Below are 72089 nucleotides of genomic sequence, written 5' to 3' on the forward strand. Positions count from 1 at the left end.
CAGACATCCTATGTAAAAGCTCTCCTTTCTCTTGAAAGGATAAAGGAAAGCTTGTGACAGTGTGAGCTCCATAAATGTCTCTGGAAGACTGGGCAGTTCTTGACTGAAAACAGCATTACGTTTACACTGCTTATCTGCTCTACAAAAAGATTCAAGGATTGCAAGTGCTGGTCAGGTTGTTACATTTTTATATCATATTTAGAAGTTCTAATTTACAAAATGAAGATATTAAAATCTGCATTGTATTTGTAATGACAAGTAAATGACAAATCAAGGTTATCCAGAACATTGCAGGCAATAGAGGACAGGGGAATTCTCTGCCTTTCATTTTTCATCCAACCTCAAAAAGAACTGAAATCTAATTTCAGGCAATCTAGCCATGAGACTAAAGGCTTCACAGTGTTAACAGTACACTGGATGAGCCAATCAACCAGTAAAGACTGGTTATTGCCTTGCCCAGGAAAGACTTCTATTCATGTGATTGTAATTCACTGCTAAAAGAAGAGTTCAATGGCTCAAGAGTTTTTACATATAGTTTTCAGTCTTAAGATGAAGGAAAGCGACTGCTGAACTTAGGAACAGGCCTAAGAACACTGAAAAGAGGTGGGAAAGTTATTTGAATAGAGACAATTTAATCCCTTGGATTCTTTGTATTCCATCCACTACTACAGTGCTGCAAACTTCTGTTGCAAGAAAAGTGTTTTTGAAGATGTTTATAAAGTGCTGAGAACAATAGAAGCCATGTTGCCTTATAAGTATGCACTCACTAACAGATAATTATTCTTTAAGACTCTAAATTAAAAAAACACATTACCCTGAAATACATTTCTCCTGCCTTATAACTTATGAATTTGATTCTCCAGTACTTGCTCAGATAAATCTATTGAAATCTCTTCTGGGAGGACTATGGTCCTTTGTATCATCCTGAAATATTGTTTCAAGATTGAGTTCCTTTATCGAGTGGCCAGATTTAATTCCACTAAATTCGTGAAATGCTCCCTAGAGCATTACATCTCTTCATGAGTAAACTTGAAAATAAATACCTTCAAAAGAATAGCTGGAAAAGGTGTTAAAAAATTGGAAACATAACACTGCTAAAGGGTTATTCTGACATCTATTTTTTAATTCTTTCTTAATTTTCAGATGCTTTTGATGCAAAGTATGACGCTTTTCAGCTTTCCACCCTCTTTAAGTAACATCATTAAATACATAAAGGTAGCTTTAAGTACGTTGTGATATATATACTGTTCTAAGTAAAACTAATATATAAGCATTAACAGCTTAAAAGCATTCTTCCCTTTCCAGGATATTTCAAGAAATATTGTGTGACTGTTCTAGACTGTTAGCTAATGGGAGCCTATGCTATTTCAGGATGAGATTCAACAATTCTGGAGACATGCACTGACTAACACCAAGCAAACTCGAGTAAACTATAAATTGCCTAAGGAAAAGTGCAGTTTTCACTATCTTCTTCAGATCACATACTTCTTTTAAAAATAAAGTGAAAACACAAATTTCAGAAAGAAAAATAGTATTTGCATCACCAATAAGTCCAATAATTCAATAATTAAGAAATTCATACAAAAGAAGAAATGACTGCATTCATTACTCTGAAGTGGGAGGAAAATTATAGGCCATTACATACTCCAAGAGACATCAATTCTTATGTTTAAAATGCACTTCAGTGAAGAGCTAATGTTTTTTGAATAAAAATGGAACTCAGTGAACGAATGCAAATAACCTATTAGCCTCTAAGTTAAAAAAGCATTTCCTTTTACTTTTAAATAAATTGATACTCATTACATTTAAAAGTTAGTTTAAAAGTTGTTTTTTCCTTCACAATGGAATTCATGCTATTTGGAGCACACTTCTTGTTGTGTTATGTCATCCATTCACTTAATCTGGATTAAGAGAGGTGAGGAGGGAGATGTTCAGAAGGATCCACTCCTGCCACGCTGTGGTGTTACCAGCACTGACAGAAAATGAAGTTTTCAAAGAGTGATAAGGAGCTGGAATTTCTATACACAAAATTAAACTTCTGGAATATCTTAACTAGCCAAAAAAATCCATCTTAACTGAAAAAGTCCATATAAAAGACTTTGGTTTAGGTACAGCTCACAATGACAGGGATGGTGTGAGTTTGGATGGTTTTTCATTTATTTTCCATGTTCTGTGTTCATTTATTTTGATTATCTCTTCAAGAAAATGCTTATTTCTACTTTGAAGTAGAGAAAATGAAGAAGGAGGTTGGATACAGCAGATGTTACAGTCTTCATTTTTGCCACCAAAGGATATTTCTTCTGCAAATGCACCAAACCCTGCAGCTTTACTTTTTGATGATAAAAGTGAGAGAAGTTCCAGAAAGATCACATTATTTGCTAAGACAGTGGTGAGGTGCTGGAACAGGCTGCTCAGAGAAGTTGTAGATGCCCTGTCCTTGAAGGCATTCAAGGCCAGGATGGAGCCCTAGGCAGCCTGGTCTAGTATTAAATGGGGAGGTTGGCAGCCCTGCCTGTGGTGGGGGGGGGGGTGGGGGGGGGCATTCTATGATTTTATGATATATCTGTTAATCCATCAGAGTATAAGCAAAGCCCATGAAACAGCTCATGGCAATCTCAAATACAGGTATATTTAATTATGACTGACAAAAGGAATATGAATCAAAAATAAATACAATCAATTGCTTATTAGATTGACTTTATTGGAACATTTATTTAGAATCTCTTCATTTTGCTAGTTCCTGCAATATCATAATTTTTCTTCAAGTTTCTAGCTGATTTATGCTGCTCAGCAGCTATTACAAGTCAAAACCTAACACCTATTTTCAACTTGTATATGGCAGTGATATTTATAGTTCCACCCAGTTTTCCTTCCTGCCTATTTAAATTCACATAATTAATAAAAATAAAAGTTTATGTCCATTCTATCAACTGAACTTAAGTGGTCTGTATTACAGCATGACCTGGAAAATGGCCAATCTTCTTTCATTTTTTAAAGTACTCATCCTTATTTCAAGCGATCACTTCATTTTCCTTTGTTGGTAGCATGCAGAAACAAAAGACTGAAACAACTACAATTTTGCAGTGTATACACTGTAATAATCAGAGCAAGTCAGCCTAAGGAGGCCTAGCCCCTTAACAAAAATCAACCACGCAGCTTCAGAAAATATCTTCCTTTTTTATTATCCTAAACCTGTACCTGTAATAAAAATCTTTGATGTGGCTTCCTAGTTTGAGACTCTGTCCTAAAGTCCTGTTTCTTTATATTATAATCATGGAAAGAAAACTGGCATATAAAAAAGAAAATCTGGAAAAGTGAATTAATCATTGTATAAGCAGAAATGATCAATCATACATTTTACTACAAAAGTTTAGTGAATATCTCATAGGGAGTAAAGCTTTGTAGGTTTAAAAGAGTACTCTAGCCTCCTGGGACACTGTCTTTTTCTCAACTACTGAAATATCAAAGGACTTGAAAACCAGGCTCTGGAACTGGATAAGAGACGATCTCCCTTTGGGCTCACGACAAAGAGCAGATGCGTGGGGATTTTCAGAAGACAGTTTGAAGGGGAAGACTATTCCCCTCCCACTCTCCACTGCCACAACTGGACAAGAACTGGGCAATCTGGTTAGAGAAGCAAAAAAAGTGGGAATTAATGATGTTGAGGCAGAGGTCCATCTGAGATGCTTCATCAAGGCTATAGCAGCTAGTGACTATTTCATTACCCAGACAAACATACTGCTTGATATTAAGTGCAATTTGTTCAATACTGAATAACGTGCACACATCTCTAAAAGACTGGAAACCTTACCTTTTTTAAGGAATATAAGGATCTTTTGACAGATACAATTATAATCATCATTGGAAAAAGTTATCCTAAAAATACATCTCCAGAATTGCTCTGGCCTGCCTACAAAAGCTGTAGCTGGGATAGCACAGTACATTCAGCCAGTTAGCAAATAAAGATTTTATTTTTTACATTTACTGCATGCTAAATGCTATCTGTTATAAACTATAGCATCTTGAGACTGACAGATAATACTTACTAATTATAAATAAATACATTAATTATAGAGATTGGCATGGGAATAATAATTTAAGGTAGAGTCATGCATTATTCATTTTTATTTTGTTAAATTACATCCTCCCATGGATCATGACAGTCTTGGTAAAACGTTACTTGGTTATGCATTACATAAGAGACATACCTTCAGGAGAGTACATTTAGATATTTCAGTAATATCTCATATCTCATACAGACTGAGTGGTATGTATGGCTATAGTTTTTGCTAAAATTATGCAGCAGTTTCTCTACTGCTCACAAGGATTGTGTGTAGTAGAACCACACATGGGCAATGTAAATCCTGCAAATAATTCTAGCATCTAGGAACAAAGCTGTTGATTTTGTGTTTTGTTGCTTATTGCAAATAAACGTGAAAACGCAGAAGCCCACATAGTGGATGCTGCAAAAGCAACAAAGTATACCATCATATCATTTGGAGTTATTCACATGAATCATCTGATTCCAGCAAGGCTTTCTAAGAGCAGTGATGTCTAAAATACTACCCCTCAGAAAAAAAGAGCTTTGTTTATTGTTTTCTCCTTACTAAATAAACAATTAAAAACAGATAGAAAAAAATAAAAACACATTTTCCTCTATGGCTATTGGTACTTCAAAGAATAAGTACTACAAAAATAATTTCTGATTGTTCTACTTTGGTCATGCTTAGAGAAAAAGAAAACCAACAAATCCACGATCAGATGGATTACTTTCCAAAATAAGCAATGAATCTCTAGCCAAAATTCTGAAATAATAAAAAGTTTACTACATTCAAACGGTCTGAACTTTGACACAGAATTATCATCTCTGGCTTACAGTGAACTTAATGTGAACTTTTCAGGATATCCCTCTGTTTGTAAGTTAACAGAAACTAAAAATGAATATTCACTTCCAACTATTATTAGTTCAATTGGAAGGGGCCTACAAGATCATCCAGTTCCACTGCCAAATCTCTTCAGAGCTACCCAAAAGTTAAATCATGTTAATGAGGGCATTATCTAAATGCCTTCCGAACACTGACAGCCATGGGGCATTGGTCACCTCAATAGAAAGGCTGTTCCAGTGTTTGACTACCCTCACAGTAAAGAAATTTTTCCTCATGCTCAGTCTGAACCTCCCCTGGTGCAGCTTTGTGCCACTCCTCTATCCTGCCACTGGTGACCAGGAGCAGGGAACAGCATGTCCCTAAATTTACACTACCAAAGATGTAAAAATACTTCTCAAATACCTTTTTTTCCTCTTTCTGAATTTCAAGATAATGGAAGCTATGTCAGTTTGTTGCTCTTGGATACCTCAAAATGTTGCATGTGTATCTTCATGTCTACTGCTGAAAAAAAAAATGTCTTGATTTTATTTGAGTATTGAAACTCACTAATGCTGGGAACAATTTTAAATAGCGATGTGATGCATGTTGACTTGTACATATTGAAGTAAGAAGAAATAGATTTTTTCCCCCCATAATGAACTTTTAAATAAAATACATTCTTCACTTTTCCTTGTAGCTCTTTGCTTTATATCCACCTCCCTGGAGTCTCTGAAACCTCCGCAAGATCTTTGCGGCTCTGACAGCAATTTCTAGCCATGCAGAAATTGATTTTTAGTGTTTTGTGAATTAAGTAAGTCAATGCCTCTTTGCTCCTGCTGCCCTGTAACTCTGCAAAGTTACAGATCAGGAATCTGACTTTAAAATCTTTTTTTCCTCTTTAATAGTAATGTCCACTGTATCACTAGATTAAAAGTAATAGGGATGAGGAAAAAAAAAAAAAAACTCAACCACAAAAGACAAGTACATTGCTGCTTTCAGTCAATATGAACCAACCAGAATGATTCCAATCTTTCCCTAGGTACCATCAGGATCACGTTCCAACTTTGCCACAGTTTTTGGCAACTGCATCAGCTCTTAACAACTGCTTTGGTACTGCTTTTAATGTGACATCAGTACAAAAAGACTATGCATGTTGTACTTTCCTATCTTCAAGAAAATTATACAGATATAATTCCATATGCTTCCATATGCCTGGTAGGGATCTCCAGGCTTTCACTTTTCAACAAAGTTGCCAATTATATAGAGAACTTCAAATGTCACTATGGGTTCAGGATCATGTTGAGCATTTATGGATTTGTAAGTTTCATTTTGTTGCTGACATCATCTAGTGAGCATAATAATTTTTTCCAGATTTTTATTTTTTATTTGAATACCAAAGGAGGCAGAGAATTATATCTAGCCATTAGATTTTGAATGATAAAGAGGGAAACCTTCCTAAAAGTATAAGTTAAGGAATGGGTGGATTCTATCAGCTATAGTCTATACAAAAAGCATTTTCACAAGATGTCAACAACACTGTTCCTTGTGCAAAAATTATAATCAAATAGTAACTATTTGTTTTGAGATTCTAGCTAAAGGTTTATTACTTCCTGTTACAGACATACGAATATATGGACTATGAACTGGGGGTTGGGCTCGATCTCTAGAGGTCCCTTCCAATCCTGGCAATTCTGTGACTGTGTGAACATATTAGTGAAGTTAGTGAATTTTTTTTTTTTTTTTTTTTTTTTTTTTTGTTAATGAATAAAAACAATTAGTAACAGGTACATTAATGTTTAACACATTTATAGACTAACCAACAAGAATATTTTGGCATCAGTCCATATTAGTGAATTTTGGCTTTACTGTCTAAGACTTCTACAACATTTATATTTGAAAATATCACACAAATATTGACAGTGAAGTGATAAAGTATATAAACAGCTCAAGGATTAATGGTGCAAGGCATGTAAACCAGTGCATTATATGTTAAACTAGTTACTAACTAGTTTACAAATGGATTGATGAATCCCATCAGAATATCAATATTTTAAGAGCTTAGTCAAAGAAAGTGATTATAAAAAGGCATATCAAAGTATGCCTAACACATCATAAAGACATTTTGTGATAGAACTGCTAAAATTTCACTTTCTTAGAAAGCTTCATTTAGTACAAAAATAAAGTATCTTGTACTTCACATATTTTTGCTTTACTGTGCTAGCAAATACTACTTCCTACAATAACTCAGTAAATTTTCAAAAGGGGCAACAGTTATTAAGCAGCAGGTAGCCTATCTCTATGCTGTATTTATTTAACCTACTTAGGAGTGTGTCCTGTTAATTAGACCTAAAAGAAGTAGACATATTTTGGAACTTTCTCCCTCTTCAGAGCTCCTTCATCACTATTTCTCCCAACGCTTTGGATATTATAATAAATCTATATATTTCATTTATAACCTACATTATTTCTTTCTGAGGCAAATGAGCTTTCTAAGTAACATGGACACATTAATCAAATATTACTTATTTTTAAGCCAGTTTTCCAATTATTTTTTGCTGCTTTGGTCCAATTCCTCACAAAATATCTTCTGAGCTGTAAGATTCTCTTTTGTCTATGGTATATAACTTATGCCAACTCTTACATTTGATGCAGTTCTTTTTATTTATGCTATCAATTTACAGACATCATTATTGCTGATATTATTTGATGTGATTTGTGCAACAAGACTTTCATGGACTCCAAATCTGAGCTTTGCTTCTTCTTTTTGCTTTGGATTCTCTTCTGTATTTTTTTATTTTTTTTTATGCAGAAAAGTATTCATGCTAGCCAAGAGTGTAACTTTCTTCAGTAAGTTTTCATGTGGGCTGACAAACTTCCTTTGCTTGGCAAATTTTAATTACTTCAACAAAAGTTAGTTCTGTGTATTTGGAATCTGGGACAAGTCACAACCTGATCTTTTATAAATCCCCCAGCATTTTTGCATCATTAGGTCAGTCTGACCCTATTTTTTTCTATCTAGCTTTTTTACATACTTCAGAAGACTTCAGCTTTATGCTTATTGTTTCAGTTTTTCAACTTACTTTCAAAAAGCTCATATAAACTTTTTTGCCATATTCGTATATGACATTTCTACAGGAATCAACAACTCAGAGTATATTCAAGGTGTAGAAATGTTCCAGATATCACTGTCATACCTCCAAAGTTTTCTCTACTGTTGGCTGCTTATTGTACTCTCTCTTACACTGTCAGTTAGATATATTACCAGTCCAAACTTCAATTCTTCTTACTGTACAAATTCTGTGGACAAAATACAGATAGATAGACAGTGCATGTTGCTACTAGAAAGCAGGGTCTGTCCTTCCTGATTATTTTGATCCTTTTCACTCAGCTTATACACAAAATCAAGCAATGCAACACAGATACTGATGCAAGTGAAACCTTCAGAATGGTAAGACACTGGACCTACAGCATTCAAGGCAGAGACAATGCCTACACTGTAAAAAATATTCATGCAAAGTGTTCAGACAACATGTATATTGTAAATCAAACAAGGGAGGAAAAAAACAGAGCTGCCCAGTCCATTTTAAGAGAAAAAAACATGCCATTGTTTTTCCACGGCATTGTTACAGATAAAGAATGCTGAATAAGTGATAAACTTAGCTTCTGCATGATTAAGCGCACAGCTGTATTTTCAAATTTTTACAGTTAACTAGCTGATTTTCAGTAGCCTTTCTAACTAAACACTTGCCTTATTTTTTCCATGATGCTCTTTCACATGATGTAGATTTGAACAGACACATACAGCAGCTACCTTGCCTAGAACAAAAGGTTTTCAACTTCCAAGAGTAAGGTCTTGCACCTGAGTTGTGGCAACCCACACAGTAAATACAAGCTGGAGAACGTACGGATAGAGCAGAGCCCTGCCAAAAGGACTTGGGGTAATAGTGATTGGCAAGCAGAACATGAACCAGCAGCACGCCCTTGCAGCCCAGAAAGCCAGCCATATCCCTGACTGCCTCAAAAGAAGCATGGTCAGCAGGGCAAAGGAAGTGATCTTGCCCCTATACCACCTAAGCGTGGTGAGGTTCCATCTGGAATGGAGTCCTCAGTACAGGACAGACATGGACCTATTGGGGCATGTCCAGAGGAAGGCCACAAAAGTAGTCCAATGTCCTCTGCTACAAGGACAGGCTGAGAGAGCTGCAGCTGTTCAACCTGGAGAAGAGAAGGCTCCAAGGAGACCTGAGAGCAGACTTTCAGTATCTACAGGGGGCCTGTAAGAAAAAAAGGGAATAGGGCAAGGGGAAATGGTTTCAAACTGAATGAGGAGAGATTTAGATTGCATATAACAAAGAAGTTTTTCTACAGAAAGGGTAGAGAGGCACTAGAACAGATTGCCCAGAGAGCTGGTGGATGACCAATCCCTGTAGACATTCACGGTTAGGCTGGACCAGGCTCCAAGCAACCTCACCCAACTGCAAATGTCCCTGTTCATTGCAGGGGAGTTGACTAGTTGACTAGTTGACCTTTAAAGGTATTTTAGAAAACTCAAATGATTCTATGATTCTAATCTTATTACTTCAAATCATCATTTAAAATTACAGTTTAAATTACATTTAAAATTACACTGAAAGTACGCTTACATGATATGACACAATGCAAAACAGCTTTAAAATACCAGTGTTTGAATCCCCTTATTGTTTGCCATTGGTATCATCAAACGGGGTAATGGGGTCAGGACTAAAGCCAAGTAAAAACACTCTTCCCAAAACGTTATTTCTCTGAACGGTAAATAAAGAGAAAAATGGAAACAAACAAACCTGGCTACATGGCATTAATAATATGGTCAGGAAGTTATCCCTACACAGAGGTTCCAATTTATTCACAGATACATGCACAAATGCACAAATATTGCATAACATGAATTCTATCAGGCCTTTTTTTAAGAAAAAAAAACTTGCTGTATTGTCTGTCACAGAAAAGAGAGAATACTGTAAAGACCTTTGGTAACTTGCAGGTTTGATTTTGGATAAACATCTCTTCTTCAAGGGGAAGAATTGTCACATTTAATTAGTTAAAAGCATTCTAGTTCCAAGGCCCTCTTTTGCATGCAGGATCAATAGAAAAATCCTTCCACCGTAACCCTCTTATATAAATGTTTCCTTCCCTGAGGCTGCGTTCAATTTAGAACTGGAATAGTGAAGAGTCAATAAAAACTTGACAGGGACAGGCAGACATGAATAATCTTTCAGCCTGTTATTATCTTACTTTTGTGGGTCTTCAAGAAAACCTCAGAAAAATCTTGAAATCAAACTCAATCTTTATATCTACCTAGCATTGGAAAGTTGAAGCACATTTCCAGCAGATTTCAAACTTTTATTGGCTGAGCCCCTTTAAAACAAACAAACAAACAAACAAACAAAACCAACAACACAGAAACAATGTGAATACAGTTACCTTTAAAAAAAACAAAGATTGATGGGGACTTGTCTCCACTGCCTTTGACAGCTATATGGGAACTGCTGAATCACAACCTGAATCTCTGATGGACCATCTGAGGCAAGCAATGAGTCAGCCACAGGAGCACAGATGAAAGCAATTCACCTGTGCAACCAGAAGGGGTGGAGCATGGCTCCACCTCTCCTAGATGCCATTTAAGTGCTGACTGCCACTGAGAAAAGGTCTCTTCCTGAAGATCACTCCTTTTGGAGAACATTGCATGCCTACAACATTGGTAAGACTTTTCCATTTATTATCTCCCACCTGCAATGATCTTACTTAGCCTAACTTTCCTGTGTATTTCTTAATTATAACATCTGCATATTCATTGATTATATAACAGCCTAAATACCTAAGTTAATGTTGAAGTGATGCATTTGTTCAAAAAGATCTTCAACTTGCAAAAGAAACTTCAATAGAAAGGACAACCGCTTGGAAGAGTAAAAACATAAAGAGAGGAGTTTTATTCTGATTTGCTGTTCTAGTACAGGTTCATTATATGGCACAAAACAATCCTCAAACAAATAATCCTTAATATATACTGACTAAAATTAAAGCATTATGTATTTAATGAATAATAAAGTGAATAAAATAAAACAGTGTGCCACATACTCAGGTTTGGCTCCATTCACCTTCAAGTTGACGTAAATCTCTTCTGCTATTTTATCATATACTAAAGAAAGTGATCACAGGAAACAATAAAATTGCTTTTCAGAAGAAGAAACAGTTTATAATTCTGCTCTCCTGTAGAGAATTCTACAGAAATTTTGAGACACATGGTCCAATATATTACAAGCTTATTCTGTAAAATCCACCTCCCAAAGCTATGATCTCTCTCTCAGAATGCTCTTTGAACACCTTTACGTGTCATAAGGAAAAATATATATACAGTAATTCTTTTTGATAACTGCTTTCCATCTGGAAATTAAAATCTGCTCCACAATATTGTCTTTCATCGCTGCAAAAAACAGTAGCTGTTGAAAAGCTCAAATTTAAACTGTAACACAAATAGAATTTAGGCTAAAGAACAAAAGTCATCTTCTGATAAGCACTGGAGTGGAGGGGAAAAAAAAAAAAAACACCATACACTTAATGGAAAATAGAGTGCTCAAGGCACTCAAAATTGTCAGTACAATTTCCAGCTTTGTCACAGACTTCTCATTTGATATTACTTATTTGCCTTCAATGCACTCCTAGTCTCCATTTGGAAAGCAGAAATTCAAGATTTCCTTTTTTTCTTTCTTTTTTCTCCCGTGCACTGATAATTCAGACTGAGATATGAGATAAGTTTATAGGTACACCACCAATATACCCAATATATATACACTTACCACATTGTACAGCTGCACAACAGGACTGTTAGGATGTGCTTTTTTTTGATGCCAGAGCCATAAGCATCAGTTAGCTGTTGTCTAGCCTACAGGACAGTTATTATAAGACTTCAGCAAACAAACACAAATTCTAAAATGAACAGGGCTTCAGCAAAGGCTAAGCCTCTCTATTCTCAGTGAGGGTTGTTCCTCACTTTTCCAGAGCCTAACTTTAAGTATACAAGAAATTCTAAGGATAGTCAAAGAGAAGTTGGTTCCAGAGAGCTATTCCATGCTCGGCTTAAGCAAAATTTAGAGACTGAGATTTATAGTAAGGCAAAACTGAGGTGACTCAAATCTGAGTTTTATTGCCATGTATATGTACATTGAGGACACTATAGGGTCCACTCCTCTTCAGAGAGCAGCAATAAATAAAAAAATCTCACTACCAAAGATTAGCAGGTTAACTTTATTTTCTCATCATGAATATGTGTATTTTTTATTGTATACTATTGTATGAAATACAGAGATTTGGTTCCACAGATTTATTAAACACATTGCCTATTCCAAGTTTTTATATAGTATATCAAGGTCTGCCCAACAGAGTTTTCAGTGAATATTGCAATAATCATCACAACTCTCTTGGTATAACAGATTGTCTCTCTTTTAGAATTAAAAGCACAATCAACTAACTACCCTAATGGAGATTGCTATAGCTGTGAAATCAATGTGTGTTTAAAAAATAAATTAAAAAAAAAAAAAAAATAGTTACAGGTAACTTTCATTAAATGCTTACAACATGCAGGAATGTTGCTGTTTGTGAAATGATTGTCTTCAATTTCACATTTTTGATAAATTTGACATTACAGAACGAAATATCATAAAAAGCCCATGCCACAAAGATACGTCCATCTTTGGGCACACTTTTCAATTTAGAATGTTTTATAAATAATTAAATGGAAAACTGTAACCCGAAGTGTCTTGGGGATATTCAAAATAACCTAAGCATAAAAGTTGAAAGTTTAATCCCGACCTAATGACAACTTTCAGCTGAAAAGCCATGCTATACATTGGCTGTATATCTGCCAAATCCCCCAAAACTCAAAAATACAGAGCAAGGTTAAAAAAAAAAAAAAAAAAAAAAAAAAAAAAAATTGCTGTAAGTTTTAATAAACCACAGAATTTTTACAAAAAAAAAAAAAGTCTATGCTTCTGCTCTGTCCTCTCACCACTCTACCGGAATCCCAGAACCAGTACTTCCTACTCCTTATTCCTTTCTGACTTTTAACCTACTAACACTGCAATCTCATACTATCTTCTTTTTGTGAAGAAGTGCTCATGGTCTCATTCAATTGCCTTTATGATGATCTTTAAAGTATCTTTCCTAACTTCTGTCTTCAGATTCTAGAATCTGGTCCTTACTCTGTGGTTGGTCTTCTAAGTATTATTATAAATATGTCTCTATATTCTCTCTTCGCAACACATATAAAATATGTTTTTGTTCTCCTATTTACCCATGAAATCTCATTCTTATGAACTATCACAATGTCCTTTTTAGCTTTGGCAAATGCCTTGCTTGTACAGAGTGCTGTTACAATTAACTTTTTAATCTCATCGGCACCAATTGTAGAATTAATTTCTGTGCACTCATATAACACCTTATTTGCATCCAAATCTTCATACAATTTTGGAATGATCTTTATCAAAAACTGTATATCAGTTGTCATTATGAGGTCTGCTCTCACTCCTGCTATTGCAGTTTTTGGTTTTTTTTGTTGTTTTTTTTGTTTGTTTGTTTGTTTGTTTGTTTTCACAATTTCAGTACAGGCAGATCTAAGTTTTCACCTGCACAGCTTTTAGGCCAGAAAGAAAACACATTGCATCCCATGCTGACATCTCATTGCTAGTTAATATTCCCTTCCTTTTTATGATGCTTTTAAAAAATGAGTACTAAAGCTGCTCCTGTTTTGTGATTCTTGCCTGCTAAAGACCAGGACTGCTTTATCCAATTGTGTTATACTATCCAGCATCTTAATCCTTTGACCACAAGTTACACAAGGAAAGCCTTGTTCTGTGTCCAATTTAGTATTTTTTGTGCCTAGCTTGGAAATGGGCCTATCCTAATTACACTGTGGACTAGGATCAAAGCTTTTTTCATGCTATGGTAATTCAAATCCCATATTTTCTTGATATTTCTAATAAAATTCCAGTCTCAAAAGGGAAGTAGTCTGGATTATGCGTACTGTTTATATTCTATTCAAAGACTGGTGAAAAAATTCCTTATGAAGCTGAAGTGAAAGAAACCAAGCTGTTTACTTTTTGTAAAACTCTTTAGGAGGAATAGATGTGTTAAATAGGTTGTTCAGATCACAAACAGTTGTAAAGGAAGGAAGGTGAGAAAAAAGTAAGGATTAAGTGGAAAAGTAAGGATATAATTTTAAATTTGTAGCAGGGTAGTGAAAGAAATAAAGGCTATACATGGCGTCCAAAAAATCCCTGCAGGCTGAACTGCTGGGAGGATCAGTGTGTAGGACAGAAAGGAATCAAACTGGAAATGAAGTTGTGGCCACTGCACACATATTTACAGAGAAGAGCCTATCTGGTATAAGTTGCTAACTACTTTGGATTAGATTCTCTTCACTACAATTTCACTTATTTTAATCATTTGACATACAAATTTCAGCATTGTACCAGCTTCAAAGTGTAATGTCATGTCAGTAAGAAAAGGCTTTTTTTTTTTTTTTTCCCAAAAATTGTCATGGTAGATTCTACCAGAATAAAAAGAAATCCAATGACCGTTCATTAGTCCACATACTTTGGATGAGGAACTCAGCACATCTGATTTGATTCAAACCTATTCAAATCCTTTACAGAATGAAAACTACATGTGCTCTAGGACAAGCAGAGAGTTTTTACAGAAAACACTCCTGAGGTGCCACTCGTACAAAGCACGCACCAAAATAAAGTCAGTAGAACTTCCCATTAGGTACCCACCCAGGCAACAGTTCTGGAAACCTGAAAATTTCACCAATTTTGTTCTCTGACTGTTAAATTTATCTAGATCCAGACTGTATGGAAAAGGAAGATGCAGAGGAGACATGAGCTATAAAAAGCTTCTCTTAAAAAGAGGACTACACTGGCTCAAGCTTTTCAGAAAGGGATGAAGAGGTATGGTGATGAGCCAAAGTGATACTTGGTAGTTGGGAAGACATGAAGAAGCAGCAAAACTTAACTACAGAGCCTCTAATATCTTTGCTCAGCCATAAATTATTTGCAAGTTGAAAATTCCATGATCTGCAGAGGGGCTATTTTGAACTAAGAACAAGTTACATTATGAAAGAGACGAAGGGGAAGGAAGGCAAAATGGAATTCAAGAGGAAAAAAAAAACGAGTAGTGAGATGAAAAGAAAGAATAATCTGAACAAAGAGTAAAATGGAATATAACTTACCAGAGGATCTGGCAATGGGTGGGAGAATCTGAAAAATGACACTGCAAAAAGAAAGCAATGATTACTAGGCTACAAGTTTGAGATGAAGATTGCTGGTGACTAACATCTGTGGGGACTGGAATGAGAAACCTGAAGGCAGCACTTTTTGGTTGGAAGGTTGAGGAGGATGAAAAGCTTGAATTAGAAGAAGGCATGAAAAATGTACGTTGAGATCTACAATTTTTGCTCTTCCTCTGTTGACAAACAGTTGTGGAATAACCACTACATCTCACATACCCATTCACATAAACAAGTGTGCTGAAAACCTGTGCTGGTATCCAAATTGTCACGACAGTCTATTTTTCTTCTCTAAGAAGAACGGATTCCACACACTACATCTAAATATGTGGAAAAAAGTTAAGCTTAATCAGACAAGCACTGGGAAAACACAACAGTAAATCCAGAATTGAGAAAGTCAGTACTTTAATTTCTCCTCGTATAGCATGTACATTATAACAGCATTATATCATTACAAGCAGTTTTTTCCATTTGGAAATTTTTCCCACTTTAATGTTATAGTGTTAGTAATGTATGTTTAAGCACAGGAAATGCTACTACAAGACTATTTTTCCTATGAAGTTTAGAAAATGTATAATCAAACAATGAAATTGATGGTGGAAAATGAGAAAAATCAAAGCTGCATTGCTGTCAAAGTGTTAAAAAAAATCAGACTCCTTTGTACCCAGAAAAAGCTTGAAGCCCTAAGAGAAGAAAATAGGAGAACACTTCTGTTCCTACTGACCTCAAGAGATTAAGGACCAGGCTGTACCCCTGTGCAGGCACAACTTCCATTACTTTCAGCTGAAACAACATGAAACTTAAGGAAGAACTGCATCTTGTGCATAGGCAAGCCATTGCATTAGAAGCACATGCAGTATATAGAATCATCAGTGCATTTTGCAAGTACCTAACAATGTTGTACAAACTGAAACACCTATGGTCTCTGCCTTGAAAACCTGCCTATCCTGAATACTGAGAAACAGTGATGGAGGCAGTCTGCAATCAAAGTTTGGCTATTCTGTTTAGAGCCAGACTGTTTTACTTTAAATTGCCTTTTGCTGAAGGTTAGAAATTAATCTCTGCTGCAGCATGACTTGTTTTCTTTTTAATTTGTAAGATTGTAAGAGTTAAAGTAATTCAAGCAGAATTTACATAAACAATTATTCTCTCAAATAGTTTGAAAAATATTGTAGATATGTATCACTATTCGGTAACACACTTTATTGGTGATTACTTCCTCTACATTGATAATGTTTCTTTTAATTCATTTCTACTTACTTGCCAAGACCACTGCTGAAAATACTAATAAAACACAAGAATACTCTTTTTGAAATGTTACCATCAACTTTTCTCTAAAATTTCATCTTGCCTTAACTGACAACTTTTTGCCACCCCAAGAATATGACACCACAACTGATTTATAAAATTGTCTTCTGACTTTATATCCTACTTTTTTAATACATTTAGACATTTACTCCTCTGACTTGAACACACTCTTCTGATTTTATTTTCATAGTGAAAACAGTAACATACACTTTTATACACTCATTCCCTTCGCTCCACCCACCCTTTGTTTCAGCTGCAATTATCAAGAAAGCAAAATGCTCCATTTGAGGGGCAAAGCCTAGGTTTTTCACCCCATCCTCAGTGAAAAAGAACTCAACTTCTTTATTTCAGGATTTCTTTCTTTCTTTTTTTTAAACAACCAATTAACATTTTGCTATTTATTTCAGTAACAATCTAATTCAATTTGAATGCTGGCAAATCTCACATTTTCCTTGCTATTGCTAACCTTTAAGCCACAAATTTCTCTTCACTTGTTGGTTGAAAACCTACTACTAACATCTTGTTTAAAGTCATCCCCTTTGCAGTTGTTTGGAATTATTCCTTATCATTGTTCTCCCCAAATAATAATAAATAAATCAATCCAATCTCTGCCCACATTGAGCTCCTAAACTAATTTCTTCTTCACTTTCCTGCAGACTATCCTTCTACAGTTGAAATGCTTATTTTCTGACCATTTATGGATTTGTGTTTTCATTTATTTTGAGTCCATATCAGTAAATCTAATGTTATAATAACATTAGTACATCTAATATTATATTCTCTTAGCAGAAGCTCTCTGAATATTGCTAATAGATGGACACCAACATACTTTTTCAGTAACTTAAATTCTGTAGGCATTTGCTCTATATGCTTCTGCTTTTCTTGTAACAGTGTAGAAAAGTATTAACGTCCTTGGGCCAAGAGCACTGAAACTTGACTCTGTGATGCAGGTGATACCAGAGAAATAGTGATCCTGGAACATCAATCATTTAGGGAATTAGCTGCTGAATCCAGCAGCCCAACAGAAGCAACGCTGCCATGTCTCCACATTCTGAGGTTCAGCCAGTAGCAAGCATGAGCATGTACTCCAAACTGGCAAAACCAAAAGCTTTGTATGTATACACAACTAACTATAAATACACACGTGGCCAGTCTCATAGATAACAGAGACACAAACACTCATGCAAAGATAGCACAAACAGTGTAATCCTGTCCTGCTCTCTGGTTCCAAACACCCAACAACAAACCTCGTACAACCCCAAATACTCTTCCTATGATGCATCCCATAACACACCCTACCCCCTCCCGGCAATAAACCCACCAGCCTGTGAGGTGACCCAGAGAGCTTCTGGCTCGCCTGTGGGACTAGGCATTCCCCCTGGGACAGCCCTGCCTGCCCACGTGCCCCTGGGCTCCTCTGCACGCCTGATGGGTTTAATCACACAACCCAACAAACTGTAAACAGAGATTAAGCATCGGTGTTGATATGCAGCCAGCTCAGCACGCTTAGATCTGCCACGGCAATCAATGTAATAGTAAGGCAGGGAGTAAACAGGAACAGCTCTAAATTAGTGCAACTGTGCAACTGCACAGGCACAGGGAATCAAATTAAAGATAATGGCACGCTTTGAAGCCTTTCCATAACCGTGATAAAAATAGACACAAGGAATTTCCAAAGGGGAACTCAGGCTCTTAGTTCTTCTGTTTCACCTGAGAGACAGAGCTGAACGTCCTTACCTTAGCAGGGCTCTTCTCCCCCTCCCTGCTTTCCTCTGCCATTACAGAGGACCTTCCCAGCAGCCCCAGGCTGCTGAATAACTCTTCCAGGAGCTCTGCTCCCGCTTCAGACTTCAGACCACCACGAAACCTGCGGCGTTCCCAACTCGTCCCAACCTCCCGTTCCACAGAACTAAGTGCCCTGGGGCCGCTTGTGCTCACAGCGTGGCGTTCCTGGGAGCTGTTCCATCGCAACGTCTCCACGTTGGCTCTGCTTAGGGAACACGAAGAGCTGTGGGACCGGGGTGACTCGGCCACGTGCCCAACCCGGGCTGCCCGCTATTATTTGTGCAGCAACACAGCTGCACTCATCCTGTACGGGGGAGAGGGCTGTGACAGGAATCCGGCTTTCCTCACCAACGGGTCGGTCACCCAGCACGCGCACAGCGCTCTATAAATAACAAAAATAGCCTCGCTGCCCACTGGCGGCTCTTAAAAATATCAGGACGCCCCTGCTAGGAAACCGCGCGTCGTGGTGACCTTGACGCACCGCCCTTCTTCCTCCCGCAGCCAGAGAGCGGGAGCCCCCAACGTATCAGCCCTCCGTTCCACACAGCCTCATTTGGGGGCACAGCCGCGCGGCGCCTGCGCGCCCCGAGGCGGCGGGAGGAGCGGGGGGAGCCGGGCGCCCACACACAGGCACGAATTACAACGGGATTTCCTTCCGAACGGACGCACGAGCGCATAGCAACGTTCTCCCCGCGGGAGGCCGCCCCTCGGCTCCGGGACCTCGCGTTTCGCTGGTACGGAGCGGGAGCGCCCCGCAGCGCGTCGAGTGACTCCCGCGAGGGGCGGGCGGGAGCGGTGCGGAGCGGCCCATCGCGCGCCGGGCCCAGGTGGGACCCCCGAGCGCATCCCGTCGTCGGCTTGGGGGACGTGCCGCCCTCCCGCGCGCCGCCGGGCATCGCGGAGCTCGCAGCACTGCGGCAGCACCGGCCCTCGGGTGGGAGGGATCGGGAGGGACCCGCGGAGCGCGGGCGGTGTAACTGGGGGGGCGGCCTCCCCCTCCGTGGCGGGAGCGGAGTGCGGCGGCCCGGGGAGGGGGCGGGGAAGATGACTTCATGCCGCCGGAGCGCCGTGAATTTAGGAGCGGCAGCTGCCGGCGCGATGTGGGGGTGAAGCGTTCGTGGGAGCTGCCGCCGGTTGAGGGAGACGCAGAGTCGGGCACGGTGCCGACGGGCCCGCGGCTCCGGGAGGGGAAGAAGGGCGGGAGGGAGGAAGATGCGCTGAGCCGGCCGCTGGGAAGGTGAGAGGGGACTGCCGGCGCGGGGGCGAGCGCTGCACGGTGGAGCGGCCGCGGTTCGGCACCCGGGCTGCTCCGAGCACTCGCCTGTGGGGAAAGCCTCCGCTCCTACGGCAGCAGGGCCGTCCGACGGAGCGCTACAGCGCTGCGTTTTATCTTTTGCCGCCGGGACGTGGCTCGGTGCCAGCTCCCTGCCCGCCGCTCGCTCTGCCCTTCGCGCAGCGCGAAAGGCCGTGGGGTTGCGACAGGTGCAGGGCCGCGCTGCGGGCTCGGCGGCGCTCCGCAAGTGGAGGGGAGACGTGTTGGGGGCAGGAAGGCTGCAGGGTCCATCGTGTCCTTGGGCTGCCTGGTTTTGGAGGTCGCTTTACAGGATACTGAAAGGGCCTGGGAGCTGGAGACCCAGACCTTATAGCGAGAAGGTTTATATAGGGTCTTTGGGGGCCTCTGTGCTCTCTGTTTTTCAGCTTCAATCAGCTAGTGTGTGTTTTGAAACAGAAATACCTGTGATACGTAAATGGTATTGTTTAGTAAATAGAAGAAACAACGGGTTGCTTTGCCATGGTGAGGCCTTACCTCTAGTACTGTGTTGCTGTGGGCACCTCAGTGCAGAAAGGACATTGAGGTGCTGGAGCAGGTCCAAAGAAGGGCAACAAGGCTTGTGAAGAGCTTGGAGAATGCGCCCTACAAGGAGTGACTGAGGGAACTGGGGCTGTTTAGTCTGGGAAAAAGGAGGCTCTTATTGCTCTCTTCCAATATCTGAAAGGTGCTTACAGCAAAAGCGGGGTTTGTCTCTTTTCACTGGAGACAGGTGAAAGGACGAGGGGAAACGGCCTGAAGTTGCATCAGGGTAAGTTTAGCTTGGATATCAGGAGGCACTTCTTTACAGAAAGGGCTGTTAAGCACTGGAGTAAGCTGGAGGTTGAATCACCATCCCTGGATGTGTTTAAAAACTGTTTGGATGTGGTGCTCGGGGGTATGATGGAGGGTTGTTAAAGCTGGAGTAGTATGGTCAGGTTGCAGTTGGACTCAATGATTTTTAAGGTCTTTTCCAACCTAAGTGATTCTATGATTCTAAGTGAAAAAATGAGAACACTTTAAACCATGTATCTCAGTCAATTGACTTGCACCCTCCTTGTGGAGTGTACACAGCAGTATGTTAAATGAGCACTCTTTCAGAGCAGAGCAGGAATGGAACAGCACTTGCTTGGCCTGAATCTGTTCGGCATTTTTGTTGTGTTATTTTTCTTTTCTTTCTTCTGCTCTGTAAAAGGTTGCTCTGAAGATGGCATGTCAGTATAGGAGGCTGGGGATGGCATGCGTAGGTAGATCATTAGAGTGAGCTCTGTCTGCATGGAGCAGTGGTTAAATAATGGCTGGCTCTGCATGCTTCAGTTTGGAACTGAAAATAGTGATTGTGCTTGTAGTGAGGGAAGGGTAAGGGTTTTTTTTTATTTTTCCTTACTGAAAAGTGGAAATGAGATACTAGAACCTGAATGTTATTTTATTGGGTATCTATTTACTTACACGCTTGTTGTAAAGGATACCATTATCCTGTGTGCTTATTGAGCAAGCTCGTGTAATTGCAGTTGTGGTTCCTTGGTTGTGGCTGAAGGCCCTGGGCATGGTGCTGATGATAAAAATAATACGTAAGGAGGTAACTGGCAGTTGCTTGATCTGTTGCCATTATTTCTGGGAAGATGTTTAAATACATCTGTTTGTCTCAGTACTGTTGCTGGGTAGGCAGAAGGCTGATGATTACAGAGACAGGAAATGCATATAAAAGACAATTGAGGCTTCACAAGGAAGAAACACAAGGAAGAAACAAAGAGTGACTGGTGAACTGCAGTGTCAGAAAATTAGTTCAACAGATGGATTTTTTGTCTGTAGACCAGTCATTAAGTATGGCCCATGCAAGTTATTCTAGCCATTAACTATGGCCTTATATAAACCCTATTTAAGCACTCTGTGGTGTATCCAATGTATACCTTTCAAACCCGGGAAAGTGATGTCCAGTTCCATCAAATGTGTATCTGTTACTTACCAAGCACTTACATTTTTTCTTATAAAACAGTTGGGAGCCTGAATTATCACGCATCTGTTGTTGTTTTTGTTTTGGTTTCTTTGGGTTTTTTTGTTTGTTTGTTTTCTGGCGAGGGAAAGAGTATGATTGTGTGTCTCAGCAATTGCACTATAGCAGTCGTTGGTTGATTTCTCCTGTAATTGCCTCTGGCTGGAGAAAGAAATGTATGAGAAAGAAATTGTATGAGTTCAGATACGTGTCATGTTAGTCCACCCGTTCCATACTGAGCCCATTCCTTTCTTGAAGAAAACGTCAAGTAATGGTTTCCCATTCTGTTGCTGTAAATGTAGAGTAGCATGAGTTCTTGCTAATGTTGACAAAACATTAGCAGGGTAAGTATAGCTATTTGTGCTTCCTGGCAAATGTAAATAATGATTCAAAAGAATGTTGATGCTTTCTAAAATAATGTGGAGGCAGGGAGGAAGGAATGGTTGATCAAGAGTCGTTACCATAGAACATCTGGTTGGTTTAACACTGAAAACTTGAATTGCTTCTGTTTTTATCTTATGTGTACACTGAAGACAGATGGTGTAATCATGCCAAATGGAAGGGTGCATGTGTCCATAGACAGGGGAAAAAGTTTGTGTATAATGATCAGTGTCAATTTAGTTAATTTAGTTGAACGCTGTCGCTGATGTAAATTCATTTCTCTTTCTGAGCTCCTTTTCCACCTTCTGTTACAATAACTTCCATCCCTCTGCCAAGCAAAGAAAACAGTCTGTGTTGCAGTTAATCTGGGGCAGGAACCCTGCTGCCTGGCAGAACAGTCCAGTTGGCCAGCTGGTTGGTGCTGGGCAGACTGAGTAGCAGCTGAGAATTAGTTGCCTTTCTCTCTGAGGGCCTGCTAGTTTAAATTTCTTCATCTAGATTAGTTCTGTGAAATTGTAGGAGTTCAATTATCTTTCAGATTTCTAAGCTATAGCCAGGCCTCTGAACCAGCGTGTTCATTTAACCGAATTTATGGGCAGGGGTCAGGCAAATAGATTTGCATGAAGCTTGTTTCCTTAGGAGAACAATGTGGAAAACCCAGTAACCCTGAATGCAATTGAAAGAACAACAGTTTGATTTTCTTGTGATCCTTTGCGAGGCTGAAATGAAACAGTTCAGCTAATAAATTTGTCTTAATGGGAGAATGTCTGAAGGTGATGTTTCTAAACGCTGTTTGAACCAACCCAAATAACAGCCTTCCTTCCTGAGTAATGTTGTTATTAGGCTTGGAGTTGACGCATTTTCCCCAAACTAAGAATTCCTTATGGACTAGGATAAAAAGAGACTGCAATAGAATGTGAGTAGACAGGTATCTTATTTACAATGACATGCATACGCTTGACATAAGCAAACAGAATTTTAGCAGTAGTCTCCATAACAAAAAAAGTTTATATGCTTTCAAGTCATGTGATGCCCTTTATGTAACTGGCACTTCTAGGTGAGGAAAAACTTTCACTTTAGAACTAAATGCCAGCCATCAACTTATATTTCATCACTTACTACCCAGGTGAACCTTCTGTTGGACTCTTTAATTGTGGTCAGAACAAAATCTTTAGTCAGTCAAGTGCAGAACTAACAACTGTTAGAAGTAAGTTGTATTCATCCCTAATCTGAAGGCTGCTCCAAAAGTAATGCCTTTTGTTTTACTGTGTTGGCCGTGTCATCAGAGGCGGCTCAGTAGAGGCTGAACCTTCCCTCCCGTTATACTTTGTTGCTGCACGACAGATGGCAGCAGAGGGGCGGTCTGACACAATGGCATCTGTCATGAAAATGAGTGTGAAACAAAGGGCTGTAATTAAAGTCCTCCATGTACAAAAAATTGCAACCACTGACATTCGTTAACACTTGCTGAATGTTTATGGAGACCAAACAGCGGGTGTGAGTGCAGTGAGGTGGTGGGTGGTGCGTTTCAGCAGTGGTGACAGCAGCGTGAAAGGCAAACCATGTTCTGGATGGCCATGCAGATCTTTGCATAGCTAATGGTGATGGCTGTGCTGAAAAGCAGTGTTTTGTAGCTGAGAATTTTTTCTATCCAAATAGCATTATTGTGCTCTTTGTATCTGTTGTGGTTTCCATGGAAATAAATAGGAGATATTACTTTCATGGCAACCTATGCATATCAGCAGTGGAAAAAAGACAGGCTTTAAATACTTTTGTGTATACACCTAATGTAATAATACATGCGCGCTTCACAGCCCAGATTCTAAGGACACAGATTTAGTATCTGAAGCATAGAGATACAAGAACAGAGTTTGTGTATGCTTTTGGGGAAGGCAATTTGGTTGAAGTTTCTCTCTCGAAGAGAGACAACACAAGCATGCATTTGTTCATATTAATTTCATGATGCATTGAGAGACTAGTGTCAAGAAAGTCTTCTGGTTTATACTGTTACAGAATTACTCTATTTTCTAAGCATTATTAAAATGAATGTTAAAATTGGCTATTTTAACTGTTCTTTGGCTTTTCAGGTTTCATGGGCAATTTCAGAAATACTTCAGTGCAGCTGGTTGGTCTTTGAACGTTTGTGCATTGTTTTCTGCATTAGTTCCCCAGTGATTCATCAGAAGTGACAGAAAAATAGGTCTAACCCCAACATAACCGTCTCAGTTTTTCTTACTTTCACTACTTTTCTGTCACATCTTTGTTCAAGAAACTATCCCAAAAGACTCAAAAGCACATTGAAGTTATCCTGGCACCTGTTAGTTAGCCTGTAAAATGTGCTACAGCTTTAATGAGATCATATACATCTTAATATATCTATATAATTATGTATCTATATTTGCTAACTATTCTCTCGTTTGCCTTCTACCTCCTACAGAATTTCCATTTACACATATGGTGAGCACATAACTGTGGTGAAACGATCTCACCACCTGTTGTTTTAAAATAGCACAGATGCTTATTAATGGTCCTTCCACGATACTGTTTATAGTACATGTTAAACCTCACTTAAAATACTGTGGATCATATTGGTAAAGGATATTATTACCTCAGTAGCAGCCTTAAATCGGTTTCTGTTTGGCATCTTCATTCAATCTGTTGATTGTTTGTAGGTAGGAAAGAGGCCATCTTTGTAGGAGAGTCAAAGCTGGGATCTGCAGTGAGAAACGGATCATTGAGTTGTGTACAAAGTGCTGTGTGAAAATGGCTGTTGCTATGTGGATACCTGATCAACCCAAAGAACTTCAAAACGTATGATTACACAGCTTCTCAGTGCTCTGTCTTGACCTCAGTTGCTTTGAACTTCTTTGTGCCAAGACTCAAGAGCAGAGCTATTGCACTTTATGGCAAGGGAAAGAGAATAACCTGAGAAGTTATGCCTTGATCAAGAGCATCTCCTGATGTACTTATTTATTATTCATTTATTTTTTCATGGAAAAGCCAGTTCCAAGCTGACTTAACTAAATTTATCCAGGTACATGTTCCATCAATTCTGTGTTTTCTCTGTCCAATCTAAAGAGTGACCTGGATTCTCAACTTTGCTTTCAAAGACTTCTGCCAAGTATGTAATTCTCCTATAACTTTAGACTTGTGAGATTTTTTGTTGTTTTTCTGCTTGTTTGTTGTTTTGGTGTTTATTTGTTGTTTGCTTTGATACAACCTGATCAAACTAGAAATTAGAAATGCATTCAATGTATTTTTACTTCAAAATCATCTATCCATGAGAAGGTAAACAAAAATTCTTGATGTTAAAGTGGCAGTTCATTGTCGTTCACACTTCACTGGGATGTAAACTTAAAAAGGTGATCAGAGTAAACAGACTGCTGCTTTTTGAAGTTCTTGCTTAAGGCACGGTACATTCGTGATGTTTGTATGTTTCTTGTGAATTCCAAGAAAGCACTGCTACGCACTGGAAAAAATACATAGCAGATAAAGGAATGAAGGGTGTGCTTTATAGCTCATAGGATCTCCTGCTCTGAGCAAATGAAGTTGTTTGCCCTACAGTGTTGCCTATCAGATGTCTGCTCAGGCTGTCTAGGATGAACGTAATGTTTCTGAAAGAGATTTTTGTAGCATATCAGTACAAAGCTAACCTGTAATAGCAGAATCTGCTATTGGAATAAGGCAGCTGGCAGGCTTTCAGTAAAGGATAGTTGGAGAGTCATATATTACTTCTCCATTATGTATTAAATAATCATCTTTTGATGGAGTTCTCATGCACTTGATAGCATTGATGAAGAGTTTTGTGAGCTCTAGTAATATTTGCAGAATTTAATTTCAGGGGACATAATGTCCTCGGTGAATGTGTTCAGTTACTCAGATTTACATTCTCAGCCTCCACGCTGTACTTTGGCATCTATGTGGAGTAAGTCTCCATTTTGCCTTAAATTTGTTGCCTGATTGTTTAATTAGGGACCTTTTTAATTGTTCTGATGTGAGAAATGTTAAACGGTTGTCCTTTTCCCTGACTTACCAGGTGATTTCATTAGGTCTATTGCATTGCCCTTTTTTTTTTTTTTTTTTTTTTTTTTTTTTTAAGGAGCTGTTTCTTCTTGGTCTGTTTACTCTTTCTGCATCTGTAGACAGTTCCATATCTGGTTCCCCATCACTTTTTAAAAAATATGTTTTCCTTCCTAAAAATGTATGTCTGTAAGAGCTTGGGAACTCTGCCTGGTGATATGGTAATTTCTATTTCTCTTCCATTCCTTTCCTAGACTTCTACTATACTGTTTTTTTTTCCCCCCACAGATGTTAATTCTATGTTTTGTTTGGGCTGGTCTCTGGCACCACTGTGAAGTTCTTTGTAGGATGACTGCCATGAGACTGTGCCGGGTCTCCCGTGAATGGGTGTCATTAGCAGGAGGTTAGTAGAATTTGATAGCTGGTTATCAGAATGTTCATCTTGCAAATGTGAGAAAATATAAAATGTGTGTGCCTTGAAATGTAAGGAAAAAAAAAACCACCAACACGTAGTGTGTAGCCTTACAAAGCAAGGGAGATTATACATACCTTCTTTGTTTCATATTTCTTACACTTTGAAATAATGGCAGGTTATGGAGCTGGGCTAATGTGTGTGAGTAAAGACATGATGATCCAGAAATGAATGAAAAGGCTCCACTAATGTGTATAAGCATGTGGGGAAAAAAGAATCATACTCTAAAAGCCAGGCATAATGTGAAATGCTTCATGAATAAAAAAGTAAAACAGCCCAAAAATAGGCTTCCATGTTTTAATTAACTGTTATTTATAAAGTCTCATGGTGTTAAAACGTGATTAAAGATGTGAATGGAGCATGCGTGAGCATAGAAGCTGTGTGACTTGAGGAAGAGACTTGGCTTATCAATATTGATTACAGCATGCCTTAAAAGCCTGAGGACACCAGAGCTTTTTGTCAGTGAGATAAGCACATTTCATCATATATTTGCTTATATACAGCCTGCTAATATTTACATTCATTTCTTAGACCAACATCAAAACCTTTTCCAAGCAGAATATTGATACTGAGTAGAGAGTGCCCTGAATTATCTGAACAGCTGGAGGACTTCTTGAATAATTCTTTTGTGTGTAGATTTCTTGGTGAGAAGTGCAAGTGTTGATATGCTGAATGGCAACTACAATATTATAAGGCAGTGAAGATTTTATGTAATGCCAGTGTCATTCACTCTGAGTGACAGCATGCAAAAAGAACACTGCCAACCCTGCATATCCTTCTGGAGTTAAATTGTTGCAGCTATAGCAAGTGTGATGCTATAAGGTCACAAGGCAAGGCAATGGCAGCATTCTGTTGAGTTTCACAGAAGCACGAACACTGATAAATGGTGAAAAAAGATGTAGTCTCCACGGAAAGTATCACACCAACCCTCAACACATACACACAGCAAAGGTATTTATAGAACACAACCATGATAACCACACATCCAGAGGAGCACAGATACTGTGTGTAAGGAATTACAAGCATGTGACATCACTTCCTCACTAATACTTCTATATTCATTATATATAGATATAGCAATAAGCTTTTAATACACAGGCAGCTAATAATGGGGAATGATTTCATTAGTGCATAAGGAAGGAGCTGCGTGAAGATACTTGTGTTACGAACTAATTGTCATTCTAGAAGTGGATCAGTTTTACATTCTTCACATTTCACGATTACCATACAAACCAAAGAGCAAGAATAATTTATTTTACTTTCCCTCTCTCAGATTTTGGAGAATTGTGTTACTTGTGCTGGACTTCTGATCATGAAAGACTTAAAAACACTTAACAGCCCTTCCATTTTCATTGACACATACGGAATGAAAAGTGTGGTTTGAAGGCTGTTTTTTTCCCCACAGATGTATCATGAGTAGAACTACAAAGCAGGGAGTTATTTACGCTGAGCTCTAGAAAAAGGGACTGATGTCTGATAGCTGCTGCAGCACGTTGGGCCGTACTGTTTCCTTCTAAGCAGAAAATTCTCTTTCCCGTCGCTTCTGTGCTTCATGGAAGCAATTTCTGAAGGATGTTTATTCATTACGAGCTGCAGCTATGCTTCTTAAGTACTTGTTTTAGTGGGACAACTCACTACACCAGTGTACTTTGCGTATGTTTGTTAGATTCTCCAAGTCCACTCTTCATTGTACTTTCTGTTATCCCACCATCCTTTCTTTTCCTTTGTCTGGCTAAATCGGACACTGATACTCCTTTTCCAAATCTCCCAAACATATTCTTTACTGAATTTATCAATAAGGAAGATTTTTGAGTTTGTAGTTGGGATCGCCCTGGTAGCATGTTATTTTGCAAACACTTTTGACTACTATCACAAACTTTTTTTTTTTTTTTTTTAAACTAGCAGGTTGTGTACTCGTAAATTTAAAATTTAAAATTTGCATAGGCAAACTGCAAGGCAGTGGTTTGATGCCTAGAATGAAGAACTTGTTTTAAGGACTGCTCTGAGGTCAATATCCAGTGACCACTTGTCTTCCTGTGGTAGGTTGCATTAATTTCCCACTAGAGTGAGAAGAGTGCCACAAATCTGCTAGCCAGGTTGTGCGATCTGAGCCACCCTCTGAGCACCATGCAGTACTTGAGTACCTCGTTGTGTCTAGGCATCCTTAGGGACAGATATGAGGTTTAGTTGTTCAGTTTTTGTTTGTATGGAGCAGGGGTCAAGCTTTGTAATCTTCATTTTAATTTAGGCAGTGTCTGTGAACAGTGAACACCAGAGCAGTTTCATATTATACTGTTGAACTGTTGCCAGGGATTTCAGTACATCTTTAGCTTTTGTCAACTCTTTCTCTGAAAAAGAGCCATAGTCAAACATAGACCACTTTCTGTGACTTTTCTGTTTTCTCAAGATCTCCACATATAGCTTAAATACATGCTGGCTTTTGTAGCTGCTTGCTTGGTTTCATGTGGGAGAAGCTGCACGCCACTATACCTAACAGTAACTAGTTACTCATAAAGGATCCTTCATCCTCTGAAAATCTTCATGTCTCTGAACACAAGATAAACAAGACTGGCATTAGCTCTGAAATACCCAGCTGAGTGTTTGCACTTGAATCATCTGCAGCATACCTACTTGGACTGTGTGCAAGTAGATGTCTTTTTTTTTTTCTTTTTTTTTTCCTGTGGAAACTGGAATGGTATAGGAGTGCCTAGCTCTCATTCTAAGATTTGATTATAACAAATCTGCAAATACTTGTGGAGTGTGCAACTGTAACATAACTAGAATCTTGCTTATTGTTCTGTAGAGTATTCTGCTACATTTTTCTATGAACAAACTTTCTTTAGGAGTTTCTTGTCATCTCAGAATGACAGAAGTCACACTACCACTACTATTGTACTGAGTAGTACTGCTGCCTTTTAATTTTTCTTTGCTGGAGCATCTGCAGCAGGATCTCTAGTATTCTGATAAAAAAAGAAAATACCTGTTTTGGCAATATTCCTATTTCCATAATTGCTTCGAAGAGGTTGTGCTTTCTCATCTATCCTGAGATGAAGATTGCATACTTACACATGTGAGACTTATCTCAAACATCCAAACATTCTGCCAGGTGCTGTGAGGGAGGGAGCTAAAATGGCTTTGCCAACTTGTCATTCATAGTCTTGGCTACTTAAAGTGCCTTTCTGTTGTGATGCTTTGTATTATCAGTTGAAATAATTTTGACTTTGTCCCCAAACTGCTTAAGCCTTCCCTGCCTGATTTTTGTTCTTTCTATGAACTTGTGAAATACATTTACTTCTATGGCATCCAATGGAATGGACATTTGTGGCGCATTTGCTAGTTGTTTCTTTTTGCTTTGTGTATACAAGCTACCAAACAGAGCAGAATTTGCTTTTCCCACATTGTTGAGTACAGCTTACTCAAAAAAAAAAAAAAAAAAAAAAAAAAAAACTCAGTGACACCAAAATTTAAAAGGAACTGCCCGTCATTCCGTCTTTCATGCTCCTCTGCTCTTCCTTCAAGTGAAGGAACAGTGAAAAAATTACAAGAGTCAAATAAAAGCTTATGTCTTTATTCAAAATGGATAAATATAATAACTTAAAATTACCAAAGTGTGTCAGTCTGATGTTACTCCCATGCACAGTAGTATAAAAAGTGATATTCCTTTTACTTGGATAGTAATATAATTAATGCCAGTTGCTGCTGATTAACAGAGGAAAAATGAACCCCACAAAAGGGATTGTAACATGCTGGCTCTGTGTATTTTTGGAGATTGCAAGTTTGTTTGGCTTCAGGAAATAAAGTTAGTGGTGTATTTCAGAGATGTGAAGTTAATACCACTTTATGTCTACCAACCCAAACACCTCAAGTAAGTTATCTGCCAGGTTTGCTGCTTAGTTCTGAATGCCAGGCAACATGGCGGTCGACAGTTGCAGCATAGCATGTGCTATGTGACATTCACAGCATATTTTACCCACTGGAACGTTTTTGTACCTGTCACGGAGGTGTGATGAATGTCTTCCAACAAGTATGTGGTGGTGTTTCGGTCAGCACTGACCCAGACTGAGCAGCTGCTTTTGACTTCACTGTAAAAGGATTTCTAAAAATGGATTACTTACAAGAGTTTTTATCTGCTTGTTAAATACCAAAGCAATCTATGTGTTGAATACATACTCAGTAATAAAAGGCGTTCCCTTTTTTACTCAGTCTCTGCAATGTTCTGCAATATTGGTGAGTGTTCCCTTAACTTTTTCTCCTCCATGACCTCCTCCCACCCCAGGCCCCCAGCAAGGGAACCTTTTTCTGCATTCAAAGAAATGTGAATTACTTCTTCAAAAGTAGTCAGGATTACAGTTTAAATACAGCCAATTTATTAACAGTTCTCTAAATGCCCTTTTAGTAGGGCTCACAAAGTATGTTTGCTTGTTAGATGTGTTCAAAGACAGCACAAGCAGAGCGACACATTCTCCTCAGCTATCGTAAAGGCTTCTATGACATTGTGGAGATTTTTGTTTTTGGTGTTTGTTTGTTTTTTTTTTCTATGTAATTCAGACCACATTTTTTCCAAGTGTTTGTCTATGTGGCAAAGTTAAGAAAAGATCTGAGCAGTCTCCTGTCAGTAATTTTACAGGAGCCCTTGGTTTTATAAAAAGCTAAGAAAGGGCTTTTACGTTACTGTCCTGACAGAGCTTCTGAAAAACGCATTTTAAAGTTATTTCTTTTTTCCTGTGATGTCTGTGATATTTTTTCCAGCTCTTGGTCTCTAAACAACAAGGGGAAAAAAGTTTAAATTTAGCTTTTGTGAACTTGTTTACAGCCATCTGGCTTTATCTTCATTGTAGTTTCACATATTAAATCCACCAGACTTAACACTTTCTTGCTAGAAACCTATGAAACTGTTAAAACACTGAAACTGGGCATTTCTTTCTTTCCATATGACTCATCACTTTGCTTGCCTCATTTGAATGTTTTACACTTCATTAATCCCTTGTGGTTATGTTGTATGTCTTGGTTCTTTCTCCTCTGTCTCTGTTGGACAATGTGAACTTTGTTTCATTTGTCTTTTTGCATTTTGAACTTTGGTACAGGCTGTTCTCCCCTGCAGCTTCTCTTTCCATTTACAACAGGGTAATATTCTTCCAGACATCAGTGTGTTGCCTAAAGATCAAGAGGGCAGTTTAACATTGCATTACCTTCCCTACTTCTCTTGCAGTAGATGAAATGAAAACTGCTGTGAAAACAGAAGACTACCAGCTGTGCCAGATGCATGCTACCTAGTAGCATGAAGAAAACCTCTTGTATAAGTTGCACCCAGAGGATACTGGCTAGGTCTTTCAAATTAATTATTGAAAATGGCATGAGAAACACAAGATGAAGAAACGAGGAAAAAACGTCAGCAATTAAAATGAGTAAACTCTCACAAAGAGTCTCTGAGAAGCAGCTTTTAAAAATACACAGCACCAACAAACAAATTTATAAACTATTTGTTTTTCACTGCTGCAGCCAGAACTCGGTATGAGAGGTGCCTTTGTAGACTCCTTTGTCTTTGGCCTCTGGCTGTTCCAGCTCACTCTGTTCTTGTATCCCACCCCTTTCTTCTTTTTTTTCTTCCTTTTTTTCCCGTAAAGAGCAACGACAAAGATCAAAGTTGTACTCTGGACCCATATGTCTGAGTGATTTGCTTCGTACTATTCCAAGTCTGTCTTAGTTCATAACGTCAGTATACTAGTGAGGAAAAACAAAATGCACTGCAAATGTGCATTTTTTCAGATGGAAGCAGATGAAATTTTTAATGTTCTTTTTATTTTACTGTTTCAAAATCTGATTTTAAAACAAGGTTGTTTTTCAGTGCCTCCTCACTTCATGCATTCATAAGACTGTTACTTGAGTGGCAGTTCAGAATGGAGATCATAGTTCTGCCTCCAGTACTATGCTACCCAGGTTGTAGATAAGATGCAAGACATTATTATATAGACTATGCATAGGTGTCAGTAGTAAAATATATAGCAGTGTTCCAGTTATCATCAAGTTCAGGGCCAAAGTGTGTCTTGCAAATTTAGGAGGGAAAAATGGATATCTTCATCTTCTCTTGAGAAATTAAATATTTTTGATTGCGTGGGTAGAATCTGATGAGGATTTCGCTAGTGAAAGTTCCCCAGTAAAGATAATTAAAGCTGGTATCTTGAGAACTCTTTGCATTAATTTTGTATCAGATTATACTTTAATTTCTGCAACCCTAATTAATCGAAGTTTAATAGTTACTCAATCTGTAGCAATGTTTTGGGCTTAAAAATATCAAGGGACATATTCCTAATTGAATATTAGAACCAGTGTCTTCTGCTCCTCTCTTCCAGAAGAGAAATAGACTCATGTAAGCACAGGGGGAAAAGAAAGAGGTAAATATCAGCTTGTCCTTCAGGACAAGAAATGGCAGCAGAATAAAGACAGTGAAGTAATTAACAGGTCTTTCTGCAGAAGATGAGGTGGCCTTTACTGTGCCTAATTACGCAGACTGTAATTTAATAGATGCTGCCTCGGTCTCCCAGTTGGATCTTTCAGCGGTTGGTTCCTGCAGGCAGTCTGAGTGCTTACATTTCTAGGCCTCTGAGCAGAGATCGAGGTAATGATTGCCTGAGACCACAGGCTGAGAGAACGGATTGCCTTGTGAGAAGTCAGAGCTCTCATCCTTTGTGGTTTAGTGTTATAGATTAATCCTTTGTAGATTAGTGGCTTTGGCCTGTAATGTTAGCAGTTTGTATTGTAGCAGGATAGAAAGGAGTATCAACTTCATTCTAAACCTCAGCTGTTATCCTCCAGCAAATAGAGCTGTAATCTGGTTTTATAAACCTGTTTAGAGGTGACCAAAAATAAAATATTTGATTGGTTAAGTATGCATCAGGATCAAGCAGCTCTAGAGCACACCAAACTAATTTCAGGAAATCATCTTAATAAGACTCAGTTATGTGTAAATGGGGGCTTTATTTCATTGACATGATGTTGATAATAGTAACAACTTTTTGAACTCACTCATCATGGATTAAGCAATGTGTATGCAGACCAGTACCCCGTGCTTTTACAGTTCTTTTGTTGAGACTGGGTTCTTGATGATCCTAACAAAGATGATCAGCACCTCCCTTACGAAGACAGATTGAGGGAGCTGGGCTTGCAGGGTGACCTCATTGCAGCCTTTCAGTACCTGAAAAGAGCCTAGAAACAAGAGGGGAATCAACTCTTTGAAAGGGTAGATAACAGCAAGACAAAGGGAAATGGTTTTAAGTTGAGGGAGGGAAGATTTAGGTTGGATGTCAGGGGGAAAATCGTTACAGAGAGAGTGGTGAAGTGCTGGAACAGGCTGCCCAGAGAGGCTGTGGATGCCCCATCCCTGGAGGTGTTCAAGGCCAGGTTGGATGGGGCCCTGGGCAGCCTGGTCTAGTATTAAATGGGGAGGTTGGTGGCCCTGCATGTGGCAGGGGGGTTGGAGATTCATGATCCCTTCCAACCCTGGCTATTCTGTGATTCTGTGATTGATCCAAGAAGACATTTCCAAACTGTATGTAGCTCTATGATAAGAGTAAGTGAACAATGATAGGAGTTGTCCATAATCACTGTGGGACCTGGCTGTACATGTATGTCCCTGGTTGACTTGTAAAGTGAAATTTCCACTAAGACAATGAGCAGCAAACTAACTAACCTTTCCCAAATTTATGCATTATTGAGTTTGTAATTATTTAACATATCTTATTCTAATGCAGAAAAATACAAATAGGTATGTGCCAACAAGAACTGCAAGCTAAACTTGCTCTTCTGTCAAACCCACCCACATAGAATATATTCAAGAAAAGCTCCATCACATGCTGTAATCTGAAGACTGAAGCAATCTTGAGATCTAAATTTGAGTACACTTAATAACTGTTTATAATTCAGCATTCAAACTGTGCTGGTGTAGGGCAAGAAACAACAGAAATCAAGCAAGAACTGTAGAACATGGTGGCATTTTATAATTGTGAATGTTGCCAACATTGTTCTGAACTTCATAGTTTCTTTTCCTTAGGGGTATTTACTTTCAACAACTCCTGAAGGCTTTCTGCACAGCTTGTTAGGGATAGCTAGTGAAAAATTCTGGAAAAATCAGAAAAGAAGATATATTTGCTGGTATTGTCCTTAGCATCAGAATATGAAGAAGTTGCTTTACATAAAGCACAGATTTCTAGTCTAATTGTCCTGTACTACTCACTTCATACTTTGCTTTTACTTGTTTATAATTCTTCCTTCTTTGTAACAAAGTTAGTATAGGAATATGACTACTTGATTCTGTGCTGATTTATTTGATATTACCTAATCACCCCTGCTTTTGGGGCTCAGTCATGGCATATAGAAATGGCCTTGCAGTATCATGTTTTTGTCTCTGCTTTAAGGAAAAGTATACTCAGAATAGTCTTCTCAGTGAATTATACAAGCTGAGTAAAAGCTACTTATTCTTCTGCACGTATCTTAACAGCCTTTGACCTCTAAGACCATTCTCTAGTATCAGGTGTAATTCTGTTTGTAGAGCTCCTTTACTCTATTCTTGTTGGTTTAGAGTGCCCAAAGATTAATAGGAAGAAGTGCAGAAGAAAGCCTAATATAAAGCCGAGCAGAGCAAACATTGTCTCGGAGTGGTAAGAGTTAGCTGTGCAGTACTTGATTGCTCCTGTCATAGCATCTGAAAGATGTGATGCTTTGCAGTTTCATAGAAAGTTTATGCAGTGTTAGTGGAGCTCATGGGAATATTTGATTACATGCTTAATAATCGGACTGAAACAGTTTGTGTTGGCAATGTGATCACCAGCTATATTTGCCTCAAATCAGAGGTGGTAGTATGTTTTCTTTAACTTACAGAAGTTTTTCTGTTATACTCTTATTTTCCCAGTGTGGGTTTTTTTTATCTTTCAAGTTAGCAGTTAACTAGAAAGTCAATTGCAAGTGTCTCAAATAGGCTTTGTGATGTATTTGTTTGGGATTAGGTAGTATTGAGAATATGAGAATTGCAGTTTGTTTGTTTTCCCTGGGACCATGATGTGGTTTCTTGTGGTGGTGGTCGTGGTTTTCTGGTTTGTTTTCCAGGGTTTGGGGCTTTGTTTGCTTTTTTTTTTTTTTTTTTTTTTTTTTTTTTTTTAATAAATTCCCTTCTTTATTGTTATATTCCTAAAGTGTGTATGGTGTCTGTTGTATTCTGTGCTGTTTTTTATCCCAAGGATGGCATAGCTCTTCACTTTAATCTTATGTTCTAATAATACCGTCTTCTGATCATCAGACCTGGAGACTGAGCACCTTTACTCTCACTCTCTACGATCTAGTTTTATATTCTTAAAGAAAAGAATTCCATTGTATTTAATTTTTGGTAGGGAAAGTTGGATTGTTTGCTTTCACTTTCTGTTGAACCCATCAGCACTGATAGCTCCTTAAACAGTATACTGAGGTTTACCAAGCAGGAGAATTATTCACCTGAAAATAGCTTTAACAGACCTCAGAAATCATTGCATTATTTAATGTGGAGTTTTAAGTAAATAGCCAAATTCCCCTTGAGCTTACAGATAAGTTTACTAATATGGCCTGTGAGTCAAATGACTAAAAGATTTTTCCCCAAAAATGTACTGGCACATGTAGATCACTGTCGTTGGGATACAGAGGATTGTTCAAGTGATGATGTCATATAAACTAGCTCTGTGGAAAGGAGTGGACACGTGCTGAGGCATGTGGATTCAGCTCTGTTCCATGTAGAAGAGCAGAAGAAGCAGAGATTTCAATTTCGCTCCAGCTTTACAGATTCTTGAATATTTTTCCTGTGTTTCAGGTACTCTTAACAACTCTTAACAAAATACATTTAACAGTTAATAATGGAATTTAATATATTAATTTTTCTTTATGTATATATTCAAGTAGTGATATTTGAATAATCCCTGTAGGGTGCTGAGCAGCAAGAAAGGCAAATTTGAAAGGGGAAAAATACTGTCTGATTCTGGATGTCAGGCTTAGATATGCACAACAGTGCTTTAACAAAACTGCTTGGGAATAGGAGGGATATTTTGGAAATAAATATTTTAGACAGACATTGAGGCTGAGCAGGCTATATCCATGAACTGTCATATGAAGGCAAGACTGGACTGAAAAGCTTTTTCTGAATGAAGACATCTTTCCATTTTCAGTTGACCTCTGATTTCATCTCGATCTATGAGGAAGGCATAAATATGGATTTCTGTGTTGCACGAATGTCTGTGCTGTTTGTGTGGACACATTGGTGCTGTTTCTGTCAGTTCATGAGGAGGCTGTAGGTGGGAGGTCTAAGGTTGAGGTGATGGACATATTTTTTCAAAGTAAGGGTAGGAAAAAAAATCAGTTAAAATTTACTTACCTAAAGGTTGCCTATGAAGCACTTATTCACTGACGTTTTTAATTCAGTGTGGTCAGAAAATGTGGGCATCAATTGCCTCACAGCAGAGAGAAAAATGTCTTTCTCCTTTAATTTTTTAACAGGGTAGGTGAATTTCTGACTCAAATTACGGAGTTTTCATCAACGTCAACACATCTTGAAATAAACCCAAATTTCATGGGTACTGTCCTACATTTCAACGTTACAATAAATTGAATTTTCAAAAGATTTAAAAGATTGGGGTTTGCCATTTTATTTCACTGCTTACTCTAAGATATTTTTGTAAAGGCTGGTTCTTACTCATCTCTGGAGCTTAAAATCCTTCGTAATGTCTCCTTTTGGCCACATGAAGCTGAAAATGAGCCTCTGTGTACCAGTCATTATCCTGAACTTGGCACACTTCTTGTGTATGGGCAACTGTATTTTTGTTTGTTGTTTTCAGTTCTTACCCTGTTAGATTTTTTTTTAACTTATTGCACTTGTGGACTATTTGCATTTTAAACAAACTAACCAAAGCTTAGCTTACAAGCCATAATGTCACTCCATGCAGCATGCTTGCATCGTTGGCCCTTCTTGCTCTTCTGACAGAATCCAGCAGAAAAATGTGGTGTGATTTTTTTTTAAAAAAAGAACTCAATTTTGTTACTATAGTGAATGCTTTCTTGGAAGCTGCTTATAGGCTTGAAAAGCTGATATGTACTCCTCCTCCACCTTTCTTCTGGTACAGAAACCTAAAAATGTCAAGACTAATCTTATGTTTAAGTTATTTAAAATAACAGAGAAAAGAGTCCTCATCTTTTCTCATGTAAAAAAAAAAAATGGGCCTCAGTGTTGGGAAAATCACATTGCTTTTGTTGTTTATAGAAATCACGGCTACAAGGATCACAGTCGCTGAGAACATAGAGAATATCCTGGTCTATGATGTTACAGACTGCTGTGTAGACGATAATGCCTTATCCACTGCTCATGCTATTAGCATAGTTGACACACAGCCTTCACTTGGAATGAGACTGTCGTGTATCAGTTACATGGTATCAGGGACATGTGACAAACGAGGTTATCACGTGCCTGTGATTTCCTAGTCTGAAGAAGAAAGAAAGTGACAGCAGAGCAGTTTCAGCAAGCTGGTAAAGTTTGAAAAATGCACTGGAACAGCTATTAACTGCTTCTCTTGGCCATTTAGATCTGCATAGTATCTTGTGATAAACATGAATTCTGCTGATGAGCGTGCTGGTGTCAGAGTATTGGCAATAGGGTGGCTGCATTGGTGTCCTGTGAGGAGAGGCTGGGGGCTGCCCTGCGTTGTACAGCCTCAGTGCCAGCTGGCTCCATCTGCTGAACCCACTGACCAAGCTACTAACAGCCACTCCTGGGAAAAGTGGGCATCTCTGGTGCCTGCAGCACAACCTCCCCTTCCTTCTTCTTTGACATTAGCATTTCCTGTGCTGTTTCTCTCGCTTTTTACTCACACTTCCTCTGCCTTCTTTTTTAAGAAGGGACAAAGTATGTCACACAGGCAATTATTGCTAATTAATAACAGTCTAGAGCAGTGAGAAAACTAAAAGCAAACTGAAAACACCTTCCTTCCATTCACCATCTTTTATCCCCTCGCAGACCAGGGCTGCAGTCAGTCCATAGCATTTTGTCTTTGCTGCTCCTGTCACTCTGCTCCTCATGGATCCCTCCCACAGATGCCATCCTTCCCCAGCTGATCCCGTGTGGCCTTCACACAGACTGCAGCTCTCCAAGCACTGCTCAAACATGGCTTCATACCGTGGGGCCCTCTTTCTGCAGTGACCTTGGTGGCTGCAGAGCTGTTTGTCTCACGTTTCTCACTCTTCTCTTCCAACTGCTGTTGCAAAGCAGATTTCCCCTCTCTTAAATCTGCTCTCCCAGAGCACACCAAGCATCTCTCATGGCTCAGCTCTGGCAGCAGTGGGTCCCTTTGGGAGCAGCTGGAGCTGGCTCTGATCTGACATGGAGCAGCTGCTCATGGAGACTATCCCTACAGATCTCTGCTACCAAAACCTTGCCATATAAACCCTATACATACTTCAAAATATTATATTTGAAGTGCATCTTCCTTTTTTTCTTTCCTCATTACTGCATGGAAAAACAGTTGGACACTGAAGTCCCTCCTAGCCATGGACTATAGTGTCTGCCAGTCAGAAAGCTGGACGTAAGCTGTTGATGTACAGATCAGGGAGAATAGACCAGCATGTGTATAGTTACCCTTTCACTCTTGACAGCAGGTAAAAATCTCCCTATTATCATATTTCCCTACAGTTTCTTTTCTTACTTTTACTGTAGTGCTGCATAGCTGGGAGGGCTTGGCAGAATTGCCATCACCTGGGGATGACAGCAGTTTCTACGATTTGCCTGCAGTTCAGTCAACTCTTTTAAAGGGCTGTGATGACTCTTGGCTGTGAAGGTGAAAGGAGAGTGAGCGCTACAAGCATTGTTATAAGCAAAAAGGGAAACCTACCTTATGTGAACTTCCTAACAGTTAAAGTACAGGAAACAGTTCACTTACAAAACTACTAATACTTGTCCATACTGACACAGAAAAGCTTTGATAATACAATTCAAACTTTGTTTAGGAAATTCTCCTTCTGCTACTTTCCTCTGGTGTTGTAGCACTTCCCATATTCATCTAGTTCTAAAGATGGACACTAGGTTAGGATGAGAGAGGCTCAAGGCTGGTTATCAGCATCCCAAGGTCTTTACAAAGAGAAATAATGGTGGTAAAAGTTGTCTTTAGTTGCCAAGAGAGACTTCATGTTGATTGTTTCTTCCTGCTCAGTTTTAAAGTCCACTTAGATTTATTTTTATATGCTTCCTTATCACAGTCTGCCTATATGCCCTTTTTCAACATTGGTTCTCATTTTCTCTATTTTATTCTCTTTATTTCTAAATCAGGTCTTTTACAATGTGAGGCAGCTCTTTTGTAGTGACTTAAAGAACTGTATGTGTGTTTCCCTGATGCTTTAGATGTGGAGCAACACCAACTCATACACATAGTTACCTTCTTTCTCTGAAGTTATTCTGGCACCTGATTTTTGATGAAAATATGATGCCCAGAAACTCACACCTGTGGGTGATTCTTATTCTCAGGAGTTCTTTTCCCTTTGCCAGGATTTCAGAACTGAAAGACTTAGAAAATATTCTACCCACACATACATTCTTACTGTAAGAAGACAGCTGGTACTTCTTTCATCATCCACAGTACACAAACAGGTAGATAAAAAGAGGGAGGGCCTTAGGTTTGGTGTGAAAGTATTCATGTGGTCTGACAACATGAATTCCTTCCTTGGGAACTTTGTGAAGCGTGAAGGTCTTTGATCTCTGCTTGTGCCTGCATATGGATGCCTTAGCTCATATCCAGAAAACATGGATTGCAGTTCATTACATGTTACTGTTTTTATGCATGTATGTAAGAATTACGTGTTCAAATTCTTGTGCTTTTATTTTTTTAGCATTTCTTAGTACTCAGCAAGTGCTCTGACTGTGCTGTGAGCTAGAATTGGAGCTTGGATCGCAGAAAATTTGTACTAGGTTGGCTGAAAAACATTTCTTGGCATGAACATAAAGTGTGTATTGTATGACAATGCTTCTTTTAAAAGAAAAAATCATTTCAAAGACTTTGGATTTTGTGAACAAAATAAAATTGCTGTTATGTTCCCGTTTTCCCTTTAAAAGTGTGTGGGCAGATGTGCTTCTGAGGGGGCCTTAATTCAAGCCTTGTGTCTGCTTTCTCTGGGTCTGGGAAACATCTTTTCTCTTTTTACCTCAGTGCTGGATGCATTGCTCTCTATAGACATAACTGCTGCTGAGCATGCTAAAATGGACAGGAAAAAAAAAGAGGATGACGTAAGATATTTCCTTTCATTAAAATCTCCTTTGTATTACTAGACCTTCCTTTGTCCCTTCTGCCTGGCGCACAGTGAGACATTTGACCCTCTTGGGTTGACTGACTGATGCTTTAACAAGAGCCTTGTGTTTATATTACTCTGCATATTGTTACAGAAATAAATTAACTGAAGCTTCCCAAATGAGCCAGCAATAAGAAAACAAAACACGTTGGTCTGCCCTCGCAGCAGCAGCAGCACTAGAAGGTCATAATGAGAAAATTGCAGTTTGAGGCTGGAAGGACTGAATGTCACAGGACGGCTTCTAAAGGGCAGCACAAAGTCACCTCAAGTTCATGACATCCAGCGTGTGATTTTAAAGAAGCGAGGTCTTGCCCTAGGGAATTCTGAAATCCACGTATGTTATAATGAATGGCAACTTGGTATATTTGCATACAGGTTTCTTCTCTTGGTTATATTAAATTTAAAGTTTAATTCAGATAAGTGGAGGTTTTTGCAGGATTGGTTGGTTTGGGGTTTGGTTTTGTTTTGTTGGTTGGTTAGTTGGTTGTCTTTTGCTTTTCTTTCTGGTGGCTTATTTTAAGTTAAGTAGAGGTTTGTGGTTTTGTTTTTTTCCCTTAGTGGTAAAAACTTTCCCCTAGTAATGCAATACATGACTTTCCTACACCTAGAGAATATCTAGCCAGAATATAGCAGTATTTGAGGTTTATGTCTTCCTGTTTCAGTGCCAGAGGTACATGCAGTAACCTTGTTTTTGTCATCTGGGTACCCAGACTCTCCAGGTGACCGCGGTCTAATCTTGTGATAATAGTATCGGTGGTCCATTATAATGAAACAGTAAAGTATTCCTGCTGGAAACAAGTCTAAAAAAAGGGCGTTTGAGAGGATTATTTCAGGAAGCCTTAAGTAGGCTATGCTGTTGCATAGCAACAGAGCCAGGCAGTCCTTAGACTCTAAAGCAGTCAGAGTACACATGGGAACGGAATGCAAAAAGGATGGAAACCTCGAAAAAATGTAAGGCTGAGATGAAGACAAACTGAAGTGAAATGATATGCAGTGCAGAATGTGAATTTATCATGTGAGAGATAATAAATTGAACTGCTGTTAAATCCAGAGCTGAAGTGCTGTCAGATAAACTGTGCTTTTTTTTTTTTTTTTTTAATAGCTTCATGGTAGCCATTAAAAGAAAGATAGAAAATCTGGTGGCTGGAAAAACTAATTCAGATGTAAAGTAGATGTTAAATGGCTGCAAAAGAAAACAAAATGAGTGGAGGTGTTGGATTTTTTTATTGATGAGCCAGAAGTTGACCAAATATATTATGAATGAAATATTGAGTAAGGTACTGTGGCACAAAAAGGCTGTTATTAAACAGCTACTTGTCTCACATTCACAGGTTTCCAAGCTGGCCCATGGTATGTATCTTAGCAAATACTGAGAAGTACAGTGTCATTGGGTGTATTCTTGGCAAACTCTAAGCCTGCATGTAAAATGTGAAATCTCAACAGAAGCACATTGCAACTCTGCTTTTCCCATTTCTTATTAAGAGCAAATAAAGGAGCCAATATTTAAAATCTGGTAACATGGAGCTGTTCATCATTTTGGTATCCAAAAAGAAGGCTTCCCTTCCTTCCATTGCTACTTTTTCATTGCCCAAGAAGATACAGCAATAAGTTCTTCTGTTCTGGATGCTGCAATGAATACTTTGATGGTGAATCATGATTTTGAAAAGTAGTCACATGCAGAAGTCAAGCTATTGCAACAGAACCTGCTGAAAAGATTAATGATACAATGTTGCATCTGTCTAGTAGGTTACAATTAAAAAATGGAGGAAAATGCCTTGGAAAGACAGAAAGACAGTTGCCTTCTGAACACTAAGGAAGAATTTCAAAATAGCTGAACTTTGGAGCTTTTGTATACCTTGCCTACATGATAGCTAGACTACACACTGTAATGAAACACAGAAGAATCAGAGCAGATAGGTCTGGGAGAAACCTCATGAGAGTGCTGATGCACCCCCCTGTCCACAGAGGATCAGTATATAGTAAATGCTATAAATGCTGTAAAATGCTATAAAAAAGGATCAGTAAATGCTGTCATTATAGTAGTATTTAGGCATTTTCTTTTTTCTGGTCTAACTATGTATTTTCCTCTTTGAAATTCTTATGTTATCTGCAAGCTGATGTTGTAGATGTTGTATCAATCAAATTGTCAGAATGTGGAATGTGATAGGAGTATTGCCTGGAAATGAATTGTAGGCCATAACTATTTTAGAACTTGGCCCAACAGTAAATAGTGGAAACTGTTCTAGAGAAGGAAAATCAAAATAGTCATAGAAGGAGATGAGATTGTTCAAGCAGGACCTCCCTTTAACAAACCTTTGCTGGCTGGGCCTGATTCCCTGGTTGTCCCACACATGCTGTGTGATCGCACCCAAGATGATCTACTCCATACCTTTCCTAGAACCGAGGTCAGGCTGACAGGCCTATAGTTCCTCTGATTCTCCTTTCAACCCTTTTATAGATGGAAGTCATATTAGAAGTCTTCAGTCATCAGGAACCTTCCCATTTGGTCAGGACTGCTGTTAGATGGTGCAGAGTAGCTTGGCAATCGTGTTTGACATCCCCCTCAGTATCCTCAGGTGGATCCTGTTTGGCCCCATGGACTTCTGGCAGTCCAGGCAGAGTAGCAAGCCCCTAACTTTTTCCACCTGTACCATGGGGGATTTATTCCGCTCTCCACCCCAGAATTCCACATCAGGAGTCTGAGTACCCAAGGCTGAAGTAGTATGATGGCTACGGCAGGGGAGATTCAGGCTGGACATGAGGAAGTATTACTTTTCAGAAAGGGTGGTCAGGCACTGGAACGGACTGCCCAGGGAGGTGGTGGAATCACCGACCCTGGGGGTGTTCAAGGAAAAACTGGATGTTGTGTTGAGGGACATGGTTTAGTGGGAGCTATTGGGAATAGGTGAACGGTTGGACTGGGTGATCTTGTGGGTCTTTTCCAACCTTGGTGATTCTATGATTCTATGATTGTACCCCATGGGTAACTGGTCTGACCATTAAAGCCAAATGTAAGAAGACACTGAGAACTTCAGCCTTTTCCTTATCCCTTATTCTTACCACATCCAGTAAAGAATGGAGATTTTCCTTGGCCTTCCTCTTACTGTTAATATGTTTGTAAAAACATTTTTTTGTTGTCCTCTATCACAGTGGCAGGGTTGAGCTCACAATGGGCTTTAGCTTTTATGATTTTCTCCCTGTGAATGCTAGCAACTTTGTCCATCAGGACTGATTCCCAAGGGACCTTCCCTATCAGTGTCCTATATAGTCTGCCCTCCAGAAGTCCAAGGTAACAGTTTTGCTGAGCTCCCTCCTAACTTCACTAATGATTGAGAACTGTACCATTTTGTAGCCTCTCTGCCCAAGACAGCTCATGACCACAACATCTCCCATCAGTCCTCTGTGAACAGCAGATCTAGCAGGGGAGGTCCCCTATTAGGCTGTCTTACCAGCTGCATCAGGTAGTCATCCTTCACACACTCTGGGAACCTCCTAGACTGCTTCCCTTGGAGTGTATTGTATTTCCAGCATGTATCAGGGAAGTTGTTCCATGAGAATGAGGGCTGGTGATTACGTGACTTCTGCTAGTTGCATGTAGAATCTCTTGTCCTCATCCTGTTTTGGTGATCTGTAACAGGATCCCACCAGGATGTCAGTCTTGTTGGCCTTCCTCTGATCCTTATCCCCAGCAACTTGGCTTTATTATTCCCAGCCCTGATGCAGTGGCTGGCACTTGTTGACAGAACTGTCTGAGAGAAATAACTTGTTTGCAGCATGAATCCTGAATAAGGAAGACAGGGATACTTCATGAGCAAAACCCATGACTTTGTTTTTGTTTTTTTTTCCTTTTTACTAAATGTCCTGGTGTACCTACCGTGTTTTTGTAGAAAGGAATACTGAACTAAAATTAAGTGGTAAATGAGAGTCCAAATCTTTGTGGTCAAAAGCATAGTCAATTGTGGTTAAGCATAGTTAAAATATTTAAATCTTTGCCTTTTAGTTCTGTAGATCTCGTTAGTCAGAATATACTAAAACAGCACTTACTTTAGAAGGGAAACACATTAACTATTTTTTGAATGATTTCTTCATAAAAGTTATGAGCTTAGGAACATGTGCCTTCATAATGCTTTTTTAATACAGGTTAAAACAACTTTTCATTTTTTCTGGTTAAAAAAGTCTGGGATGATAATTTCGTTTATTGTGTTTCATGGTTTATCAGTTGATTTACCCAGTAAATTCCAGTAAGATATTTTTGTCTTATTGTTCAACTGCGTCTGTGCAAAAACAGTACTGTTTCTTAGCATGATAGATACAATCTCTTGTGGAAAAAGCTTACTTTTATCAAGTTGCTGCTCTATTTCATTTGCTTCCAACATAGCAGTCCATGCATTAGATGGAAATCTAAGTGTACGGGTAGCTGTGGAATAGAGCTTTCGCCTTCCTGTCCTGTCTCTAAGTTAAGGCTGGATTTGAAACCAAAATTTATCTCACAAGCATAATTATACATATCTAAAACAGACATGTTATTAAATGACAAGTTCTAGTTTTTTGGGGTTTTTTTTGTTGTTCCTTTATGAAAGCTGAACATAGATAATTCTCTTTAAATAATGTGCTGATTGTGATACAACATTTAGCAGCCAAAGCCTGGGAGAGTTTTACCTAAAAATCCTTTAATTCAACCTTATTATTAAGCATGTGTGAAGAAAGAAGGGAAGTAAACATTGAAGGATTGTGCCTCTTAAACATACACTGCATCTTCACCAAGAAAATTGCAGCTCTCCTTTACTAGCAGGTAGCATATGTCAAATCTTGTAGACAAGCCGTGTATCAAATGCTCATTCTTTCTCTCTGTCATCCGTTTTAAAATAAAACATTGTTGCAAATTGATATTTTTTATTACAGGGTTTTGGAGTTCTTTTAGGTAATTAATCTCTTGAAAACGTTAAATTCAACAATTCAGGGTTCTTCTAGCCCGTGACCTGCAGAGACGCTGATTTTAATTTATGTTGGTATGTCACGAACTTCATGTACTTTCACTTCTGAACTCTTGATAGCAGTATCTTTGTGTTAAATTTCTTTCACTGAGTTGTGAAATCTCATCAAACTGGAATTTCTTTTATGAAAGCCATCACTAAATGTTGGACTTTTACTATTATTTTTCAGTAGAATCCAAGTATGTAGAAGAAGGAAAAGAGTATAAATTTGACAGTTATCTCAAGAAATTGGAGGTGGAAAATTTAACAGAAGTTGTATTGCATAGGCCAAGAAGTATTCAGGGAGCTTTTTAAAAACACCAATGCTGATTCTTTCATAATACTTTATAATGCTGTTCCTGTCATATTTTTCTCCTTCTGAGTTCTCTGAATACTAATTCTAGTCCTCACAATGCTTACAGTACAACTTCGGTTTCATAGGGTATAAAAGCAGACCTTTTGCAGGTGTAGCATTATGTGTTATCTGAGATAGTCATTTATAATAACAAAGATGTCATATTACGTGGGCTAAAATCCAAGACTGCAAAGTCTCCTGTGATCATGCTGTATCTGTTTACCTTCCTCCCTATCGTCATCCTCTGTAATTCTTTAAGAGCCTGAAAGTAATTTTGAACACAACCTCCATACAGAGTAAGGAGTTGAAATGTAAAAGAAATTTAATTCTTTCATGCATTTTGAGAAGTTTAATGAAACTAGGAAGCTGAGGAAAGTGGCTTTATGAAAATCCCCAGTGCTGCAGTTGATGTTCTAACCTTTTATCAAGCAAAATGGCTCTATGCTGGGGATGCCTTCAGATGGCAATCATGCACGTGGCAAGGGGGTTAGAACTAGATGGCTGCTGAGATCCTTTCCAACCCAAGCCATTCTACTATTCTGTGGTGAGATGATATCTTACAACTTACCTTGGTATCCAGTTCCGCAGCACCAGGTTTCATTTGTCCTTATTCTGACACAACTGCTTTCTTCTTGCTTCTGCTTCCTCTAGTTTGCTGATTCAGTTGGCAGAAGCAGTGAGGATTTCAGCCTTCATTTTTCAGTTTCATAGCATGTGGGAAAATGTGGGAAATGGTAGAAAGAAGACCGGGACCACAACATTTTCTGCAAGAGTATCTGTTAATGAAATCAGAAAATTGAAATTATGGTTCACAGAAGTATTCTCAAACTCAATTTGTTCCATAGAGAATGAAGAGAAGTGAATGGTAATACCTTAATGACTGATTCGGTGACTTTATTCGAGGCTGATGGGCACTGTGGCAGTCACTGGAAGAGGAGCTCTCAGGTGATGTCAGTGGAGTTCCATATTTATACTGTAATGTCTCAGGATAATGCCAGTGCATAACAGAATGGTGTTTGACATTTAAAAGAAGATGCAGACAGGAAAACTTGGAAGTGTTAATAAATGTGTGTTTGGTAACATTCTTTTTCTGTTCTGGTTGTTGCTAGTAATGCCATATTGAGCCCATAGAAAATGAGCCTTTAAAATTCTCTGCAAGTACATTTTGGTATGGCTTTATAACTTGTTTCCTAGCTAAAATTAAGTTAAGCCTGAGAATTCCCTTGGTGTTTTCTGTTTTATGGAGTGTTTCATGAAGATGATAATCTCACAGAAGTGTAATCTGTGGAGTGCAAGTCCAGGGAGTGCAGTGCATGCAAGTCCAGGGATTTGTACTTGGAGTAGAGCAGTCCTTGTTCTGCTAGCCTTATAGACAAATAGCTTGTACCATCTCAGTCATGGACTGCTCTCCTTATTCTATTCCTGATGCACTGATTTGCAGTTTCCAAAGTAATAAAACAATATTCTTCTATGGTGGTTTTGGTTGGTTGGTTTGGTTCTATTTTCTCTTCACCTGCACTAAGCAAAATCAACAGCTTGGCTAGAGTGATACCTATGATGACTTTGGACTGACACTAAACTAGTGACAAAATCCAAGTTGTACATATATTACTTAGATCTTGTACTTTTTCTGCAGGCACAAGCAAACAGTAACTGCAGAAAGTTTCATTTCAGACATTTTGTATTCTGATCTTGCCAGATGATATTTGTCGGTGAACAGGTCTTCACTGTTTGTTTTCACTTTTGCATTTTATATGCTTCATTACCCCATTGTTGAAATATTTGGTACTGAAACAACTGCACCTCTGGGAAAGAGCAACTGGTAGATTTCTCATTTGCTTCAGTATTCTTGGGGTGCTTCAAGAAGGGAGCACTGCACAGGAAGAAATGTGCATGTGCTCATGAAGGCATTAGTATTAATATAGTACTATTAGTTGATTGTGGGGCACAGCACCATTTATGCGTGTCAGGCAGGCTTTCAGGCAGTGCTGACCCCTTCCATTCCTTGGGTGTTTGTTGTTAGGTTTTAAATTTATTATTATTTTTTTTTAACGCAGTTTCTTGTTTCATAGTGGTTGTTCGTAGGAGTAAAATTACCATGTCAGCCATCCAGCATTTGGCATGAGACACCAAGCTTGATAGCCCTGAACTTTTTCAAATACGTCAGTCTTGCAGTGATACTTGATACAGTTATATTTAGTCTTGATAAAATATGGTTTAGAACCCTCTTTTGGCTTCTCAGGCAACTTACATGTACCCCCCCATACAGCTGGCTGAAGTTGTGGAGGTGAGGGCTGGGATGAAGATGAATGGATGGAATTTGTGAAGATTATTCAGTGTAGGAATGAGTTGGCTCTTGTCTTACATACCTATAAAGAGTTTATATGAAATGAGTTTTGTTTTCCTTTTACTTAAAGAGATAAAAAACGGAATCTTTTGCTGCTCTTAGTAGGGGCTTCCTCACCATCCAGCAACTGTATATAGTAGGAACTGGTTAAAAGCATTTGTACACTGTGTGCAAATGTAGAGATACAGCTACTCCAGTAATAACAGCTAAACCTACCTCTTCTGGCCACATTCTCTCTTTGCAGTACGTAAAGCCCAAGAAGAGCAGCTTAGAACTGAAGGAAGCATATAGCTTTGGGGGTACTGTGGCTGTGTGGTGGTTCCCCAGTGCTGCTTTTTTTCAGAGTACTGCTCTACCAGAAAGCTTTCCTGATCGTCCTCCTACATCTAGACATAAAATGTGAGAGAAGTTACATTTAAAGCGTGTTGATCTGTTGGGGTTTTTTTTGTTGTTGTTTGTTTGTTTGTTTTTTTGCAGAAAGCCTCAGTACAAATAGAACTACAGTAAAAATGGTATCAGCAAAAGAAAGTTGTAACCCATCAGGTTAAAGCTGTGGCAGACAGTCCAGCAAAAATGCAAATCTTTCTCTTGCTGAGGTTAAAATACAAGTTTCCAAGTTGGCAAACTTTATAGTAAAGTATATCATCTCATATTCCATAGTGATATGAAAAATAACTTCTTTTCCATTGAAAAAGAATTCTGAGCTATATCTCGCTTGCAGATAGCTTTTTAAGTTGTTCATTATAGTTCAGCTCTTGCCCTCTGTTAACTTGACTCCACTTCAGTGACTTTTTGGTAATGCATTCACTTTGGTGTTGTTTCAGCACCAAAATAAATTAGAAGAGTCCATATACAAAGCCAAAATTAACCATACTAGAGGAAAAGCAAATGCACAAAACATATCAGAGCCTATGCATGAGCACATAGTGTTACCAGTTTGTACTTTCTTAATCCTTGTGCTCTGTTTTTTGTGCAGAAAAGAATTTTGTTCCACGCCCTACCTTCCTCCTACTTTCCAGCTAATATTAAAAGCAGAAACAGCTTTATAAAGAAATTATGTTGCTGAGGTCATTGCTCTTAGAAGGTGCTCAGTAGCACTTCATGAAGTATGGTAAATGAAGTTGTTTAAAATATTGTTGAATACAAATCGCATAAAATCCTCACCATTTTTTGGTTTTTTTGTTTTGTTTTGGGTTTTGGTTTGTGTTTTTGTTTTTCTTCTGCATACCATTATGTTTCTGCTCTAATTTCTCCAGATTTAAAGATTGAAGTATCTCCTTTAGCTACACACCCAGTCCTCTGCTCATTGAGAGCCCTTTAGTTCTTCTGTTCTGCTTCCATAGCATCATCTGTTCCACTGGTCTTCTAAGTGCTGGTGTTTTCTCTCACCCAGGTACTGCTATGTGGATATTTGTTAGCAATGACTGATGTGGAATCTACATATGCAGACTTTATTGCTTCAGGAAGAACAGGTAGAAGAAATGCACTACACGACATACTTGTGTCCTCTCCAGGTGGGAACTCTAGTGAACTGGCCTTAAAGCTATCAGAGTTGGATATAAATAAAGCAGGTGAGTGCTTTTTGGTATTTTAACATATGAATTAAAATTTCATAAGAAAAAAGTCCTTCAGAAACTTTTTTTTTCCTGAAACTAGGATAAGCAGATATTGCCTGCAGTAAAAACACAGATTTCATAAAAGGGAAGGATACTTGTTTGCAAATAAGAAAGAACTTTCTGCAGTGAATGCTTGCTAGTTGAAGATGAATTTTTTTATAGTAAAGTATTTATTAAGGACCCAGCTTATTAATAGTATCCTTTAAAAGGAATCTCTTCAATCTGTAGCTGGAAGGAGAGACCATATGTTTGCTTAAAAGTTTGTGGAGGTTTAGTTTTGCTTTCAGATACCAGAGGACAGAGAAATAATGATGCATTGTTTCTTTCATTTGAATCTTTGTTTCCAGATGAGTCATCTCTTCCCCTTTCTGATGGTGCTTTCTCCTTCTTTCAAGGTGATTAGCACTAATGCAGTCCTAAACCTTACTCCTGCTGCTAATGCTATCCAAAATTTTAGCTGGTTTTGCACCTTCAAGTGAGTGAAAGGAGAGTCAGTGTATACAGTGAAGGGCCTTACATTAAATAAAAACAGTAACATGGTTTATATGGTTTTTTTTGGTCACTTAGGTGGGAATTAGTGAATTGATCTTAGTAATATTCAGAAGGCCTTTTTGGGTTTCAGGAAAGGAGATTTATGCTTATTTTAGTAGCAGAAGGAAACAGATGCAGCAAAAAGCGAGCTGTCGATAAGCAGCTCTCCTCTTTTGTGAAAATATTTTTCTCAGAGCTAGGCAAGTGCTCAGAGAGACAATTTCTTCACTGGACAATCAGATCTGGCATACAAAATTGCAGTGGTTGTAGTGCTCTTTATTGACTTTCACAAACTAACTTAATCCTGAGTCACTGCTTCTGCTATTGCCACCTTTGGGCATAACTGGCTTTTAGAAGCATGCACTTCTAATTGCACAGGGCTCTTAATTTTTTTTCCATCAAAAAAGAATTATAATACATGAGCATGTGTGTAGGGGTCTATTTATTTTAAAGTGGGGATATGCCTAAAATGTTGGACAGGTATTTGAAATGCATCGTGCCAGCCTTCCTTCCTGCTTTGTTTCTTCAGTCTCAAATTTACACTGATCTTGTCTGATCCGTCTATTTAGAAAATATACATGATTCCTACCTTTCAGTTAGCTGTTGGAGTGCTTCTAAGCTAGAACTATGTTCTTTTGTGAACTATAAAAAGAGCGTGACTTTGTACTTGTAATATACGTCAGTGTGCATTTTGCACATGCAGTTAACACTGTAGCAACGAAAATGGCTTAAATAACCATTCTCCTAAATGTTAATACATAATTCAGGGGTATACAGAGTTGCTTATAAAATTTCCTTAGGTGGTAGACCTACAGAAATGGTAGCATACTTCTTTGGGCATGCAGTTTGAATTGGATACAATGAAAATATACTTTTGTTATTAGTTCACTGTGGTGCTGGACAAAAACCTCCAAACCAAAAATACTGGAATATATACTGTATTATCATTCCTATGAGTATTACAGTGTTATCATATCCTGTCTTTCCAAACTGAAGAAAAGATAAGAAAATATTTTGCATCCCCAGTTTCAGTGTAGAATATGCTGGTGCTCACAGGATGTAGATTTGCAGCATAAATAGATGTTAAGAGAAATGCAAATGTTTAGGAGTTACATCTTATTTCTTTGAAGGTTATTTATTCTAAGTAATGCCTAGTTATACAAACACATACACCAAGTTTGTGCTTTTTTTTTTTTTCTCTTACTACAAAACCATATGCATCTTGCAAAAATGCAAGTACAACTCCTTTTTACAGTATAGAGTAACAGCAAAGTAGGATGATGCAAATGAAGCAAAAAAAGAGTAAAATTATTATCAAATATATGTAAATTAAGCTATCCAAGCATACTTAGTACATTCATTTTGAAAAGCATGTAGACACACTTCTCGCAAAGAACAGGAGCAGCTTTGAACAGCAATAGATGGTGAAGCCTTCTTCCATGACGACAGATTTTCTCTCATGCCCGACTTGATACCTGAAGTGAGTGCTGGTTAATCCCCTCATTGATAAGCCAATTAATTACACATAACCAAGAGTTGACTGCATAATCATGTGTAATATGTGTAGTGACTGTATAATAGTCCTTTCAAAACTACAGTTACAGTCTTTTTTGTCCATAGTAAGTTAACAACTTTCTAATATTCTTAGCTACCAAAACATATTCAGAGCATATCTAGCATATCAAAACATATCTACCAAAACATATCTGCCAAAGAATGTACTTCAGTGCAGGAATGAGAAGGAAGCTTCCTTGTGAGAGTTGCGTCCAACTATCTACAAAAATGAAGATAGTGCAGATGTAAAAGTAATCACAGAATCACAGAATTGCAGGGGTTGGAAGGGACCTCCAGGGATCATCGTGTCCAACCCCCTGCCAAAGCAGGTTCCCTACAGCAGGTCGCACAGGTAGGCATCCAGGCAGGTTATACAGCACTGGAATGGAGGACTGACTGTAGAAGTTTGTCATTAAAAATTATTTTGGATCATGATAGAAATGTTTAAGATGTAACCACTGTGACCACTAACAGACCCTGAAGAGCCTGTAGTATTCTAAGAGGAATTTAAGTTAAAAACTGGATATTGGCAAAACTAATAGCTTTTGCTGGCTTAGCTACTGTATTATGGCTTCAAGGATCGTTTTTTATTGAATACTACCTAATTGAATCAAAACACTACGTAAAAATTGCAACTCTTTCTTTTAACAGCTTATAGCAATCATGTTGCAGAAGGAATAGCTCCAGAGTATGCTTAGACAAGTTTTGAATATTCTCAGAACCTAGGCAAAAAATTATTTCCATAAATGTGTTGGAAGGCTTTTGGTAGGGGAAGTCTGTCAGCAGAAGAACAAGTTTGTAGTACCACAAAAGTGTATTATAGATTAAGCAGATGTAGGCTCATGAGTTTTTCAGTGAGTTTATGAGAGCTCACTTCTGAGCTTTTCTTCACTGAAGAAGTAGTATATTAGAACCTTAATGCTCATTCTCAGTATTCTTGTGCACTACATTTAATGTTTAGATAAAAAAATGTCTGGAGTGAATTTTCTCAGATTTGCAAATAAGTACAAATATTTTTCTCATTAGTTTTGTCTTTTTTTAACAAAGAATCCTGTTGTTTTTTTTAATTGTCAGTATGGATAGTGGCAAAAAGGGAAAAAAAAAAGAAACAAAAATGAAATTACACTCGTCTGTTCTTACACAGTATCAGAACAAACGTTGAAAGCTTTGTAGAAAATGCTTACACAACTCAGGCAAAAGGGATTTCTGTAGAGTAGGAAGTAACAGCCTATAGATGAACTAGAATCCTTTGTGATGTGGGAAATAAACGTGAAAAATAAGGAGTGTTTTCTGAGAAGGTGGATTGCAAAGCAAATTCTTACTTCTAACTCAGTCTGTAGCAAACAGCAAACATTTTGAGGGTAATCAGCTTTCCATACAACTTTTCATCAGGTTGAATTTCATAATTATCACAATTCTGAGGCATTTTTTCTGCAGAAATACAGTCCATGCACAAAACACAGCTATCAAACTAAGCACTTTGCAGTGTTCTTCACAGTGCAAAGATTTTTTTTTTCCATTACCACTATGCTATTTCTCCTATGTAGAAAAGAGAAGGTATTTACATTGTTTATCTCCATATACAGAAATAAGGCTACAGATGTACAGTGTGGTTTAAAATGAGGTAACAATAAATATCTGCCTTGAGAATTCTGCCTTTATTTTAATGACTTTAAATAGTGGGGTGACCTACAAAATAAGGTATAGACTTAAAACTAGTTCAACTTCTTTGCATCTTAGGCTTTAGAATTGTCTTCTCTTAATTACTGCCAGTCTAAAACAAATGATTCAGAATCCTTACAAGATACAAGGTATGTCCTATGTCCTAACAGTATTTCTCTACATAATTACACCAGCATTCAGGAACTTCTTTCTTATTAGGACTTAGCTTTTAATCATCTGAACGTGTTAGGTCTTTAATCGTTAGGCAGAAGATAGGAAGCAATATAATGCTTTGCATATAGGTACTTAAAGACCATTATCAAGGCACCTCTAAGCTTTCTTTAGACAGGCTTTGAGGTGTCTGCTCACTGTGTCATTGTAAGATGCCTTCTATTCTTCAAATGGTTTTGTGGTTTGCAGTGAGACAGCTGGGCTGACAGCCTTGGGACATGGCACTGAAAATGAATGCAAAGAATGAATACAGCTTTAACAAACTACTGCATCTCTTGAAGCTGCACCTCTTTTTATTAATCTCTGTTCAGAATTGGTGTGATGAGGTTTTTCTTATCTATTGTCATAGTATCAACAGTAAATTGTCAAAAAAGCACAATTATTTTTAACTTTTGTCATTTATAACTATTTCAGGTGTGTATTTGAAATGATAGTGGCTTATGCAGCAAGGAATTTGTTGCTGATGGTCCTTTGAGACGCAGTCTTGCTGTTTTAGCAATTAAATGTGTTATATGTAATGCAAGATATGTGTTCCATTTCAGTTTCTTTTTACTTTGTTCTTGTGATTAGTGGAAGAAGAGTTAGGGTTCTACAAGCAAGACTTTTTTGGTCTAAGGTAGATCACTCATTCTTTTGTTGTATCTTACAGAAGGAGAAGGAGATGCACAACGAAATCCAAGCGAGCAAACCGGGGAGGCCCAAGGGGAGGCAGCAAAGCAAGAAAGCTGACATCTGACTTTGACCGACTGGAGCAGCTGCTGGATGTTTTCAGACTACAAGAGCATGCTGGAACAAATTTGTTTCCATGAGCAAGCTGGTGGAAAGGAAAGTGCATGTGTCTTCACTACTGGAACCTGCTAGAAACTGCTGGAACAATGCTAAAAATGAGGGTACAAGCTGTGGCAGAAGACAGAATTTTCTCTACCTCTGTCATTAGCAATGGTTGAACATGTAATGTTTTGTGGGATAGTGTCATCAGATGAATCCCTTCGTAATGACTACTTGATGGGAACACTTCTAGAAAGTAGAACAAACAGGTTAATCTTGTAGCAAATGGCCTTTGAAACATTAGAGGATCTAATTGTGTATCTTAAGCAAAGGCTTGTGTGATCCTCAGAGTTTAAAGTTCTCTGGCCAAAGTGTTCGCCCATTAAAAGAACTGTAAAGAAAGCACTGTTTTTAGAACTTGCATCTGTTTTACAGCTCTGTTACTTACAATGGTTTTTGTATTGTACAACTTAGATGCTCTACACTGCCCCTTCTCAACTGCTTATGAAGAATATTTCTGTTACTGTGAATTTTTCTACCACGCGTTTTGAAAGGGCTGGTTTTTTGCATAATGTGGTGATGTGCACATGATCGTTTTAAAACGTCAACTGCTAAATTGGTTATGCCTAAACCTAAATGACTCAGAAACACTCTAATTTGTTACTAGATGAGCCTTCAAAACGATTCATTAATGTGAATACTTTGGCGTGTTTTGTGTCCTTGGTACATTTTTGCCACTTGCCTGTAGTTAGTTGCATATCAGAGACTCAAAGTGAATCTTTGATGTTGTTCTTTCCCATTTTCTAATTTTTCTCCCCATTTCTTAATCTTTCTCCAAGCTATTTTTTTAAAATGTTAGTCCAAGTATTTTATCGTTACGGTAGTTTTAAGAATACATTTATTACCTTTTATGGGTTAAAATTCAAACAAATTCCATGGTGCTAGAGATTTGTCTGGTTCACATTGTTAAAGATGGGTCTTGTTTACACATGGGAAAATAACTGGCATAGGTAATTGCCAATTATCTATCTAGAGTGATTTTCAGATTGCGGGATAGTCCAAGTAGTGGATCATGAAGTGGATCCAACCAGGAGATTTCATTATTTCATTTAGACCTTGGCTTTGCCTCAGTTGATCAGGCCATCGAGTTTACACAGCCAGTAGCATGTTTATGATGCACTGGGCACAGCCAAACGCTAAAAGCTGCTGCAGCAGCCTTTTGGCCCAACCTGTGGAAACAGAAGTGAGAGAGCTGTAATCTAGCACCCAAAATACTGGATTTTTTGCATTTCAGCTATTCCAAAATGGCAGTCCAAAGTGAGCATTCATTGAAGTACTGGGATAGCTTTTCCATAACCTATTCTGCAGTAGCTGTGTTGATTGGTTTCCTTCCCACATCAGCCCCAGTAGACAAGGCCGTACATGAGGCCAAACAATGCAGGATAGGGCAGTTACACCTCAGTGTGATTAAGGTGAGTAAGGACAATGACTGACTAGTAAACCATGGCAATCACATAAGCACTAATCACAAAGTGGAAAGATCTTTTCTTAATGGGAGGTGATGTCACTTTCTTTATATATATTATATATATTATATATATTTTTGTGTTGTTGTTGGTTTCAAATGTTACGCACTTTTTAATGTTTGTAAACTTTTACTAATGAATGGTGTGATTGCTTCCTGAATATATTAATCATCAGTTAACAAAACATATTTGTGGCCACAGCTGTTTGTTTCTGCCGTATGTATCATGGTGTTTGTCACATGAAATCTTTTTGTGACGTGTGTGAACAAAAAAAAAACAACAAAAAAAACAACAAAAAAGAAAAAGAAAAAGAAAAAAAAACCCTAAACAAATCAAAAAAAAACCACCACCACCACTTCTGATCAGTATTATGAGCTCATTCATTAATGTTAATAAAAAAACAGCCAGCAGTATGCTTGTGGTTCATCAGTGTAATATAAACTCTCACCTTTTCTTGTTTGAAAGTTGAATGCCTTGCTGTCTTATTAGCTGTCAAATGCTTTATCTTCTTGGTAACAGAAGTTGTCCATTTGCTTTGAAAATACTGTTACCTTGAAACTAATTATTTATTAATTTGTTTATCTTGATGTTCCTGAATTGGGTATTCAATTGAGCAAAGAAACTGGTTGCCCTTTTGTCATAAATGACAAGTTAGCACCAATTTAGCACTAACTCCAGAAGGAAATAAGATTCTGGGGATTTATATAGTGTTACTTTATTGATGATCCATGAAACTCCATCGATAAATTGTCACGGGAAAACGTAATAATAGAATAAGTAATGCAGTATATTAAAGTGTTGGCTTTTTCCTTATTTTACTTCACTGCTTTTTTTTTAATTATTATTTCAGTGCATTTTCCTTCTTCCAAAGTCTTCTCTGTTATGGGACAAAATAATTTCAGCCATTCCTCTTTATTTTCTCTTTCTTCCTTCTATTTCTCACTTTCCTTTGTTTCTAAAGCAAAGATGGAGGCCTTCATGCATTCAGATACATCTTTCTTTGATGGAAAATGGCACAGAAAATTTTAGTAGAGTAAAAGGCTGTTTGTGTTCTTTATCCCCAAAAGTATAAGTGCTTACTTTTTTACTTGAACTCTGATGGCTCTCTGTACTCATTCTTGTTGTTGTTATTGCTTTTTTCCTGTGGCACCTGTAAGCATCCTGTGAACCTGTAAGTTTCATGTGAACCAGCTTAAACGTAAAGCAAATACAAACAGCAATATAAAAAGATTAATCACCCTGATAGCTATATACTTCAGCACCATGAGCTTCAAAAAGCTTTTATTGTAAGATACCAGCAAGCACAAACAATGATTTCATCAAGCTATCATTTTAACCAAAAGTTTACCATGAAAACAATTGCTTAATTGTTTTCATAACTTTTGTCATGTTGGTTTCCCCCCCCCCATGGTTTTAAAGTTTCAGGTGGAAGAAACGTAAGTTGGTATGAGTGGCAGGTCCTGACGAGTTAGATTTCATACACATAGCTGATGGAATTTTCTGGTGTCTCAAAGAAGGAAGTGACAACTGAAGTGGTTAAGCTGGAAATTCACTGCATGTATGGCTTCCTCAGCAAAACAGTGAAGATTTCCAGGTGTGCTTTATGTTTATATGCAATGTTTCAGAAACATCTGTGATGTTTTCACAAAGCAAAGACTGAGAGCTGCTGCTGAAACTGAGCACAGTAATACAAGTTGACCTTTGTCTAAGTTTGTCTTGCCTCAGCAGTAGTCTCGTGCTAAACTGCTGTGTGTCTGTGCCCTGACCTGTGTCTTTGTTCTGTTTGTTGCATTTGGATATTTTTCTATTCTTTGCTTCCCTCAAGTAAAACAATATCCTAGAAGTCAATGGACACGGAGTACTGTATTGGATTTTCTGTGTATTTAACTTAGTGTCTTGTAGTAGAGTGTTTCTCTTCATCTTCTTGATCAAAGCACAAAGTTCCTAACATAAGATAGAAGCAAAAGAGCCAAAAAGGAAATGTGAAGTCAAGAAGGCCAACAATATTAGGAGGATATATTCTCTTAAAAGTAAGGCATGTGAAGAAGCAGAAAATAGCTTCCTTCATCATAAGACAGGCAGTCAGCATGTGCTGATCTCCAGCTAAAAGGAAGAAATTACTCAACTTAGGGTGATACTTTGACATCAGAAACAACTCCAGATATTCAACAGTGTTCCAGAAGATTACATAAATCTGTAGCTCACACCACTGAGACGAATGAAAATCATCAGGTTCTAATGAAAGAGAATGAGATAATATATGGTGGCCTCTGAAAGGCAGAAACTATTAACAGCTAGGAAAATTGTAGAAATCAAGGTAGTAGCAGGAACCTTCTGACTGTTCTCTGCAGCCTCGTGGGCTGACATTTCTTTCTTGCTTTCTTGTAATGATTAACAATACTATATGGAATGCCAGAGAATGCCTAAGAACAGGGGTGTTTAATATGGATGTTTGGTGCATGTCATTTATGTTACATATTGTTAATATCTTGCAGAGAATAAATAATAATCAAATACAGTGATCTGGTCAAATAGGTTAATAGGGTACTGAATCAATTCCTAAGTATATGGAACTAGACTAAGAAGTCTAGTTAACAAGAGTCAACTCTTAAAAGCAGGGAGTAAAGCTAAGCATAAATGCTTAATAAGTGCTGCAATTAAGCAGCATCTTGGGCTTCTGAAATTAGCAGAGCACCATGCTGTACCCTCTTACGCTGACACTTTCATTATGGGTTGGATCTGCTTAGTTTTTCAGATAGAGGCAGGAAAGATGTGTCAACTCACGACGTATATATACAAATGATCACTTGGTGTTTTCAGGCATTATGCTTGTAAGCTGATGTAAAGTAAAAAGACTGATACTGGTAATGTCTAGCTTACAAGTCCTTAAGTAAATGCACTGATCCAGACTGGCATCAGAATACATACTCAATCCTATTGGCCATTAAGAAATTCTCCATGAGTGTTGTCTAACAGTTAGTAGCCTGACACAGACCTGACCAAGGCAGAAACTTGAGTGCTCCCAAAATGTCTGAGGTGCAAATGAGTACAAAAATTCCCTCTACGTTCTTTAACTAGCAGGCAGATGATGACAGTATTTTGTATCTGTTAAATAATAAAACTATTGAATGCATGGTTAAACAGGTAATGCTTAATTCTGCTTCTGTGAGAAAGAAAAAAAATATTTCATCTTGAAAAATCAATCACAGTTTGTTAGGAAAGAGGGAAAAAAAAGAAAAAAAGATAGAGGAAATTAAAAAAAAGATCAGCTGTAATTTATAGGAAATAGTGGCATATAATCTGAGAGATGGAAGTGAGATATTGGCTGGGAGGTCAGATCTTGAGCAGCTCTGCAAACCAGTGTTGGGATTAAAGCTACTTGTCATTCCATCAGCACTAGTGTGACTTGAATAATGCAGGTTTGCAGGTAAGCTGATCTGTTCTACATCTGTGAAGCTGCATTAGCATGTAAATTAAATCTCATTCTGTTGACTAAACATGGACATTATAAACACAACCAGTAATGATTTTTAAGTATAAGCAGATAAATAGTGGCTTCCAAGGCAGCAAAGGGAAAGGCAGATTTTTGCTGTGTAGCATGGTGACGGGTCTGCTTCATTACTGATACAGTACCACTCATATGTCACTTTTTTTTGTTTACTAAGAACAGCATAGATGTAATTGTGCACACACTATGATGCTGATTTCTTTGCATCAGCAGAACCATGCATTTGTCTCAGCAAAGTTCTGCTATCACTTGGAATGTCAAATGACAAGCATCAAATGAGAAGAGAGGAGATTAAGATTGGATAGAAGGAAAAAGTATTTTAGTATTTTACAGTGAGGATGGTGAGGCACTGAAACACGTTGCCCAGAGAGTGGTGGATGCCCCATCCCTGGAGACATCCAAGGTCTGGCTGGATGAGGCCCTGAGCACCTGATCTAGCTGTGAACGTCTCTGTTTACTGCGGAAGAGTTGGACTAGATAACCATTAGGTGTCCCTTGCAACTCAAAAGGTTCTATGATTCTGTGATTAACTATATCTTGAGTCATGGGATGGGCTGTATCACTTGCTTTCATTGGAATTTCGCTAAATCTACTACTTCAATAACTCACTTGCCTGTAAAGTAATTTCTACTGTCTACATTATTGTCATGTTTGTCATTTAGCTCTCTATTGATTTAAGAACAGAGAATGTGAAAGCTAACAGTTTAGAATTGTAGAATCATTGAGGTTGGAAAAGACCTCTAGATCATCTAGTCCAACTGTCACAGAATCATAGAATGGTCCAGATTGAAAAGGATCTCAACGATCATGAATCTCCAAACCCCCCACACATGCAGGGCCACCAACTTCCACATTTAATATTAGACCAGGCTGCCCAGGACCCCATCCAACCTGGCCTTGGACACCTCCAGGGATGGAGCATCCACAAGCTCTCTGGGCAGCCTGTTCCAGCACTTCACTCATAGTAAAGAACTTCCCCCTGACATCCAACCTAAATCTTCCCTCCCTCAGCTTAAAACCATTTCCCCTTGTCCTGCTGTTATCTACCCTTACAGAGTTGACTCCCCTCCTGTTTGTAGGCTCCTTTAAGTACTGATTCAGGCAGCCTGTTCCAGTGTATTACCACTCTTTTTGAAAAGGAAACCAATCTCCCCTCACGCAACTTAAGGCCATTACCTTTCATCCTATCACTTTTCCTTGGGAGAAGAGACCAACCCCTATCTCACAACCTTCATTCAGAATGTTGCAGAGAGTGATAAGATCTCCCCTGAGCCTCCCCTTCTCCAGACTGAACAGTCCCAGTTCCCTCATCCACTCCTCATAAGACGTGCTCCAGACCCCTCACCAGCTTCATTGTCCTATCTGCTGCATTAATAATTCTCTTTATCAATCAAACAGCACTAAGGCTGGGAACTACTCAAAAACTACCTGGAATTTCTATTTCTGGTGGGAATCCACTCCTGGATGAGCCATGATAAGTTTTGGTGGAAGGTGTCATTGTTACAGGCACATAGAAAAGACCTAGAATATAAATAAACTCAGGAAAGGAGGAGTTGGTGGGGAGCTGCAGGGGTTGCTGCTTTATTTGGGGAGCCATATATTCAGTGATATGTTAAGTCGTGGCTAGACCCTATTTTCAAAGTACCCTATCAAATAGATTTGAACCTCTGGCAACAGTGTGTCACCATGCATGGCTGATCATATTTTATCAACTAATTGTTTTTTACCTAACTCATGCTCAGATGAAAACAGATTTACTATTCACTCTGATGTATGCTTGAGAATGCCTAAATGGTAATAAATGTCAGCATTGCTTTAGGTAAGTGTGCTGTATAGGAAGTCTTGTAGTTATTTGTAAAGTTCTACCAGTCATCATGGATCTCTCCATATTTTATCCCTATATTTACACTGAAAATACACAAGAAATGCTTCAGTTAAATATCACAGACCAAATGGGGGGTGGGGGTGCAAGATAACAATATTGTGATATTTGGCTTTGCATAGTATGCAGTCGTCTTTTCACTTTTAACTTGGAAGTTACACATGAATGCAGATAAGACACAACATGTTTCCTGGAAAGATCTTCAATTCTACAGCCTCATCTTTGATGCTGCAGTGCAGTCGAAACGCGGACTGTGTAACATCTAATTGCAGTTATCATTTCCCTAGCAACAGAATGATATCCTCAATGCATTACACAGTAAATTTCAGAGAATAGTGCGTGCTGCAAGGGAGAAAAGATGGATGACTTACTAGGCATTTTTCATCTATAATTATTCTCATCCAGGGAAAGAATTCAGCGCACCCTCCAAACACAGCTATGACATCCTCATTTGTTCAGTAGTGAAACACCAACACTACATAATAATGAAGATTCTATAAACTTCTACCACTGTTCTGTTATTACAGAACCTCCTCCCCAGCAGAATAATCGAAGTGCTCCAGAAAATAACCAGTAAATAGCACACGGACACCTCCTGGTGGCACTGGGTAGTATTTTAAATAGCAGGATTAGAACTTAACGCTGACAGAAAGAAATCCAAACAGCCATGCTGGACCTGGGAAGGAGTTGAGAACCTTTGTGTGTTTTTTTTTTAATTATGAGAACAAAGTAATGGAAGTGCATCTTCTGCATGATTAATTTATAGGCTTGACTTTCATCCTTAATCTCCTAAAACACCCATCATTTTTCAGAGCTTGGTAAGTAAGATCTGCATCCCTGCCCCACAAAGAAAATTTCCATAAGTGCTGGAAATAAACCTGGGATTGTACAGCAGGTCCTGCAGCTGATTCCAGCTGATGATCAGAAACCAGAAGTGCAGTATTCTCCTGCCTTTATGCAGCATCTGGCTGCTAGAAGGACAGCACACAGACTTTCACTCTGGACTCACCAATCTGAAAGCACTGTCAAAATTTTGTACCCTCCTGGTGACCTTTAACATTAAAAATTAAGAATCTGAGTATATCAAATAGGCTTGAAATTGAAAGAAGTCCTGACAGCAACAATAGAGAAGTTTCTGGGAAGTAGGTGTTGGAAGCTTTGAAAAAGTCCACAGTCTAAAATACTTGTCTTCCTAAAGGCAGTACTTGCCAAACTAAAACTTGGTGATGGAAGAGTTGTCCATGCATCTCAACCACATTACATCTGCTGATAACAACACGTGATCAGCATTGCCACAACTCTGGCGAATAAATCCAGTTGCTAACTCTTCCCCTGATGTCTGAAAAAGGAATTGTGCTGCAGTGGCCCACATGGTAGGTAATGTTAGCATCAGAAATTTCATTCTGACAAATTTCTCATTGCATTTTCTATCATATGTTCCTTCTTCAAAATCAAGTGTTTGGGCCAATAAGTCTTAGTTTTACAAAACAGACCTGTATGAGACGAAGCCACAAAGGGAAGTTACGCTTCCTTTGAAGTAGCCCATCTATGGCTATCTATCAGACTCAGGAACTCCCGAACATTGCAATGTGGTTCTTAACAACAGCTATTTATGTTCTCATATAATTTTAGTCCCAACCATGGCACAATGTTATGCTTGTGTTGCTCAAAGAGTAGCAATTGCTGTTTAGCTGTCCCAAACACAGTTCAGCCACATGCCACAGCTTTCTACAGTAGTGTTATGTGTGTATACCTATGTGTGTAGCCACATGTTACCTTATCAATTGTGGATCCTGATCCTTCTTTTTGGGAACACATTCTGCCCCAAACATTTGGTGTTTTTTTTTTGAAAGGTGAAAATGATAAATCTCCCAGATGACAGCTATGTTCTTTCATGATTTATACACGAGAATACTCAAGGACTGGAAAATATATGTAGACGTGCCTTTCTTCAGTGTTTTGTACTATTAAATGGCCTGTAAAAGTAAAAGAAAAACAACTTCCCAGTGTTCTTCTACTGAATTTTGAGCATAAAATATCCGACATAATTGTCAGCTGTTTGTATTAGCAGTCTCATAGAACCATAGAATCAAGGAATGGTTTGGGTTGGAAGGGACCTTTAAGATCATCCAGTTCCAACCCCCTGCTATAGGCAGGGATGCCTCCCTCTAGACTAGGTTGCTCAAAGCCCCATCCTGCACGGACTATATTTCTGTAAAGATATTGTGATTTCAAAAGATGAAGTGATTAATTTAATCCATCACAGAGATCTTACTATCATTTATGTTGATGCGAATCTTGAACAAAAGCATCTCAGCATAATATTTCTGTCAATGTTTGATGGCAGGAGACCTGCTTTCATCTCAGCCACCCATGAGACTAGTCATTGTCTTCCCAGAAGCTCACAAACTCATGTCCATCCATCCCTGCTGCCCCCCATGAAATATTCAGGCTCTTTTCTTTAAAGCATTTTTCTGTTGCTCTAAAATACTTCAGTGATTGCTACCCACGGGTTGTGCATTCAGAAAATATTTAAAAGTTACAACTTCTGTCTCCCAGAATTAAGACTATGCAGTAGATATTCCCATTTGCTAAAACAGTTTTGACAGGAATGCTGAGCATGAGTGAATGAGAAGAACTGAGCATCTAACTGCTGGCTAGGAAAAAAGCAAGTAACTACTTTGAATTTTAGCACACTACCAATACAAAAATAATAAGTAACCTATAGAATCACAGAATCATAGAATGGCCTGGGTTGAAAAGCACCTTAAAGATCATCTAGTTTCAACCCCCCCCGGTTGTGGAGAGGGTTGCCAACCACTAGACCAGGCTACTCAGAGCCACATCCATCTATGCTCGGTATGTTCTGCAAAAATAACTTTTAAGGTCTTTGCAGAATTGGACACTAAATGATTTACAATGCAGTTGCTGTTGATAAGCACACAGAAAACACTACTCAGTACATAACAACATACTGGGTTGGGAAAAAATAAAAAATAAAAAATAATTTTAAAAAAGTCTTGGAAGATATAATCGAAGCAGAACCCAAAAAGGGCACTGATCTGAGCAGTCACGCAAGGGGCAAAAAAAAAGCACATTGATATCCTTGGTAAGAGGCATCTGGGGCCTGCTCACTGCAGCATCCTCGTTGCACATAACTACCACTGCCAGCTACGTGCCTCCAGCTGTAATGGGTAGCTACAGGCAGCTACAAGGCTCTGCTTTTAAACCTTCAGTGGTAATGGGTAGGTACTTGAAAATGGAAAGGATCGTGACAACAGTAGTGTATTTCACATTAAATTTCTTTGCATTTCCATGGCGGAAGGAAGAGGAAGATGTATGTCATCTTGAAACATATTTCCTTCCCATTTACACCATATTCTTTTCTATTTTCAGACTTGTATGGAGCTGCAAAGCTAATGTAACACAAAACTATCATAACTAATTAGATCAGTGGTGGTATTTGGGACTGAACACAGTATTTCGCTTTCAATATAGCTGCATATAATCCAGTCTGTTTTTACCAAAACACATTTTATACATATTAGTGTAACATTAATCTTTTCTTTCTCTGGTTATCTACCATACATTGCCATTTCTCTCTGCTGTTCCCAGAATCTTCAGAATCATGTTTTTCACTGTACTTGCTGTGGCTTATTTAGAACACTGTAACAAACATGAGGCATCAAAATGGTTTGTTGTGCTGTAAACTGGCTTCTATTTTCAGTAACTTCTTTTGTTGTTACTTCTATTTTTGTCATGGCAACATCTATATATCTCTATCCAGTTTGATCCCACTGAATTTATTAAAAGTTTTTTCTCAACAGGATTGATTTTCTGCCACTTTTTCTGCTATTCTTTTCTCTTTTAAAATCATGCACCAGTGACTACCAGCCCTACTACACATACTGCATTTCATTTGTAACTTACTTTGTTCTGTACTCACCATGTGAGTTTGCTTTTGTTATGACACATAACTTGGCCACAACCATTTCCATGTTCAGAAAAAACTGAAAGGGGACTTCTAACAAGAATGATCTTACCCCAAGCTAGGATTCATTCTTTAGTTTGCTTTAACCTGAGGACTTAGATACAAGTACCCTTGAAACCCTTATTTATACAGTACATGTTATCTGTAGGCTGCAATGCTCCTGTTGATGTTTCCTGAGCAGTTTAGCAATTTGTGATAAAATGTTCTATTTTGCTTTTCTGGATTTCGGTTGTTTGTTTTTTTTTTTTTGTTGTTGTTGTTCTTTTTGTTTCGTTTTGTTCTGCTTTTTGTTTGCTTGTTTGTTTTTTAAGTTAGTGCGTCTCTCTTTCAACATTTCATATCTGAACACTTCATCTTTCCCTGAAAACTGCAGATCCTGTCCCATCATCTTCCTTGATGAAGAATTACAAAAGCAGCTCTATAATTACTTCACTATTTCTTTCATTTTCCTTAAGGCCCAGAAGTCCTTGAACTATTGAAATATCTTTAGGTTCTATTCTCTCTTCTTTTTTTACAGTTCAAGTCACGTGGAAATCTGTATTCCAGTTTCATACGTCCCTTATTTTAAAAGATTTCTGTTGGGCTCAGAGATCTCCTGCTCACTTAAGTCTCTAAATAAGAGGAGGGAAAACTGTAGTTTCCCTTCTTGAATATATTGTAGGGTAACTTTGTCAAGTCTATTTTGCCACTTTCTGAAGACTTTAAATACATTGACTTAGAGTTTGAGACATTGATTTAACTTCAAATACTGGCCAGTTTGTTCCATTTTAGTTATGAAAAAAAAGGCTTTCTCGTACATCTACAATCACATGGCAATTCAATCATTATTTTTTCAATTTCAGCAATAGGAAAGGCAGAATTCATTAACACTTAACTAGTACAGGCAGACTGAGGTTATTTCTGTCTTCATTCAAATAAATAAACAGCTTAATTCAAAGGTGTATGTTTGATCACTTGTCTATTATGGAGATGTAATGGCAAACTAGCACGTACATTGTGACAAAGATATTGCAGGTAAATTAAAGGAAAGTATGTAATTTCGTCTTAAAAGCTTTTGTGTTGTAGTTTGACAGCTTAGGCTTTGAAATCTGTGATTTCTATGCAACAGTCTGTCAGACTGCACCACTAGGAAATACAAATGCACTCTACATGAATTGAAGGTGTAGCATATGCCTTGAAGCTTGCACATGGAAAAATAAAAGTTAACTCTTCCTCTTAGTCCTTGTCTTTTAGCTATGATCTGATATCCTTCCTCATTCTTAACAGAAGCCTGAAATAAATGTTGGAGGTTCAAGACCAGGTTGGATGGGGCCCTGGTCAAGCTGGTTAAGTACCTGATCCAGAGGTTGGTGGCCCTGCCTGTGGCATGGGGACTGGGGCTTCATGATCCTTGGAGTCCTTTTCAACCCAAGCCATTCTGTGATTCTGTGATTCTGTGAAGGATTCTTCCCAGATATTATCTTTTACAAAGCTCATTTCATGACACTGAGTATGAACCTAGTAAGACACAAACTGACTTCCTAAAACCAGGAAGTTGGGTTCCTTCTCCTTTAAACAACCATCCATCAAAAAGAAAGAAAACAAAAAAACAGACAAAAACAAACAAAACAAAAACCTTTTAAAGCCAATAGTCAAAACTCAAAATTTTAAATAAGGCCTCAGACGAAAGACACTGAGTCCCTTTGCTACTGAAGGTAAGATCTCTTCTCCTTTCCTGCTGAAAGCCCAGCAGCATTTTGCTCTTTGAAGAAGTAGGGACCAGATAATCGTGACAGTATGTGTTAGTCCAGTCGTCAGTAACACTGGTCTTCACAGGAAATCATTTTATCAAAGGTTGTAGTAATAACACTTTTCCCAGTTCCTTTCCCCAACAGTCTGCAGATTAAAGCTTTGACCCCAAAGGTGACATCAAAGGTTCAGAATAAATCCTCTACTTTGAAGAGGCTTTGAATCTCCATCGTCTGCTTTCTAGGCAAGAAAATATTCTGGTACACCCAAGTCCTCCTTTTAAAGATTTCCCCACTGCAAAACAAAGAACTGAAAGGCCTTGCCTTCTCCCAGGCGAGTGCCCTAACCACTGGATTACTCGACAATGGGTCCAAAACTACAGTGGTAGTTTTCTTCAAGTTGAAAGTAAAGAGCCATGTGGATGATCTCATCTTCAGAGGAAAGTACTGAAAGGGATTTCCATGCTTAATACAGTTAAGTCAAAGAGAACTCAGCCCCAAACCAAAGGGAGAGATATACATCCCGGACAAGCAGGCCTGAAGCATCCCCTATGCTGCTCCCTGTGAGCTCATGGAGCTCAGCCCTCAGCACGACTTCTAGAGACACTACTTTTGTGCACAAAGTCCATAGTTACTCTGGGCATTGTCAGAGGACAGAGAACTGCCATAGCTGTGTCCTCCCTGTAAACAGAGCCAAACATTTATTAACTCTTCTGCTCTCAAAAGGAGAGATTATAAAGCACTACTGACCAGAAGCATAAATATAATTTGCCCTCCAACAATTGCAATAACAGAAACTCATAAAGTATAACTATCCAACCAACCCCAGAGTCCTCTAGAAGCAGATTTCATGCTGGCATTAGTATTCCAGGATGATTTTTGGAGAAATCACCGAAGAACAGCTGCTTTTGAAACTTTTAGTTAACAACTTCCCTATCCCAGGTTATCTTTTTTAAAATAAACATGCTTTTTCATGTATCGTGTTCCTAGTTCATACTAAACCCAAAAAAATCTTCTATCAAGACAAACATACAACTAGAGGAATACAATGTTGGAATTTTTTTTTAAGACAGAGGGAAAAAGTCTACAAAACCACTGATGTCAGTCCTTTCCTGAGCCAAGGAGTTGCTTTCATAGTATTCTGAACAAATGCTTTGCCAAGACTTTCTTCTAAATAAAGATCCGTTCTCCCATAAGAGTATAGACTTCAAAGAAACAGCAAAAAGCAACAGAGCTTATAAAGCAGACTGTGTTTAAAGGAAAAGTTTGTGTCAACATACTACTATTGATAGAGAAACTGATGAATTTGGACATTGATATTGAGTGTCCATTTTACAAAAAAAGGAGAATTACAAGTGGGAATTTTTCCTTGGCTCTATCCCTTTACAATATATTGGCCTTGAGTAGATGCAAGACTGCTGGAGCAAATTCAGTTTTCTCTTCATGTGATGTAATTCCAAAGTAATAGTCCTGGAGCAAATGTTATACTTACAGAGTTGAAAGTAGGGATCAACCGTACTCTGTAATTTCTGCATCAAGCCCATGCTGTAAATCAGCTTCATATTTTAGTACGATTCAGATCTCTGCATAGATGTATACTCCTAGGGAGCATTCACTGTACAATTGCTGCTTCAGGTGAGGGGAGGCTGTATGTGTCAAACAACGGAGTGGTGCTCCCTTTATGCAAAATACACCTGTTTAGCAGAATGCTGCAAAACTATATTTCAGAATTCAGTTCTTTCTATGAGCATATAAATGCAGTATCAGTATTGTTTGCAGCCATATGACAGCATCTCAGAACAGCACTTTGTTCTTAGAGTTAGAAGAACAAGCAATAAACTGGAAACAAAAGTACATGAAAAAGAAACCTTCAGTCAAAACCTTTATTATTTTATTCCTTCCATATTTATTTGGCATAAAGCTTTGAGAAGTTATTTGAGGGATCATGAAGAGGGAATAAAATTATTATTGTATTATCATACTTTGGCATATGAATAATAATTATTATGTTTCCTTCCAGTACTAGAAGGAAGCTTATAACCAGGATGGAAAACAACTTTTTGCATGTTCTGGTAGAGATATGACAAGGCGGAATGGCTTTAAAGTAAAAGAGGGGAAATTAGATTAGGTTTTAGGAGGAAACTCTTTACTCAGAGAGTGGTGAGGCACTGGCACAGGCTGTCCAGAGAAGCTGTTAATGTCCCAACCCCAGAGGAGTTCAAGGCCAGGCTGAATGGGGCCCTGGGCAGCCTGAGCTGGTGGGTGGCAGCCCTGCCTGTGGCAGAAGGTTGGAACTGGGTGATCCTTCAGGTCCCTTCCACACCAAGCCGTTGATCAATTCTTGTTACAATTAATAACCAACTTGGTATCGTATTATTGTACTTCAGTATATTAAATGGTAATTATTATTATTGATTGGTAGTTGTAACTAGCAGTTACAACTAACAGTTGTATACTGTGTTCCTTTTTTCATGTTAATCTGAGTCTATCAGACTTTCCCATAAAATGCTCAGCTGAATAGAGACATTGTGTTATCTCCATAAAGGGGAAAAAAAAAATCACTGTATGAGTTTGTTTAATATATGGTAAGTAATTAAATTAATGTAAGGGTATGTATCAGCAACAGACATCTACATGCCTCCAAGTCTTATTCTTAGGACATACTCAGCCTGGTGACTAACAGACCCATGAAACTGAGTGATGCCACCTCTCTACTTCAGCTTCACCATTATTTTTTTTTTAGTGGGAGGAATGAAATGGAAAGTCTTGTGTACTAATTCCTCAGCCAGAGACATGGTGATTTTTTGAACTCCTAATCCATATTTGCTGAGGTCAAATGGTGTCTTCAGTACATCTAATTTTTATTATCATCCAGAAGAGAGGCTTTTCAGAACAGCAAGTGCAATTTCTTTCTAAAGGAAACCACATGGGGAGGGGAGGGGAGAGGAGAGGAGAGGAGAGGAGAGGAGAGGAGAGGAGAGGAGAGGAGAGGAGAGGAGAGGAGAGGAGAGGAGAGGAGAGGAGAGGAGAGGAGAGGAGAGGAGAGGAGAGGAGAGGAGAGGAGAGGAGAGGAGAGGAGAGGAGAGGAGAGGAGAGGAGAGGAGAGGAGAGGAGAGGAGAGGAGAAATGTTCCTGCTTTTTGCAGTCTGTTTAAAAGAAGTGTCATTAAAAATTAGGGGAGAATGAAGTACCTGTCTTTCTGAAAATGAAGCAAAACTATTTCCTTGCCATGTCCTACGATCAGAGCATCTTGTGTGGTTTCCTACACCTCCAGAAAGCCTTGTTTTGTCAGTATCACTTCCCAAGGAATTGCAGACACCAAGATTAGGATGAGTCATCTGTACCACAGCAGCATATATGTTCAGTCTCTCTGCTGTTTTCTTACTTCATTACTGATCTCTAAGAGTAACATGGAAGTTTCATAACTGAACAGTGTTTTCTCTTAACTTCTTGTTTCTTCAGACTGAGATTAGTTGGAGTTCTAAAGCTGCAAACACACATGCACACAAAAAGGGCTGTGATGGAACCTGGAAAGAGATACATTCTTTTTATTAATGAAAAATGAGGAGAATTTGCATTGCAGGGTGTGCATATGTCATTTCAAGAGTTACGTGCAGACGCCTGAATTCATATTGCAAATAAGAACAACACAGAGCTCCTGCAAATTCCTGCACAAAGTAGAATGCCTGCTGATATATATATATACAGGATCCATATCCTCATAGATACCCATCTATCATTATAGCATCCATATAGGTACAAGACAGGGATCTTAGCCTGTATATAGAACTGAGAAATGTTTTATGTACAAAAATAATATACAGTAATTGTACATCAGATAGCACCAACAATAAACAGCCAATTACCTCAAAGTATGTAGTGACAGCTTTTGGTCCAATTCTTTATGTTTACAGTAAAAAAAACAATAATTTTGTTAGCAATAACAGATGTTTATACAGCAAGCACACTAACTGAATGCTACACACTCAAGTATAGGATAAAATACACAAGAGATGACTGATTAAGATAATGGATGGTTAAACACAGCAGATGGAAATGGCTTTTAAGATTTTTATGGAGGACTTACATAGAAACCTAGGATTGGGAAAAGCTAAAGTAGTAGTTCAAATCCAAGGTCCAAGGATCAAGTTATTGGAAAGTGTTTTTCTGGACTATCACTAGAACACATTTGGGGTCTGAATGTAGGGAAATCTATTCACCCACAAGACACTATAGCTCTGACATGGAAATGCTAGTGCAGGAGTTGTCCAGACTGTGCCCTGGACTTGTTTGTTTGGTACAAGGCACCAAATTTTGAGATGCCTTGATACTGTAAGACTGATAACTAGGTAAGGACATACCTACACTTAAGTATGAGCTAAAGGAAAAATTCGGCAGGTGTGCAGACTGCTGACTTGTAAGAACACCAACAGAACTCGTTCCACAATGACTAATCCACCATGCCCTAAGCAAAATTCCAAGTGTGTCTGAATGTACCGCATGCACTTTAGAAAGCAATTAGTGACACAATTATCTGAAGTGCAATAGCCCTAGCTCCCAAAGCCTGGTTGGACAGCCTCCACATATCCCAACCACACGCAGCTCTTTTACGTCTGTCACTGGACAGACACAA

General features: G+C 38.5%; 1 protein-coding gene across 4 annotated transcripts; it reads left to right on the top strand.

The window, feature by feature from the left end:
• Nucleotides 1-18784: 18784 nt before the first annotated feature.
• On the top strand, nt 18785-58200 carry PKIA (cAMP-dependent protein kinase inhibitor alpha). 4 transcript variants are annotated; one of them, XM_052704031.1, is made up of 3 exons: nt 18785-19007; nt 49854-50031; nt 54704-58200. In XM_052704031.1, the coding sequence occupies exons 2-3, from the start codon at nt 49881-49883 to the stop codon at nt 54781-54783; spliced, it is 231 nt and encodes a 76-aa protein (XP_052559991.1). In that variant the 5' UTR covers nt 18785-19007; nt 49854-49880; the 3' UTR covers nt 54784-58200. The 4 variants fall into 4 exon arrangements, with proteins under 4 accessions (XP_052559991.1, XP_052559990.1, XP_052559988.1 ...); XM_052704030.1 differs by lacking the exon at nt 18785-19007 and adding an exon at nt 19076-19100; XM_052704028.1 differs by lacking the exon at nt 18785-19007 and adding an exon at nt 19336-19510.
• The last annotated feature ends 13889 nt before the right edge of the window (nt 58201-72089 follow it).

This window comes from Tympanuchus pallidicinctus, unplaced genomic scaffold (genome assembly GCF_026119805.1).
Source record: "Tympanuchus pallidicinctus isolate F22 unplaced genomic scaffold, pur_lepc_1.0 scaffold5, whole genome shotgun sequence".
NCBI lineage: Eukaryota > Metazoa > Chordata > Aves > Galliformes > Phasianidae > Tympanuchus > Tympanuchus pallidicinctus.

Coding starts and splice junctions, on each gene's coding strand:
- PKIA (XM_052704031.1), top strand. CDS start 49,881: ATGACTGATGTGGAATCTACATATGCAGACTTTATTGCTTCAGGAAGA. Junction 50,032..54,703: donor GTTGGATATAAATAAAGCAG/GTGAGTGCTTTT, acceptor TGTATCTTACAG/AAGGAGAAGGAGATGCACAA.